This window comes from Geotrypetes seraphini, chromosome 8 (assembly GCF_902459505.1).
Source record: "Geotrypetes seraphini chromosome 8, aGeoSer1.1, whole genome shotgun sequence".
NCBI lineage: Eukaryota > Metazoa > Chordata > Amphibia > Gymnophiona > Dermophiidae > Geotrypetes > Geotrypetes seraphini.
Window position 1 is genome coordinate 83,898,370 of NC_047091.1, and position 70,656 is coordinate 83,969,025.

Consider the following 70,656-nt stretch of genomic DNA (forward strand, 5'->3'; position numbering starts at 1 on the left):
CCTTTTTTTTTTATTGGCACAAAATCTTAAATTATGCCCTCTCTTCAAGTTTCCTTAGATCATTACTTTTTCCCCCTGCTCTCTGGAGTGTCCATACTGGGGCAAATTTGATTTTAATTGGTATTATTCATTTTTGTGCCACATTTGTTCTGAAAGCAGATCATGGTCTAATGATAATACATTTAAAATACTGAGTCAATAAATCAGTTTAAAGCAGCAGTGATAAAAAAAACCCCCAACAACAACCAAGGGAACAGTACTTCTAAAAGTAGCTTTATGATGGGAGTGAGTGGAGATCTGATCTGGACATGGTAGATATTTTATGTCCCTGCTTGTGCTTATATTCCATGTTAATATCATTCACAGCACTTTAACAATGGCAGTATGTGTGTGGAACAGGGCAAAGGATCAGTTTAGTTTAGTTCATTTCTATTTCATTTAAATTAAATGTTGGAGAATTTGTAGGACGGATCATAGCGTTGGAGTCATAGAAGGTGGACAAAAAATGGAATGGATTCTCCCACCTTTGCAGAAAGCTCAGTTCTCCTTCAGGTCGTTCTCTCATCTATTATTAAATGATCTTGGTGGGCGGTGTTTTTGTTTTTATTGTTTTTCAGCCTTGCTAATTCAAAATAGCTAGACTTGGCAATGGTTGGAAGGGTCTGGGGAAAGGGGGCGCTAAGAGGCATCGGAAGGTGCTGCGCGATAACATCCAGGGGATCACAAAGCCTGCTATCCGGCGCCTGGCGCGTAGAGGCGGCGTGAAGCGTATCTCTGGCCTAATCTACGAAGAGACTCGCGGAGTGTTGAAAGTTTTTCTAGAGAACGTCATCCGAGATGCCGTCACCTACACCGAGCACGCCAAGAGAAAGACAGTAACCGCTATGGACGTGGTTTACGCCCTGAAGCGCCAAGGCCGCACTCTCTATGGCTTCGGAGGTTGAAGAACCTGCCAGCGACCATCACACCTGCCAGTTTACACAACCAAAGGCTCTTTTAAGAGCCGCCCACGCTTTCAAAGACAGAGCTGGGATTTCAGTGCTTCTTTTTAGCTATCTTTTCTGGAAAAATTATCTTAAAGCCACAGCTCACCGCACGGTTGTTATTAAATAAAAACCAGGAAAGATGGGTGACATGCCCCTGGAAGTTTTATGCTGTGGTGTTGAACCTAGGAGCTGACAGCAGCGATTTTTTAAAGAAAGGGAAACCCAAACATCAGTTATGCTTCAGGGGAGTTTCGAAGGGGAAAACAAGAGTACTACGTTATTCATTTAATTGTCACATAAAAGCCGTTCTCATTGAAAAGTAAACTAGGATTTCCAGCCCTTCGTGTGCAGCAGGTGGGTGGCTCTGAAAAGAGCCTTTGGGTTCGTTATGCAGAACTATAGGACTGAGCCCGCAATTACTTGGAGCTGGTGTACTTGGTGACTGCCTTGGTGCCCTCGGACACGGCGTGTTTGGCCAGTTCACCGGGCAGCAGGAGGCGCACTGCGGTCTGGATCTCCCTGGAGGTGATGGTGGAGCGCTTGTTGTAATGAGCGAGGCGGGAGGCTTCTCCGGCGATGCGCTCGAAGATGTCACTCACGAAGGAGTTCATGATGCCCATAGCCTTGGAGGAAATGCCGGTGTCGGGATGAACCTGCTTCAGCACTTTATAGATATAAATAGCGTAGCTCTCCTTCCTTCGTCGCTTGCGTTTTTTCCCATCTTTTTTCTGAGTTTTGCTCACTGCTTTCTTGGAGCCCTTCTTGGCTGCGGGAGCAGATTTGGCCGGCTCGGGCATCTCGGCAAAAATTTCCTGCACAACTTTAAATCTGTAATGTAGACTATGCTGAAAGACGGCCGATGGCTGTATTTATAGGATGGTCATGCAAATTATGTTGCTGGACGCCTTTTCTTGCTATTGGACTTAGCTAAATGTTGGGACGTCTTCGGTCTATTATCTAGGGTGGGATTGGTCCGCGGACAAACCTTAGATGGTAATCAGTTTCATAGGCGGGATGAACTTGTCTAACCAATCAGAAATGAGGTAGCGAAGCTTTGAGAAATTATAAAAGGCCCGGTAATGAAGCTGATCGGATTATTTGCATTTTTAAAAAGAGTATTGATAAAAGGAAAATATGTCTGGGCGTGGCAAACAAGGCGGGAAGGCTCGAGCTAAAGCCAAGACGCGCTCGTCCCGAGCAGGGCTGCAGTTTCCCGTAGGGCGCGTGCACAGGCTGCTGAGGAAGGGCAACTATGCTGAGCGGGTGGGTGCCGGCGCCCCGGTCTATCTGGCAGCGGTGCTGGAGTATCTGACCGCTGAGATCTTAGAGCTGGCCGGCAATGCCGCGCGCGATAACAAGAAGACTCGGATCATCCCCAGGCACTTGCAGCTGGCCATCCGCAACGATGAAGAACTGAATAAGCTGCTGGGGAAAGTCACCATCGCGCAGGGCGGCGTCCTGCCTAACATCCAGGCTGTGCTACTGCCCAAGAAAACCGAGAGCCACAAAGCGGCCAAAGGCAAATAAAGCTGTCCCGTTGAGAGGACGTCAACCAGAAACCCAAAGGCTCTTTTCAGAGCTACCCACTCTTATCATGTAAAGAGCCAGTTTGCTGAATGAACCCGTTTTTTTTCTTGTAGGGACTAGATGTTAAACTGGGCAAGACTTACAGATAGATTTGAAATATATTGTGTGTGTTAACTGTGAGCTAGCCGTGCTCCTTCGAGTTTTGCTCCGGGGATCGGTGGTGGCAGAGATCGCCGCCTCAGTACAGTATTTTAGTGCATCTCTCATAAGACTTAAGGGAAGCTGTAAAGAAAGAGTTTGCATCCCAATGTAGTAAGAAAACAATATTCAAAGAGGCTATGGCAAAACAAACAAGCAAACAAAAAAAAAAAAAACCATCTGCTAATGCAATAAGACCAGGCTCCGGAGGGAGGGAAGAAGCCAGCAGTCCCTTTGAGCAGTCCAGCAGTAAAATGCCAGAGCTTGCCTGTTATCGTCTTCTATCCTATTTTGTCGGGACAGTTACAGGATGGCTGAAAAAGGGGAGCTGGATCTCACCAGAGCCAATCAAAACACCGGAGTGTGGCTAATAAAGAGAATGACAAGGGGACCATTTACTGCTATAAACCATGGTCCCTGCAGTAAATCCGCAGGAATGGAGACATTTGCAACGGGTTTACAGCAGGAATGGGGACAAGACCTTTTACTGCCCTGTGGGAGCGGTGAAAAGTCTTGCTCCTGTGGTAAAAAAGTTTTCCTCCTGTCAAACTTGGCATCTCCTCCCCAGCTCCTCTTGCGCCTATTTTACTTTCAGGAGCCAGCCATGTTACATGAAGACAGAAGGAACCCAAAACCAAAGCCTGAGACCAATGTGTTTTGAAGAATATAATTACCAGAAAAAAAAGGTAGAAAAAAAGAAATGTATTTTATATTTTGTGATTAGAATATTTCAGATTTGAAATATATATCCTCCTAGAGCTGGTATTAGACATAACTGGGGACCGCAAAGCCCAGGCTGTGCTTCTTTAGCTACCAGCTGGCTTATGGCTTTTTGACCAGGGGGTAGTTGCCTTAGTTGCAGTCCCCTAACACTATTCCTGCCATGTGTGACTGAAGTATTCTGTTAGCTTGATTTTTCTATATAGCATTCTGTAGTAATTTGACTTCAGTTTTCTTGATAGTGGAGGCGATATTTGTGAGGGAGAGGAGAGGGGAGACAGATTTTGTTGATCTTTGCTCTGTATTATTTGTGTTTATAAAATGACAATTGTACAGAATGAAACGAACAAGATCCGTTTCTTGGTCCCGAAACTGCCCTGCAAAACACTCTATCATCTGGAGGCAATTCCCCTTAGAAAGAAAGATATGTAGACAGTATTCTAAAGAGATTTTGCCTGTTTTATTATCAGTCTGCATTCATTTATATATCTTCAGTGGTATTAGCAGATGACGTAAGTACAGACCATATCTAGTGACAGGATACATAGGCTTCAAAGAAGTAATCAACACCAGAAAAAGGGGGGGGGGGGGAATGAATGAGCAGGATATGTACTTCATTGTTTAAAGCTAAAAGGTGTAAAAAGCTTCCTTTATCTATCTCAACCGGTACATAGCAGTGGGGGGTCGAGCCTTCATTGTCTGAGAGCTAACTTCGTTAACATAAATTAAATGACCTCTTCCCAAACCATTAAAGAGTAAACACAAACATTCTATATTTGATTACTTCCAGCATGGACAGAGACAGAAAACTTATCCATTAAAATGTGTCCTTTCAATCCCCTCTTACGTCATGAAAATGACATCATAAATGCACAGCATGAGTGTGGAGGGAGAGATATTCTAGATATGTCTCTTGAGGAGGAGTTTTTAGGGGCTGTAATATGAGTCAAACAGTGCAGGAACAGTCTAAAAATTACATAAGCAACAAGAGTGCAGATATAACAATAAGAAGGTCTTTCACCCACCCCTGCATCCAACTAAAATACAGATCCCAAGGATTAGATAAACCAGAATTACGTTTAAGTTCAGCAGAGAGGTCTTCTAATTTTTTAATGGCCATAGTAACCTTACCCGTGGGACCTGCATTGTCAGGAATAAAGGTGCTATAGCAAAACCTCCCCAACCCCAAGAAAACAAACCGACAAGGGGGAGAGACAAGAGAACTCTGACCTCGACCTAAATTAACCTACAAAGGGTATAATGTAAAACAGGAGAACCCTCAGTAACACAGCCGCCCACTAGGAGAAAGGCTGTCACCGGCTGACACTCAGAAAGAGTGTGAACTGTGAAACATCCCCGGGTTCTACCTGTTTGTGAGAATAAATCAAGTGCACCCCCAAAAAGTGCTACGTGTGAAAAAAGATTATAATGAATCAAAAAAACACACAAATGTTAATTAGTCAAGGAAACTCTTGTCTCTACTCCTTGTCAGGGGGGCCAAACAAGGAAGGAAAGTGTCCAAATCTGTCCAAATCTAAACCAAGCCAGTCAATGAGTGGAAGTACTTAGCTTCTCTGAACAATAGAACAGCCAGCCGATGTGAGACATGTGGACGGATGATGTCTCACATCGGCTGGCTGTTCTATTGTTCAGAGAAGCTAAGTACTTCCACTCATTGACTGGCTTGGTTTAGATTTGGACAGATTTGGACACTTTCCTTCCTTGTTTGGCCCCCCTGACAAGGAGTAGAGACAAGAGTTTCCTTGACTAATTAACATTTGTGTGTTTTTTTGATTCATTACAATCTTTTTTCACACGTAGCACTTTTTGGGGGTGCACTTGATTTATTCTCACAAACAGGTAGAACCCGGGGATGTTTCACAGTTCACACTCTTTCTGAGTGTCAGCCGGTGACAGCCTTTCCCCTAGTGGGCGGCTGTGTTACTGAGGGTTCTCCTGTTTTACATTATACCCTTTGTAGGTTAATTTAGGTCGAGGTCAGAGTTCTCTTGTCTCTCCCCCTTGTCGGTTTGTTTTCTTGGGGTTGGGGAGGTTTTGCTATAGTTATATTTTTTCCTCCCTATATATTTTTTTGGGTTTGTGTTTTGCATTCTTAGGAATAAAGGTGCAACAGGATAAAGTACTGGGGAGAATTTTACAGACACTTAACAAAGCGTTGCTAATTATAATAAATGTAATTAATCCAATCAACATTCTTATTGATAGTAATAAGGGACTCAAACCTAGCCTTAACCTGGTCTCGGGCCTTGAATTCATCTGGTACCCCTCTTGGGACCCCTATCTCATAGCTAAAGCGCACTGGCCTATCTACTGGCAGGGTAGTTCAACACGGAGCCGGAGGTCTCCACAGAGCCAGTAAATATCACCTAAAGCAAAATCTGATGCTGCAACAGTGAAGCAGACCTATAATTTCCAAAAAAGAATACTAGGCTGTAGTTAAATTTCCAGTATGCCTCGGACAATAGTTTCTGATTAATACATTAACAAATTTTAGCTAATCATGATTTAATCAGGACTACTTGAAACCGTCTTCCTGCCCTCAGGGTCTATCTGCATCCCCATGCCAGAGTCAGATTGATACAATTTCCCATAGGCCTTGGCTGACACCAGCTATGCCAACCGAAAATGCTGAACACCTGCAACGGCTATGCTGACATCTTCCATATTCTTTGAAATGAAAGCAAACTTGTGGTACCCTTAGCCAGCTTGCCTCGCTTATGCCTTGCCAATCTCTAACAGTATATCATAGCTGTCCTCCAAGCTATGAAGATGAACAGTTCCCATTATGAGCTCAAACCTCTGTCTTAGGTTGCATAGGTCGTATCTATATCTTACCCGTCGTTGAGCGAATGAACGGTGCATAAGGGATGCAGGAAACTTTCTCAGGAGACCCAGGCAAAAAGGTACAAAGATGTCATAAGAGAGTATGTAAGTATGGGATATGGGATAATATTATCTCTGACCCTGGTAATGGTAATGCAATAGGCCATGCCAAATTAAAACCAAATTAGAACCAAATTATCAAGTGTCAGAGAAGATACTGGAAATTCATGTATAACTGCCTTACAAGCTAAAAGGAACCTTGTGAGAAAAGAAATGTACACGTGTTTCACTCTACAGCAAAGGAGAATCATAACAATACATAGCAAAATTTGTACAATAATTAAGATAATGATACGGTGAATTAAAACATTAAATACATGGTTTGCAGTGGGCGAATACTCAAAGAAAAGTTCCAAAGCTTGAGACATGAGCATCTCGGAGCAAATTTTGTGCAATCTGTCCATTTTCAAAAGTGATAGTATGGTTCACTTCTTTGGAGGTTTTCTTAAGTTGTTCAATAAAGTTCAGCAGTTTATGAAATGTCTCATTGCCCATACCAAGAGGTAGTAGATGTACAGCATATGAAATAAAGTCTGGAATGTCCATAGAATAGATTAAATAGGTGGAATTGTACAGCAAGCGTTCTTAGGAAGGTGGCTATCTCCGATGAACAGCAAACATTGTGTACAGCATGTGTGGAAAAGTCTTTGCAGTCAGGGTGCAGGAAGATGAATTACAGTCCAGCAGGAACCGGCAGTCTTTTTAAACTGGTGAGATGCACACTTGGGATGAAATGATGTTTGCACAGGATCTGTTGTTTGCACAGGATCACTGGAAATTAGTGGTGTTCACCCTTGAGATGAAATGATGTCTGTGCATACAGGGAGGGATTTGAAAAGAGTCCCGATTTCATTCAGCAGCTGTACTTCAGTGTGATCCAAATAAGAGATAGAAAATGGAAGAGAAACCATGTTGCCTGTACTGAATGTAGAGAGAGAGACCAGGTTGCCTGTACTGAATGTGGCAACATGTAACAATATTAATGCATTTACTTGGTATAGTTATGGCAAAAGAGAGACAATATTCAAGTACTTAAGGTTCTTAATCAGACATTCCAAAAAGATATGTTTTTGTGTGCTGCATATAACTATTATGGCAATTCAGAGAGACCATAATTCTGTACTGAATGTATTTAAAAAATTATGTCAGAAATGTGTACTGAATGGTTCATATCTAGTGAGCACCATAGAATAAACACTGTATAGATATAGAATAAAACCTTTTCTTAAAAATATAACCCCTAACTAAGCTACATTTAGCATATGCAAATTATAGGGAAAAAAGAACATTGCGCATTTAGGCTAGTAAAAAGTGGAAAAAGAGCTAGCTCTAGAAATGGCCAATATTATGTATCCTGGGGTACCCCTCAAACCAAAACAAGTAGACAAAACACAGACCACATGGCACAGACAAAACACAAAACACATAGCTCTAGGCTTCAAACTATTCTTCCATCGGTCAAGTGTTCAGAGCTGAACTTATCTCTGGAAATAAACACATTGTTATAGAAAAACAAAACAGAGATGAACACATGAGTAAAGTATATGGACAAATAATGCATAGCATAACCATCTCATATTTAGAAAAGCTAATGTCTCTTTGGATCGTCTTTATCTCTGCAGTGACAAAGAGGATCCCTGGAAAACACCAGAAATATCCTAGTGCCAAAACTGGGATGGGCATGCATATATCCGAACCGCTGCTAAGAAAAAGAAAAGAAAAACACATTTTAATTTTGCAACATCCTAATTTCAGCTAAAACAATAGGAAGGAATTTTTTTCCAAATCACAAATGTGCCAGCTGTGGCTTTCCAGATTTTGTCTTTAATAGTCCTGTTCATGCGTTCGACAATACCGGAACTCTGTGGGTGATATGGGAGATGAAATTTCCACTCAATGCGGTGTGCGATAGCTAAATCTTTGCATACTCTGGCAGTGAAAGCAGGACCATTATCTGAGTTGATGTGTGTGGGACATCCCCACCTAGGGATGATTTCGCGAAGTAAAATGTTCACCATAGTCTGAGCAGTTTCATTTGTAGTGGGAAAAAACTTCAGGTTATCAGGAGAACATGTCAACAATAACAAGGGCAGCTGGTATATAGGGTTTCCCCTCTTTGCACCAAAGTCCGTCTGAAGGGCGGCTTTGGGCACCGGCCAGATGGGCATTGATTAAGCCAGTGACCAGGGTCTCCGCAATTAAAACATCCAGTACTTCTGGATGGATTATTACCACCTCGATCGGAGGCAGGGGCCTGCCCCCTACGAAACCCATGACCCCCTTCTTCCGTGAGGAGCGGATAGGCGCGGTCCCCAGGTAGCTGGCCCTGATAATACAAGGCCAGCTATGTATCAAAACAAGGTGTACACATAAGCTTATTTATAGTAAATTACATGAGTTTGACGTATTGACATACAAACTAACAGATACATAAGGAAAAAAGGGCAGAACTACACCTTGGCCTATGTATCAAACAAGCTGCTGAAAAGTTCTCAGCCGGCCTACAAACAGTGCTGAAAACTAGTCAGCCTGCTTGTCACTACAACAAAGGAGAAGGAGGACGAGAAGGAGGGGCTGCCCTCCCCCTCTTCCCGCCAAAGACTGCCACAGAATCAGAATCAGATCTCCGACTCCAACTCATCCACTTCACCACACATCCACAACCTGGTTCACTCACATTCAATTCATATTAAGCCCTACAGGGTTCACCACTTTCACCTACCCTATTCAACATTTACATATCCTCTCTAGGACACCCACTGCAAAAACCAAACCTGATCTATTACATATATGCAGACGACATCTCCATCCTAATCCCAGTGAATAGCATAACAAATAAAACCTCAAAATACATTACTCATATAATGACCGAAATAGAACATTGGACAAGCAACTTCAAACTGAAACTCAACACAGAAAAAAACAAAAATCTTCCTTGCAAGCCCAACGGATAAAATTGCCAATTCAACGCTACATATAAAAGACAATGATTACCCAATTACCAACATAATAAAAATATTGGGAGTCACATTGGACACACACACCTCACTATGATTGAACACACGAATATAGTGGCAACAAAATGTTTCACGATGCTATGGAGATTAAAGACCATCAAAAAATACTTCGACCCACTATCGTTTAGATTACTAGTGCAATCACTAGTGCTTTCTACCCTGGACTATTGTAATATCGTTTATTTGGGTATCATTCAGAACTCAGCTGTCCGCTTGATATATGGATTAAAAAAGAATGACCATGTCATCCCCCACCACAAACCACTGCACTGGCTGTCAGTCGAGGCAAGAATATTATTCAAGTTCTCCTGCATATGTTTCAAGCTAGTTTGGGGACTAGCACCTATGTATCTACAAACCCACTTTGCACTCCACAACCCAACAAGACAAACCAGAAACAGCTATTTTTTTTTTCTCATACCCAAGCATAACCAATTGTAAATACAAAACCTTTCTGGACAGAACCTTCATGCTCCAAGCAAATAAACAACAACATTGGCTAGACAGTCACATTAATAAAGCCGAACTGACCTACAATGCCTTTAGAAAACTCATAAAAACTACCCTATTCGACAGATACATCACCTAAACAGAACCTCACCAAGTACTCTTTCTTTTCACAATGCTCTCTGAAATCCTAATTCTTGCTGTTTCTGAATCTCTAAACAAACTGTACATTGTAATTTTTTCCCTTTTTTCAGGAAAGCTGTGATTTTTCTTTACAGGTCCGCTCCGAAATTCTTAGCAAACATTATATTTAGTAATTTTGATTCTTAATAGTCTCTGTACTCTGTACTCCCTCCACATATTGTAAATCGCTGAATGTTCAGCTCTCTTAAATGTAAACCGCCTAAGTGCCTTTATGACCCATAACCAAAAACAATATCACAATGCAGGAATTTTTTCAATAACAAAAACAATATAACAATGCAGAAATTTTCACTTACCTTACCTTATAAGCGAGGTACATTAATAATATACAATATAATCTTATACTCTATAAAATCTTATCTAAGCGATAGAAGAGAAAAGCGCATGCAAAGAATGGTACAGATGACAGAATGTGCAGACGTTTCTATAAATCCACAATAGAGACTTTCCAAAAGTCTTCACTTAATTTCATTCTTCCCGAAAGAATGGCAGCTGCTTATTTTCACGGCGGGAGCTTACCGAAAACTCCACATTAATATTTGTCCTTGCCAAAAGAACAGTAACCGCGGTGGGTTTACCAAAAACCCTACAATATAAATAAAGGGTTGGAACATGACTCCAATACCTGTGAGTATTAAAGAACAGAATTCAAAATTCAGAAATACTCACAAAATATTGGTAATGTCAAGTCCATCGCGGATGTAGCCCCCAAATTGAAACGAACAACATCCGTTTCTTGGTCCCGAAACTGCCCTGCAAAACACTGTCATCTGGAGGCAATTCCCCTTAGAAAGAAAGATACGTAGACAGTATTCTAAAGAGATTTTGCCTGTTTTATTATCAGTCTGCATTCATTTATATATCTTCAGTGGTATTAGCAGATGACGTAAGTACAGACCATATCTAGTGACAGGATACATAGGCTTCAAAGAAGTAATCAACACCAGAAAGGGGGGGGGGGGAGGAATGAATGAGCAGGATATGTACTTCATTGTTTAAAGCTAAAAGGTGTAAAAAGCTTCCTTTATCTATCTCAACCGGTACATAGCAGTGGGGGGTCGAGCCTTCATTGTCTGAGAGCTAACTTCGTTAACATAAATTAAATGACCTCTTCCCAAACCATTAAGAGAGTAAACACGAACATTCTACATTTGATTACTTCCAGCATGGACAGAGACAGAAAACTTATCCATTAAAATGTGTCCTTTCACAGAATATTGTCTTTTTTTATACTTTTAATAAAATAAGTTCAGTATAAAATCATAACTATTCGAGGCTTGTGCGGATGGGATCGGATAGTATGCAAGGCGGGGATGGTGACTGAGTTCACGGGGACGGGGCAGGGATTGGGACTGAGCTCACGGGGATGGGGACTGAGCTCGCGGGGATGGGGCAGGGACGGGGTGGAATGGTGATACATTTTTTCCCCGTGTCATTCTCTAGACTGGTGACAGAAAGAGGGAACCAGGTAACAATAGAAACATAGAAACATGATGGCAGATAAAGGCCAAATGGGCCATCTAGTCTGCCCATCCGCAGTAATCATTATCTCTTTCTCTGTCTCCACCACTTCTTCCGGGAGACTGTTCCACGCATCTACCACCCTTGCTGTAAAAAGGTATTTCCTTTGATTACCCTGGAACCTATCACCTCTCTATGAATCATTGGCCAGACCCTATCTGGGCTCCTGTGTACAAATCTACTGCCTATAGCTCCAAAAAGGCTACTTATAGTTGATGGGCTACAAACAAATGTTTGGGTGTATCTACCCTAAGCACTTTAAGCATTACCAAACTGGTGCACAGCCTACAGGAGAGGAGCCCAAAATGGATATAACTTTAGGGGCAAAAATTTTATTTTGGTAAAACAGGAAATTATATTATTAGCCCCAGTGAACAGCGGGTTTCAAGGTATCATTAACGACGACACCTAAATCCCTTTCCTCAGCAATGAATCCTAAGATGAAATATATTCGGTCTTCCAGGTCTCCTTTTCTCACCTTCCCCCTCCCCTGTGATACTTCCTGTCATTGTGATCAGATATATTCCACATTAGGAGTCCCTGCATAGGAAAAGGATTTAGGTGTTGTGAATGAGACCCACTGCTCGGTGTGCATCGATAGCTAGGAAAGCAAATTGAATGCTAGGAATTATTAGGTCTGGAATGGAGAACAAAACTGAGAATAATATAATGGTTTTTTATCTCTTCATGGTGCAACCTCTCTGCGCATATTGTGTCTAATTTTGTTTACGCAGTGTTGCAACATTTCTTCAGCTGATACTTCATCAACGAAACACTTCATCATTGTGGACGTCATGATGTGTTTTGCAGATCATGCATTTAATACGGTACAACCAAAGTGGCTTTCATGTTATATACACGTACTTTACTCTATGCTTATTGAGCTCACAGTCTAGATTGTGACGTTCCATCACACATTCAAGATAAATCTACTCATATTATAAGTCTGTGAGGAAGTGCTGCATGATGAAATGTCCATACAGCAGTAGCGCTGCTCAAAAGAAGATACAGAGAAAATGCAAAAGGTACCGAGAAGGGCAACAAACATGATAAGGGGGATGGGATGACTTCCCTATGAGGAAAAGCTAGGCCTCTTCAGCTAGCAGGAAAGACAGCAGATGGGAGCTATGGTAGAAATCTATAAAATTCAGAGTGGAGTGGAACGGATAGACATAAATCGCTTGTTTACTCTTTCCAAGAATACAATGACTGGGTTACAGGCAACAAAGAGCTAGATTCACTAACCTGCCAGATTGTGCCCGATCCGCTGCAGGCCGACTGTTCCACAATGGGTCAGCATGCAAATAGGGGCGATGGGAGGAATGCCCCCCCTCCCCCCACCGACTACACAGATCGCTAGTGAGCGATCCTGAAGCATGTACAGACCATCTTCTTTGCCTGTAGATGGTCTGTGCATTCTCTCCGCGCTGGAAACTTTTTTTTTTAACTCCCCTCTGCCTTCTGTCTTTAAAATGTGTTGCCACATTTCCCATGCTTTCAGTTAGCAGCTGCCCAAAGTTTAGGCTCCGATGGGGGTGTTTGCACTCTTAAAAGGGCTTTAGACTGCTTTTTACTTTTTGTGAGCCTGTGGTTTTAACCCACAGATTTAAAGCGGGTTAAAACCATGGGCTCGTGCTGCAGGGAAGGGCAGAGAATCGGGGCAGAGAAGAGAGTTGGGGCAGGAGAAAGAGTCGGGGCAGCCAGCAAGAATCGGGACAGAGAGTGCAGGACGGCAAGCAGGAGAATCACGACAGGGAGCAGAGAGCATAGAGCTTTTTATTGCAGGAAGCAGAGAGCTTTATTAATATTGTTGGCAGAGAGCAGGGCTGGTGGAAGCTGGCTGGGATTTCAGGGTGGCAATGGAGCAGGAGAGTCAGCAGGGACGTGTGCGATTGGTCCTCAGCAGTCGATTGTTTTCAGATTGGCCAGCCTAGTCGGTGTTCCTCTTTTTTAGTGAGTCGCTTCCTGCCTACATTTGCATGCTGTTCCCTCTCATTTGCATGTGTGGATCGGATCAGGTGCGGGAGGAAGGTTAGTGAATCGGGTCGGTGTCACAAAGAGTTTGCTAAGTGGTTGGAGCTTCATTGGTGGGCTTAGTGAATCTAGTCCAAAGCTGCATGGGAACGGGGACGACGGGAATCCTGCGGGACCCGCGGGTTCCCCCTTCGGGTCACGGGGATCCCGTGGGGACGCCCCTAGGGTCATGGGGATCCTGTGGGGACACCCCCTAGGGTTGCGGGGATCCCGTGGGGATGCCTCCGAGGGTCGCGGGGTTCCTGCGGGGCTGGATGTACTCAGTCGCGCGGCTCTTCTTCTCCCTACCTTCTCTGCTTGCAGCACAGAGCCGAACGGAAGTCTTCCCGACGTCAGCTCTGTGCTGCAGGCAGTGCAGGTAAGGAGGAGAGTAGCCTCGCGGTTCGAGTGGCTACCAAGGGAGGGGGTGGTCCGCCCCGCCCCGCCACACTCCGCCCCGGTTGCAGCACAGCCGGCCAGGTCCCCTTACTTTTGTGGCACTTCCCCGACCGACCGACAACAGCCCCGGTCCGACAATCCTCCCTGCCCTGTAGCCGCGAATCTAAATTATCTTCTTACAGCAGCTGTAATAAGGTAATTTAGATTCGCAGTTAAGGGCAGGGAGGTTTGTCGGACTGGGGCTGTTGTCGGTCGGTCGGGGAAGTGCCACAAAAGTAAGGGGACCTGGCCGGCTGTGCTGCACCCGGGGCGGTAGAGAAGGAGGGGGGAGAAGGACGCTGAAAGGCCATGGGGAAGACGGGAGGGGGGGAAGGACTCTGAAAGCACTTGAAGACAGAGGAGGGAGAAGGACGCTGAAAGCACATGGGGAATACAAAGGGGTGGAGAAGGACGCTGAAAGGCCATGGGAAGGGCGGGGGGGGGGAAAGACTCTGAAAACACTTGTGGAAGACAGAGGGGGAGAAGGATGCTGAAAGCACATGGGGAAGACAAAGGGGTAGAGAAGGACGCTGAAAGGACATGGGGAAGACGGGGGGGGGGGGGTGGAGAAGGACGCTGAAAGGCCATGGGGAAGACAGAGAGGGAGAAGGACGCTGAAAGGACATGGGGAAGCAGAGGGGGGAGAAGGACACTGAAAGCACATGTGGAAGACAGAGGGGGGAGAAGGACGCTGACAGAACATGGGGAAGATGGAGGGAGAAGGACGCTGAAAGGAAATGGGGAAGAGAGAGTAGGGAGAAGACGCTGGCAGGGAAGAAGACAGATGCCAGACTATGGGGGGAGCGGAGAGAAGAAGATGGGTGCCAGACCAATTTGGAAGGGGGAAGAAAGGGAGAGGCACAGTAACAGAGCAAATGGAAGATGCAGAAGGAAGAGAGACAGTGGATGGAAGGAATTGAATGAGAACATGAGGAAAGCAGAAACCAGGCAACAAAGGTAGGAAAATAATTCTTTTTTTTTATTTTGCTTCAGGATAAAGTAGTATATTCGTTGTGTTGATAAAAATGTATAAACATTACAGGCTCTGGTAGAAACCCATTTGCAAAGTATGTATTCTTCCCAATTAATATTTTCAAATTAATAAAGTCTTTTTGCTTATTTGTAAATGGGTTTCTACCAGAGCCTTTAATTCAGTAGCATAATTAAATGAAATAACTATTTCTGAAGTTTATAGGGACGGGCGGGGATGGAGGGGATTCCTCGCGGGGACGGGTGGGGACGGAGGGGATTCATCACGGGGACGGGTGGGGACGGAGGGATTCCTCACGGGGACGGGTGGGATTCCTCACGGGGACGGGTGGGGACGGGTGGGACTTTGGCGGGGACGTGTGGGGACGGGTGGGATTTCTGTCCTCGCACAACTCTCTATTGCTAAGTAGTAAATTTATAAAAAAATTCAGAGAAAATATTTATTTATTCAATGTGTGAAATGGTGTGTCATTGAAGATGTAATTACTCTCGGTTGTTTGTTGCCAGTGAATATGGTAATAGCGGTTAGCACGTATACACATATACAGTGGTGTAACAAGGGTGAGAGGCACCTGGGGTGATGGCGCCCTCCCCCCGCCCTCTTCTCCGCCCCTCTCCTTCCCTGCCGTGCACGCACACCCCTTCCCAACCCTGTACCTCTTTTAACTTTCCCGGCACGAGCAGCATCACCAACTTGCCCGCATCAGCGATGGCTCTCACTCTGATGTCATTTCCTAGGTGCGGCACCCGGAAGTGATGTCAGAGGGCGAGCTGATGCTGGTTGGAGTTGCTGTTCATGCCAATGAAGAGGTAAAGGTACAGTGGAGTGGAGGAGGGGAGAGGAGGAGGATTGCTGGTACCCTCACCTCGCTCCTGGGGTGGACGTAGGATTTAAGAAAGACATTGGCCAGGATTCATGACGAATTCAGGAAACTCCAACATGCAGATGAGGGCAATCGCTATAGCGATCCCCGTGCATGCGCAGACCATCTATAGATGGTCTGAGCATGCGAGGGACCTCCGGGCCATCAGAGTTGGGTTTAATTTTTTTTCTTTCTTCTTCTATTTTTTATACAAGTGCTGGACCTCGATTGAGGAACTTTTGGGAGCCCGTGGTTTTAACCCATTTAAACCTGTGGGTTAAAACCATGGGCTTGGAGTGCAGGGAAGGGTGGGAGAGTTGGGGCAGGCAGGCAAGGTGTTTGGTATAGGGCGTCCACATAGGCTGCAGGGTAAGGATCGAGTTGTGGCTTCCCCATGCAAGGCAGAAGGATGTAGGCGAGTGGGAGCTGCAGCCCGGGGCCTGGCCAGCTTGTACAGTTACAGGGGATTGCCTGGCGACGGGTGCAAATGGGTATACCCTTGGCTCCCGGCAGCCGCGGCCATGTTCGGGGCAGGCAGGCAGGCACGTTCGGGGCTGCAGGAGGTATTCGGTGCAGCAGGAGATCGAGGCTAACAGGGCGGAGAGCAGGGCTGCAGAAGGCAGGGCAGTCGCAAAGGGCTTCAGTGACTGGTACTCAGAAGTCGCTTTTTTTTTGATCGGCCAGCCCAGTCGGTTTTGCAGGGTTTTGTTTAGTGAATCACGTCCCTGCCTACTTTGCATGCCGTTGGAAGAAAGGTAAGTGAATCGGGACGGGGTTGCTAAGGGGTCGCAAACTGCTCGGTACACGATCGGATTGCTTTATGAATCTAGGCCGGGGGTCGGCAACCCGCGGCTCCAGAGCCGCATGCGGCTCTTTTCCACCTCTGCTGCGGCTCCGGTAGTGTGTCACACAGGAATGCAGCTTACAAGTCCGGCGTCGCGGCGGGAAATAGCCATGCTGAGCAGTGAGCTCAGCACACACAGATGAAAGCCTTGCTTGCTGATTGGTCCGGCGGCCCCGCCCCACCGTGCCGCCGGACCAATCAGCAAGCAAGGCTTTCATCTGTGTAGTGCTGAGCTCACTGCTCAGCGTGGCTATTTCCCGCCGCGACGCTGGACTTGTAAGGTGCCTGAAAAAGAAATCATCCTGGCTGGGGTCGGTGTCATGCTCCGGAGATCTACAGTCTTCCTATCTCCCTCTCCCTTCTACCTGCTTCCGGCCACATCCCCTGCTCCGCGGCTCTCTTCGGCAACTCAGCAGCAGCGATCGACACAAGCTTCTGACGTCGGGGCCTACCCTCTGCGAGTCCCGCTTGTTTCAACTTCCTTTTTCCACAAAGGCGGGACTCGTAGAGGGAAGGCCTCGATGTCGGCAGCTTGTCTTGATCACCGCTGCTGACGAGTTGCTGAAGAGAGCCGCGGAGCAGGGGGATGTTGCCAGGTGCAGGTAGAAGGGAGAGGGCCAGATGCAGGACTCGTGGGTGAGGGAGCAGAAGAGAGAGAGAAAGAGAGAGGGGAGGGAAACAAAAGGAAATATTTCATACTGGGCTGGGCCGGAGTGGAGGGAGGGTGGAAAGATTCTGGCTACAGGGTGCATTAACAATGGAAAAGGGGGGAAAGCTGAAAATGGAGATAGTGACACAAAGAAGAGAAAGGGTAAGCAGGACCTACTGAATAAGGATAGAGATACAGAGGGGACATGAAGAGGAGGTGAAATAGAGACATAGAAGTAATACTGAAAAAGTGTGTGTGTGGGGGGGAGATAAAGACATTGAAAGGGCAAATGGTGAACATGGGGTAAAGACAAGGACAGAGACAAATGAAGATTCTGAAAAAGTGGTGAGATAGGGATATAGGTGAGATGGACACAAAGAAGGGTGATGCTGGAAAATAGGTGGAATGGTAATTCTGACAGACACAGAAGGGAAATGCTGGATCAAGGAGAGATGGGGCTCAGGCTGGATGGAATGAGGAGAAATGCCTTGTTGGCCCGGAACTTCCTCTCCTACATCAGAATTGACGTCAGGGAGCGGAATACTGGTCAGCGCAACACTTCAGCAGGGAAAGCTTGGGACGGCGGTGGCTTGGGGGCTGTTCCCCGATTGCGGTGGCAGCAAACCGAGTGGCTTGGGGGACGGCACGGAGACAGAAAGAAGGGGGAACAGGGAGACAGAAAGAAAAAGTTGGGGGAGAGAATGAGGTCTGGAGGAGAGGAAACATACAGGAGGCTGAAAGAAAGGAAGAAAGATTGGATACACAGTCAGAAGAAGAAAGTGCAACCAGAGACTCATGAAATCACCAAATAGCAAAGGTAGGAAAAATGATTTTATTTTCAATTTAGTGATCCTGTATATAGCATTAAGATAAGAAACAATATATGCAGTGTTAGATTTGTTTTATAATGGTTTTGCGGCTCCAAGTTTTTTTTTCTTTTCGAAAACGGGTCCAAGTGGCTCTTTATGTCTTAAAGGTTGCAGACCCCTGATCTAGGCCTTAGAGAAGTTCTTAAAAGTAAAGTCCACCTGCTGTTATTAAGATGGATTTTCTTGGGGGGGGGGAGTGGGGCACAAAATCGTAAATCTCTTCATGGTTTTTTAGATTACTATTCATTTTTCCCCTGACCTCTGAAATGCCCATGATGGGGCAAATTTGATTTTCATTGGTATCACTCACTTTTGTTCTACATTTATTCTGAAAGCAGATCATGGTCTAATGATAATGCATAGAAAACACAGACAATAACTCAGTTTAAAGCAGCATTGATATAAGCAACCAAACAAGGGATCCCAAGAAGATGAAAACTTTTCAAAGTAGCTTTATGGTGGGATTGCGTGGAGGTATGAGACGGTGAGGGAGTTAGTGGAAGTCTGAGGTAGATGATAATTTATGTCCTCACTGTGTTTATATTCCGCGTTAACAATGGCAGCATGTGTATGGAACAGGGCAAAGGATCAGTTCAGGTCTTTTCCATTCTTTTTAAAAGAAATCTTGGAGAATTTGCATAATGAGATTAGTTTTGGTGAGCCTACAATATGGAGGAAAGGAGGAGTCTGTTCTCCCGCCCTTGCAGAAAGCTCAGTTCTCTGTCAGGTCGGCTTCTCTTCTATATTAATATCAGTTCCTGAGCTGTTTTGCTACTACAACGTTTTTGACTCCGTTAGTTCAACATGTCTGGACGTGGAAAAGGTGGGAAGGGTCTAGGAAAAGGGGGCGCTAAGCGGCATAGGAAGGTGCTGCGTGATAACATCCAGGGGATCACAAAGCCCGCTATCCGGCGCCTGGCGCGTAGAGGCGGCGTGAAGCGTATTTCCGGCCTAATCTACGAAGAGACTCGTGGGGTGCTGAAAGTTTTTCTAGAGAACGTGATCCGAGATGCCGTCACCTACACCGAGCACGCCAAGAGAAAGACAGTAACCGCTATGGACGTGGTTTACGCCCTGAAGCGCCAAGGCCGCACTCTTTATGGCTTCGGAGGTTGAAGAACCTGCCAGCGACCATCACACCTGCCAGTTTACACAACCCAAAGGCTCTTTTAAGAGCCACCCACGCTTTCAAAGACAGAGCTGGGATTTCAGTGCTTCTTTTTAGCTATGTGCTGTCGTAAAATTGTGTTAGTCAAAGCCCACTGAAGTTTTGTTAAATCCTGAGTGGAGATGCCCCTCGGAGTTTTATGCTGAGTATGTTCCTGGGGGCTGGCAATACAGAAATTTTTAAGAGGGGAGGAGGGAAAAGTCCCTTAAAATGAGTTTTGCGGCCAGTGCCTGAAACGTATCTATTATGCCTCAGGGAAGAGTGTCTGGAAGGAGAAAGGGAAAACAGGAGTACTACGTTATTCATTTAACTGTTGCATAAAAGCCGTTCTCAGAATTCTATCTCATGTGTAGCACGTGGGTGACTGGAAAGAGCCTTTGGGTTCGGTTTGCAGAGCGTTGAGACTAAAGCCAAGTTATTACTTGGAGCTGGTGTACTTGGTGACTGCCTTGGTGCCCTCGGACACGGCGTGTTTGGCCAGTTCACCGGGCAGCAGGAGGCGCACTGCGGTCTGGATCTCCCTGGAGGTGATGGTGGAGCGCTTGTTGTAATGAGCGAGGCGGGAGACTTCTCTTCCTCAGTAGAGGTCTGCACGGGAACGGGGATCGCGGGGATCCCGCGGGTCCCGCGGGGATCCCGCGGGTTCCCCCCCTGGCCCACGGGACTCCCACGGGGACGCCCCCTGGCCCACGGGACTCCCACGGGGATGCCCCCCTGACCCACGGGACTCCCACGGGGACGCCCCCTTGCCCACGGGACTCCCACGGGGATGAAAACAACCTACCTAAATTCTGGCGATGCAAGTCTGGCGTCGCGTCGGGAAATAGCCATGTTGAGCAGTGAGCTCAGCACGTACACAGATGAAAGCCTTGCTTGCTGATTGGTCCGGCGGCCCCGCCCCACCGTGCCGCCGGACCAATCAGCAAGCAAGGCTTTCATCTGTGTACGTGCTGAGCTCACTGCTCAGCATGGCTATTTCCCGACGCGGGCATTAGGCTGTTTTTTGTCATTTCGGGTGGGGGATGGTAGCGGCAGCAGCAGCCTGAAAAAGAAATCATCCTGGCCGGGTTCGGTGTCATGCTCCGGAGCTTCTACAGCCTTCCTATCTCCCTCTCCCTTCTACCTGCGGCTCTCTTCGGCAACTTAGCAGCAACGATCGACACAAGCTTCTGGCGTCGGGGCCTACCCTCTGCGAGTCCCGCTTGTTTCAACTTCCTTTTTCCACAAAGGTGGGACTCGTAGAGGGAAGGCCTCGATGTCGGCAGCTTGTCTTGATCACCGCTGCTGACGAGTTGCTTAAGAGAGCAGGGGGGTGTTGCCAGGTGCAGGTAGAAGGGAGAGGGCCAGATGCAGGACTCGTGGGTGAGGGAGGAGAAGAGAGAGGGGAGAGAAACAAAAGGAAATATTTCATACTGGGCTGGGCCGGAGTGGAGAGAGGGTGGAAAGATTCTGGCTACAGGGTGCATTAACAAAGGAAAAAGGGGGAAAGCTGAAAATGGAGATAGTGACACAAAGAAGAGAAAGGGTAAGCAGGACCTTCTGAATAAGGATAGAGATACAGAGGGGACATGAAGAGGAGGTGAAATAGAGACATAGAAGTAATGCTGAAAAAGTGTGTGTGGGGGGGGGGGGAGATAAAGACATTGAAAGGGCAAATGGTGAATATGGGGGAAAGACAAGGACAGAGACAAATGAAGATTCTGAAAAAGTGGTGAGATAGGGATATAGGTGAGATGGACACAAAGAAGGGTGATGCTGGAAAATAGGTGGAATGGTAATTCTGACAGACACAGAAGGGAAATGCTGGATCAAGGAGAGATGGGGCTCAGGCTGGATGGAATGAGGAGAAATGCCTTGTTGGCCCGGAACTTCCTCTCCTACGTCAGAATTGACGTCAGGGAGCGGAATGCTGGTCAGCGCGACGCTTCTGCAGGGAAAGCTTGGGACAGCGGTGGCTTGGGGACTATTCCCCGATGGCGGTGGCAGCAAACCGAGTGGCTTTGGGGGAGGGCACGGAGAAAGAAAGAAAGGGGGCAGACAGAGAGACAGAAAGAAGGGGGAACAGGGAGACAGAAAGAAAAAGTTGGGGGAGAGAATGAGGTCTGGAGGAGAGGAAACATACAGGAGGCTGAAAGAAAGGAAGAAAGATTGGATGCACAGTCAGAAGAAGAAAGTGCAACCAGAGACTCATGAAATCACCAAACAGCAAAGGTAGGAAAAATGATTTTATTTTCAATTTAGTGATCAAAATGTGTCTGTTTTGAGAATTTATATCTGTTGTCTATATTTTGCACTATGGCTCCCTTTTACTAAACCGCAATATTGTTTTTTAGCGCAGGGAGCCTATGAGCATTGAGAGCAGCGCGAGGCATTCAGCGTAACTCCCTGTGCTAAAACCTACTATTGTGGTTTAGTAAAAAGGGAGGGGGTGTATTTGTCTATTTTTGTATTTTGTTACCGAGGTGACATTGCATAGAGTCATCTGCCTTGGGAAATGTATATGGCAGATATCTTTGTTTTGTGTTCAAAAGAAAAGGAAATGCATTTCTGGTTTTATTTCTACAGTGTTGAAGTACTTGTTGGCCCTTGCTGTGACTGGTGGGGATCCCCAAGCACCGCCAGCAGAGGACCTCCTCTAGAGATGGTCAGAACTCCCCTCCACCAAGCGCAGCAGTCGCTGGCAGCATCCATGAGCCACTGAGGTGCCAGCATCTGTGACTCAGGGACGCTACTGCTGCCTGCCAAGCTTGGCAAAAGGGACCCCAGGCCAACTGCAAAGGAAGTCCTCAGCTGACAGTTTGTGGGTTCTCATCAGCTGAGTATTTATATTTTATATTTACATTAGAGGTTCTGGTAGAAACCCATTTACAAAGTATGTATTCTTCCCAATTAATATTTCCAAATTAATAGTCTCTTTGCTTATTTGTAAATGGGTCTCTACCAGAGCCTTTAATTCAGTAGCATAATTAAATAAAATAACTATTTCTGAAGTTTATAGGGAAGGATGGTGACGGAGGGGATTCCTCGCGGGGACGGGTGGGGACGGAGGGGATTCCTCGCGGGGACGGGTGGGGACGGAGGGGATTCCTCGCGGGGACGGGTGGGGACGGAGGGATTCCTCACGGGGACGGGTGGGGACGGAGGGATTCCTCACGGGGACGGGTGGGGATGGGTGGGATTTTGGCGGGGACGGGTGGGGACGGGTGGGATTTCTGTCCCCGCGCAACTCTCTATTCCTCAGCCCGCTCCCCGATATTTTCTCATTCACTATCATAAGCAGATAAAGAATATGAAACGAAAATAAATGCACAGCTTCAAACTCTGCCAAGGTCTCCAAATAAAACCCCAGCAACCACCTTAGACGAGTGGTCTCGTCCTACAGCTCTAACCAATCCCGGCAAAGGGCGGGCTTTTCATATTTAGCGGCAGACAAGGCACAGCCTATAAAAGAGGCGAGCAAGCGAGCTGATTTCTATCGTTGTTTTTTTTTCTATAGCATAAGGAGGAAGGAGGCGTGTGTTCGGTATGGCACGTACTAAGCAGACCGCCCGTAAGTCCACCGGAGGAAAAGCTCCTCGCAAGCAGCTAGCGACCAAGGCTGCCCGCAAAAGCGCCCCAGCCACAGGGGGTGTGAAGAAACCTCATCGCTACCGACCGGGCACTGTAGCGCTTAGAGAAATCCGCCGCTATCAGAAGTCCACCGAGCTGCTTATTCGCAAGCTGCCCTTCCAACGCCTGGTGCGAGAGATCGCGCAAGATTTCAAGACCGACTTGCGCTTCCAGAGCTCGGCTGTCATGGCCCTGCAGGAGGCTAGCGAGGCTTATCTGGTGGGGCTCTTCGAGGACACCAATCTCTGCGCTATCCACGCCAAGAGAGTCACCATCATGCCCAAAGATATCCAACTGGCCCGCCGCATTCGTGGGGAGAGGGCTTAGAAAGCGCCCTTGGTCAACAGGCATTTAACCCAAAGGCTCTTTTAAGAGCCACCAACTTCCCACCTGAAAGGGGCTTAAATGAGTCTTGTTTTTTGTGTATAAAAAGCTACATTTCTAGTGTAGACAGCATTCAGTGCTAGACACCTACTGCAAAAGGTTTACTCTAAACAGCTAATAAAACATAATAAAATACTGCTCTTATGATTTCAGTTGTTCTCACGCATGGCTACTGGCCTGGAGCAAAGGGATGCCTTGCCCCAACGTAGTGGCCACTGGGTTAATCTTGTATAGCCCGGTCTCCTTGCAAACGAGACGGGCTGAATAATAAGGGATGTGGGTGGAGGATAACAAAACACGTTGTTGGAAATTATTTAAGATTATGGCGCTCTTTCATTGATCTGTGAGGTGGCTCTGAAAAGAGCCTTTGGGTTTAATAAGCGTCGCCGGTTGTCGAGCAGAGCTTCACTTTTTCTTTGCGGCTTTTGCTGCCTTGGGCTTGGCAGCCTTGGCCGGGCTTTTCTTCACCTTCGCTTTCACCGCTTTGGCTTTAGCCGGGCTCTTCGCCGCTTTCTTGGCTTTAACCGCTTTGGCCTTTTTGGGGCTCTTGGCTGCTTTCTTGGTGGCGGTTGCCGACGGCTTCTTGGCCCTCTTCGGACTCTTTTTCACTCCGGCCCCTGCCGCCTTTTTCGCTTTCTTCACTGCCGCTTTCTTGCTTTTCGGAGGGCTCTTCTTCTTCGCCTCCGGCTGCTTCTTGTTCAGCTTGAAAGAGCCCGAAGCTCCGCTGCCCTTAGTCTGCAGCAGGCTGCCTTTACTCACCAGACTCTTGACGGCTAGCTTCACGCGACTGTTGTTCCTCTCTACATCGTAGCCGGCTGCCGCCAGAGCCTTCTTCAGGCCAGCCAAGGACACGCCGTTGCGCTCCTTTGAAGCCGAGACCGCCTGCACGATCAGCTCGGAGACGCTGGGGCCCGATGCCTTGCGCGCTTTCGCCGCTCCCGCCGGCTTCTTCGCCTTCTTCTTGGCCGCGTCTGGAGCAGGAGGCGGCGCAGCTGCTGCTACTGGAGCGGTTTCGGCCATGCTCGAACCCAAGCTTTTCAAAAGTAAAAGAAAAACAAAAAACCCAACCGTCCCTAGTAACCAGAAATAAAGCGGCATCGCCCTCCACTCCCTCTATTTATAGCAGATGCCGTCCACTGATTGGCTCATCGCTTGCCTGCTACATACAGTCTTTGAGAAGGCGCCTCTCTGTGTTTCTTAAGACCCCTGAATTAACTTTTTATTCTCAATTAACAGTAGTTTGCACAATTATTCTCGTTCGGTTCAGTAAAGAGGAGTTCATAGTTTGCACTAAACTGGGAGTTTGCTTTTGATGTATATTAATAAAGTCTAAAATAAACCTCGCCCAGTGCTTCTTTCGGCCTTTCTCACTTTCCAGTGGCGCAACTGTCTTTTATTTTTGAAAATAATATCGGTGTCAGAAGCTACACGGACTGAAATTACCTAGAACAGTTTTTAAGGAGGTATAATACTGCTGTGCACACAAATATGTTCTTCCTCTTCGAAAATCTTCACTGATAGCCCAGATCTAAGGGAAAAGAAATAACACACATCATTCTGCACTATCCCAAGAAGCCAACACTGAACTAGAAGCTCTACAATGGCAAACCTAGCATATGTGAAGCCCGGGGCCCATCATTTTTTGACCACACCCCCATTTGTATGAAAAACATGATTTTTAGTAATCCACAAGCAGTGGCATACCAAAGGGGGGGTCCACCCGGCTGCAGCCTTAGAGGGGGCAGTCCACCCCGGGTGCAGCCTTAGTGGAGGGTGCACAGCCGGACAGGTCCAGAAAATTCCTGGGCTGCGATGGCACTCAGCGGCATCAGCGCCCTCCCCCCTCCATGACGGCGCTCAGCGGCATCGGCGCCCTGCAACAACACTCAAGTTTGGCCTCCTGCTCCCAGCATCAGCAGAACTTCAGATCAGCAACAGGTGCTCAGTCAAAAGCTTCCCCTGACTGCACTGCCTGGGTGGAAACAGGAAGCTGAGTCAGGGGAAGCTTTTGACTGAGCACCTGTTGCCAATCTGAAGTTCTGCTGATGCCGGGAGAAGGAGGACGAACTTGAGTGCTGTCGCGGGGCAGGGGGGGCCCCGATGCTGCTGAGTGCCGTCGCAGCTCAGGAATTTTCCAGACCTGTCCGGCTGTGCACCCCCCCTAAGGCTGCACCCGGGGCGGACCTCCCCCTGCCCTCTCTTGGTACGCCACTGTCCACAAGTCGCACAAGAGTGTTCCTAGGAAAAGGCAGCATCTTACATACGTAACGTGACCTTTTATTTTTTTCCTCAAAATGGGACAGGTTCACCGGATCCCATTAAATATATTGCAAAATATAAACAGCAGATATAAATTCTCAAAACTGACACATTTTGATTACTAAATTTAAAATACAATCATTTTTCTTACCTTTGTTATCTGGTGATTTCATGAGTCTATGGTTGCACTTCCTTCTGATTGTGCATCCTCTCTTTCATTTCTTTCTTTCTCTCTCCCTGCCCCCCCCAGCCACCCTGCTTCCCCTGCCCCCAACAAGCCAAGCCATCCTACTTCCCCGACGCACCCTGCTTCTCCTGCCCCGACAAGCCAAGCCACCCTGTTTCCCCAATGCACTCTGCTTCCCCTGCCCCCAACAAGCCAAGTCACCCTGCTTCCCCTACCCCATGGCTAGCCCAGAACTTCCTCTCCGACGTAAAAATTGACGTCAGGAAGAAGGCTTGTAGGCCGGCGCCTGGACCTTCCTTTTGTGGGCAGTAAGCAACGGTGGACTGGGTGGGGCAGGGGGTTGAATCGGCGCTGGAGGGAGTGAAGGAGGGAGGCTAGCTTTGGCACGGCAGGAAGAGAGGGGGTGCGATCACCTGTCTCTTTATCCTAGTGCACAGCTTCAGGATGCTGTTTCTGAAAACGGGACATTTCAGCGTCCCGAAGCTGTGTGTGGGGACAACGGGATAGGGGATCTAAAACGGGATGTATGGTCACCTTATACATACTGCAGTGCACAGTACAACATCAATACACACATTGTAAAACTAAACAAGTCAGACTAGTGCAGATCAATCCTGCACAGTCAATGCTAACAGAAAACTATCTCTTTCGAACACACAGAACACAGAAAACACCTTCGCCTAGTATGACATATGTAATCACAAGCTAAAGAGCTCTGCATAATACAAAAAGATCAATTATAGCATACACTATTAACACCCTTTAGACTGTGTTAAAAACTTCTACTTAATCAATATATTCTTAAAGGTCAACTGCTAACTAATAACGTATGTAACATTATAATCATTGTGAATACTGTATACAATACACTAAAAACTCATCAATTGGTCACCAGTGCCGCCAGCAGCACTCTTTCTTGCCAGTCCAGCAGGCAGCTCCTGCAGCCACCCAGCGTCCAGCGCTGACTGAGGGGTCCTTTCAGGCCCTGATAAAGATCAAAGGTAGCTGCAGTACACGGCCTGTGGTTGCATGTCCGAAGGGGCATGGCCAAAGGGGCAGGACACACCCCTTTTGAGCCCATGAGGATTTGGGAGAGGACTGAGGCTTTATCCTTCTACCATATATAAGAGGAAAGCTAAACTTCATTTCCTAACTTCAACTTCTGGACCAATGGATTGTTTCTTATCAGCTTCGTCTTCACCAAGGATAGAAGAGCAGGTAACTTTAAGCATGCAGTCAGCTTCTCTTTCCTCAGGAGGCCCTTCACCACCTCCCCAGGTGTTAAATTCTGTTGGAAGAGTAGAGACATCCTCCAATGTTGAGGAGGTAGCCTCTTCCTAACAAATTTCTGATATAACTGGACTTAATATGGTGGAGTAAATAAGTGAGGGGAAGACTAAAGGATTGGCTCCTGTCCAGATGGTAATGGAGCCAACCCTTGATGTTCTCCCTAAGGACAAACTTATCACCTTAAATGATATTTGGCTAACTGTTAACAGAATTGAGTCTTCTTTGCAAAAAACCATTTTGAAATTGTGTCACTTTTCCTTAGAAGTAACAGTTACAATGAATGAACATGATAATCAAATAAAAGAGCAGGGAGAAAAATTAGACAAATTGGATAAATCTGGTTAACTTACAAAGTATGGCTTTATCTAACATTAAAGAGAGTGTTTTGTTTCATGCTAAATTAGTGAAAATGGAGAACTATATGAGAGTTAGGAATCTTCATTTTCTAAATTTCCCAATAACACATTTTCTTCCCCCTCTGGAGCTAGTAAGAATGTATATGAGGGAAATTTTGCAATACTCTGATGTGGATAATTTTCAACCTGATAACCTCTACTATGTTCCTAGGGCTTCTAGGGTGGAGGGAACGGAAGGGGAAATTGATAGATTAGTTTCTCCAGATAGCTTAGATTTATCTCAGTTTCTTGAATCATCTAAAGACACAATTACAAAGCATGCTACACTTTTGGTCATTTTTAAAACAGAGCTAGAAAAACAGACTATTTTGAGATTATATTTCACCAAGAAACAGGCTCTGTTTTGTGGTCAACAAATCCAGATATTTCCGGATGTTTCTAAACAGACCTAAATAAAGAGGAAGCAGTTCCTGGCACTTAGGCCTAAAGCCTTAGCGGTGGGAGTGACCTTCTTAAAATTTCCATGTAAATGCCTTATCTCATATTTAAGCGATAAATATGTCTTTTTAGATCCAGTCCAGTTATAAGGTTTTCTGAAGGATAAACTGGTTCAAACAGTATTTTAGAATTAATTTTCTTTTTGTTTAATTTCTAACTAGAGGGAGGATAAATGAAGAAATGCATAGATGTAAATGCTACATTCTGCCTACTTAGCTGTTTTCCTTTATATTAAATGTATGTTGCTAAAAGGAAAGCACTGCCGGCCAGATAATGTAGACTAGATCATTGAATGATGTTATTTTCTTTTTAAGTGTTTAAGTTGATGGTTATAACTAGATATTCCTGAATTTGTTATATAATTTGTAACAAATGAATTTTAAAAAAACCCACCTCATCAATTATTTAAAGTCCATTCATTATATCTTAATTCATGCCTAACTCCAATCCATGTTTAATTCATGTGTAACATTTTCATACTTAAATAAATAGATTATACTAAGGGCTCCTTTTACTAAGGTGCGCTAGAGCTTTAACGCGCGGAATAGCGCGAGCTACATTGCCACGCGCGCTAGGTCTGAACACTAGCATTGAACTGGCGTTAGTTCTAGCCGTGTAGCACACAGTGTAGCGCGCGGTAATTTCCTGCATGCGCTATAAATGTTAGCACACCTCAGTAAAAGGAGCCCTAATATTATTAATAGACTAGCTTTATAGCCCGTTACATTAACGGGTGCTAGAATATATGTGTGTGTCGTCTTTATTTCTTTCTCTCTTTCTGTCTCTTTAGCCGCTTTCTGTATTTCTGTCTTTCTTTCTTTCTTTTGGCTGTCCACCACCATCCCTTGCGTGCTCCCCCTGTCCATTCTCCCTTCTTTTTACCTCCCCTGTGTCCACCCCCCTTCACTGCTCCCCTTATCCAGCAACAGCCCTTCTCCCTTTGTTTTACCTCCCCCCTGTCCATCAGCACCTCTTCCTGTTCCCCCTGTCCAGCAGTAGGCCTCCCTTAATTCCCCCCCCCGTCCATCAACACCTCTTCCTGCTCCCCCTGTCCAGCAATAGGCCTCCCTTCCTTTTTTCCCCCCTCTGTCCAACATCACCTCTTCCTGCTCCCTGTCCAGCAGTAGGCCTCCCTTCATTTCCCCCCTCCTGTCCATCAGCACCTCTTCCTGTTCCCCCTGTCCAGCAATAGGCCTCCCTTCCTTTTTTCCCCCTCTGTCCATCATCATCTCTTCCTGCTCCCTGTCCAACAATAGGCCTCCCTTCATTTCTCCCACCCCTGTCCATCAGCACCTCTTCCTGCTCCCCCTGTCCAGCAGTAGGCCTCCCTTCATTCCCCCCCCCCCCCCATCCATCAGCACCTCTTCCTGCTCCCCCTGTCCATGGGAATTAGTACAGGGCCGGTCTTTGTCGTTCTCCCCGGAGTTTTATATTTACTCGGATAGAGTCCTTGCCGCCCCCCCTTCCCTTCCCGCGGACCCGACCATGAACCTGGCGATTCAAGCAGCGTTTGCAGCAGTCTTCACACGCTGCTTCGGGTCCTTCTACTGCCCTGATTTACTCTGGCACGTCCCTGATGACATCATCAGAGACGCGCCAAAGCAAATCAGGGCAGTAGAAGGGCCCGAAGCAGTGTGTGAAGACTGCTGCACACGCTGCTTGAATCGCCGGGTTCGTAGTCGGGTCCGCGGGAAGGGAAGGGGGGGCGGCAAAGGACTCGGACTCCTCTAGTCTGTCGCGGAGGGCGGCCTGGCTCCATTTCTCGTTTCGTCCCAGAGAGGGGGGGGGTGCAGGAGGCGCTCTTTGTGGAAACTTGTGGAGGCGATCGTCGGCTGGTTGGGAGCGGGCTTGTGGAGGCGATCGTCAGCTGGTGACGTAGTACGCGCATGTGCACTCGTGCCGCCACACCCCGACAGAACAGGGATCAGGGAACACGCGGCGCAAGTGTGCATGCTCGGCTAGCATTTTATTATTATAGATACTCTTAAATACATTTTCCAAATATTATCTTTTAGAAAATATCAAATAACCAAATTAGTAACTCTAAGAAATAAACTCACAAAATTATTAGCTCTAAGAGATAAACTTACAAATATCACTAATAATAAAACCCTAAGCACGCATGCAAACTCCTATCTGCGTGTTCCATGATCCGTAGCTCCATGGCCGGCAGAATGTTAAAAAGTGCGGCGTGTGCGTGTGGACATTCGGGGCACGTGCAAGTGGACGTTTGGAGCGCATGCGCACATTCGGAGCTAACATCGGGGAGAGAAGGAGGCGGCGGCGACCGAGCTATGGAGCTAGGGGAGGGAAGGCCAAATCCACTGCCGCTCCCTAGTCGCACAGCCTTCTCCTCTGCCTCCACTCTCCCCTCTGGGTCAGAGCACCATTGTAGCTCGCAGGAGCCATGCTCTCTGCACGCTCGGTGGCAAACCTATACCCTTTACCTCTGAATTTCAGTTCGTTGGGTGGGTCGAGGATGAGGATTTGTTTATTTGCTGCCATGGCGCTGGAGACTGGTGGCACTGCCTCAGAGAGGGGGGTAGGGAGGGGGGCAGCCAAAAGAAGGGGAGCGGGGCGCAGGTGGGGAACGGGAGGGAGGGAAAGAGACAGACAGACACACAGAAGCCAAGGAGAGAGAGAGAGACAGAAAGACAGACAGACAGCGGCCAATGAGAGAGAGAGACAGACGGACAGAAAGATACACAGACAGTAGCCAAGGAGAGAGAGAGAGAGAGAGACAGAAAGACAGACAGATAGCGGCCAATGAGAGAGAGAGAAAGAGACAGAAAGACACACAGACAACGGCCAAGGTAAGAGAGAGAGAGAGAAAGACATGCAGACAGCAGCAAACAAGAGAAAGAGACAGAAAGACACACAGACAGCTGCCAAGGAGAGAGAGAGAGACAGAAAGACAGGCAGACAGTGGCCAACAAGAGAGAGAGAGACAGAAAGACAGGCAGACAGCGTCAAACAAGAGAAAGAGACAGAAAGACACACAGACAGCGGCCAAGGAGAGAGAAAGAGACATACACACAGACAGCAGCCAAGAAGAGAGAAACAGAAAGACAAATACACAGAAAGCGACAGAGGGAGACAGCGGCCAAAGAGAGAGAGAGACAGAAAGACAGACAAACAGACAGTGGTCAAGGAGAGACACAGAAAGAAAGACAGACAGCGGCCAAAGAGAGAGCGAGACAGAAAGAAAGACAGACAGAAACATCTATTCTAGCACCCGTTAATGTAACATATCTTGATTTTAATACATCACTTCCTTAAAACATTTTCAATTCATGAACGATGGATTACACTAACTTTTATCAACTGGATATAATACACATTCTCTTTAATACATGATATCTAAACAGTTTGATTCTTATGGAAATAATTCTTTAAAGGTAATTAACTACTCAAATACTGAATTGCCAAAACCTACTTTTACTTAGTAAGATAGCACCTGAGTTCAAAACATTCCATGCTCTTGCAGTTTTAACATCACAACATCGGGTTGCTCTCAAACCTACTTTCCAAATTAAATATTATACTCCTTATATAATGCCTGATAAAGCCAAAACTTAAACCATCATATCACAACGAACTTTACCACCACTGTTATTGGCTGAATGTCTCGGTTTTCTAACTTAAAATCCACCGGGCTTTTCAAATTCTAAAGCTTTAAGATTCTGGGTAACTTTAAAACATACTTTTATAATTGAATACTGTAGAACTTATTTAATGCTGACTGGAAGTTTGTCAAATTAATACAGACATTTCTTTTTATTTTTAAGCTCACCTTTATCTACATCCTTTCTCGTTTGGGGCTATAGTTAATCTGCAGGCCCTCCATTTTACGTTATGTCTTTATTAAACCTTCTACACATGCGCAGTTCCTTAATGATATGCACGAGTTCAAACTCTTAATATACCCCATAGTTTAAATATTACAGCATTGTATCCATATTGCAATTACTAAACTAATCTACTAATGCTCTGGTCTTCTTTTTATATTTTATTATATACTTTTATAAACTTCATTCGTTCTGTGCACGTCCTTAAAAAGAAAAGTCTGCATTGATTTGACAAACTTCCAGTCATCATAAGTCTGGGGTGACGGGGGGTGACCTTAGAGAAGGTAAAGATGCCCTCCCCTCAACATATGCGACCCAGGCTATGCATGGCCAGGGTTCCTTTGTGATTGCTACTGATCCATGGGTGAGGCAGAAATGGGGGTTTTCTCTCCTTGGATGAAGAGAATATTCTCGCCAAGCTTGCGTATATAGTGTGAAGTTGCAGTTCCCAGGTATCAATTATGTATATGTGTCTGTATGTTTACACATATATATATTGTGGCAGGGAAAATTCTAGGAACGCAGAGGTGCACCAGGTGAATCAGATTCTGAAGAATGTAGTGCCTGCCCCAGTACTGAAACCAATGGGGTATCTAGCACATGTGACACCAGAGGCCCATCATTTTTTTGCATCCCCTCATCTATATGAAAAATATGATTTTAAGTAGCAATTCACACATCACACAGCAAGAGTGTACTTGGGAAAAGGCAGCATCTTACAAACTACAGTGAACTTGGGGCCACATCTGGAGGATCTCTGCGCATGTGTGGATGTTGGTGTGATGATATCACATGCATGTGTGCATGAGCATGATGACATCACACCGACATCCATGCATGTGAGGAATCCCTCTAGACGTAGCCTGGAGCATGGGGAGGGAGACACATGGTTTGTGTGGGGGTGGGGCTGGGACGGAATGGGTATGGCTGGGGTCAGAACAGAGTGGAGCCAAGTGTCCTCTTTTTTTAAAGAGGAAATCTGGTAACCCTAATCCAGTGTCCTCTTTCTCTCTCTCCATCCATCCCTCTTCCACCAGCATCTGCCTCTTCTCTCTCCCTTTACACCACTTCCATCAGCATCTGCCCCCTTTCTCTCCCTCCACCACCCTTTCATACCAGTATCCTGCTCCCTTCTTTTTCCCTCCACTCTAATGCCATCCAGTATCTTGCCCCCTCACTTCCCCAGTGCTTCTCAAACCAGCATCAGTGGCTGTAAACTTAAATGCAGTCATCACGGGACCTTTCCCACCTCCCCATGGCTGCTGGCTCTACTCCAAAATAAGGAACTGACATCAGAGGGGGTGGACTGATAGCCACAGGGAGGTGCAGGAAGGTCCCGTGATGACTGAATTTAAAGTTTATTGCCGCTGGTTTAGAAAAGCAGTAGTGGCAGAGTACGGCGAGAGGTTGCAAACTTGATGTGCCAGCAGAGTGTTTTCAGTGAGGAGAAAGTGACGTGCGCTTTCTTTTGTTTTTACCTATCTTAGGCAATTTTTGAGCTATACCACATTAAGCTTGTCCAAATTTCAAGATAACAGAGGGCTGTCTAATAAGCTCTAAACATCTGGACTTCCCCCTCCCTTTGCTACACCACTGACAGAAACCCAGGATTAGCATATCAGTGCCCAAGCATAGATCCAGTAATTCTGTCCCGATTGAGTCAGAGCAGTCACAGGAGACAGGGATTCCTAAGATACAGGCCTATTTACCCTTTCAAAGGGAAGTTACTAGGGTGTTAAAAAAGGGCTAGGAAACTCAAGCTACCACAGAAAGCTCCAAGAAAAGGGATGATGTAGGGAAAGAGACACATTATACAAATAAGCAAGTGATTTCGGTCAAAGCTTCAGAGCCGCACAACCAATCTTGAGATATTACATACCTGTAGGGATAATTAAACAGCCCAAGACTCAGAGAAAAGATGAAAGCTGTAAGATTGGACTCCCCCAAAAATGTAAGGTTGGAGGGGTTATGTGAGGCGCCCTTACAAACGCCGGGTCCTGGGTTCAATGCCTTCACAGAAGCTTCATTAGGGAGTAAAATCACTGAGAAAGACCACTCAGAGTGCTTGCATAAAGAATATATAATATTATCCCAGGACAAGCAGGCAGCATATTCTTGACTGATGGGTGACGGCACCGACGGAGCCCCGGTACGGACAATTTTAGAGTGATTGCACTCTAAGAACTTTGAAAGTTCTAGTAGGCCGCACCTCGCACGCGCGAGTGCCTTCCCGCCCGACAGAGGCGCGCGGTCCCCAGTTTCTTAGTTTCTGCGGAGCTAAGAAGATGCGTGTTCCAACTGTTGTTGGAAAATTTTTTCAAATTTTTCTCGCCTTCCCGCTCGCACGTTATTTTCTTGTCATGATTTATTCACCTTATCGTTTCTTTCTTTTATTAAAAAAAAAAAAAAAGTCCATTTTCGACTTTTTTCCGGTCAGCCCCAGCAGGGCCTGTTGGCACCATCGAAGCCTCGGGCTTCGATTTTGCTACGGCCGTTTTTCCCTTCATGCCCCCTTCACCGGGTTTTAAGAAGTGTCAGCGGTGTGCACGTCCTATTTCTCTTTCCGACCCGCACAAGTGGTGCCTTCAGTGTCTGGGTCCGGACCATAGGGCAGAAACGTGCACCCGCTGCAGTTCTCTCCAAAAGAGAATTCTAAAGAATCGCCAAATTCAACAGCAAATTCTTTTCGGTGCCGCCATGGAAGTTCCCCCGGCATCGACACCGTCATCTTCCTCCAAATCGGCACCGGTGACTTCGACACCGCAAGATCCATCCTCGGTGTAGCACCCTGTAGGTAAGCCGGCTAAGAAGCCATCCCCTACTGTCCTTAGCCCGCCAGTCGAACAAGCAGTGAGCCAAGTCCTGCAGACTGCGCGCCGGCCTCGCAAACGCTCCGCTCCTATTGAAGTCACTGCCTCTTCATCGGCATCGACTTCGCCTGAGCGTCGAGCTGCACCGCAGGTACCGAGCAAGAAAAAAGCGGTACCGGTGCCATCGGGACCGTCTCTGGATGAGAGAATAGCATCCATCCTTCAGGTCCAGCTTAAGGAGCAGTTACAACACTTGCTCCCGGCTCTGCTGACTCCGAGCCTTCCAGTGTCGGTACCTACTGAGCATTCGGTGCCGATCGTCGAACAGCCTGTTTTGTCGGCATCGACGTTGTCGGCACCGCAAAAATCTGTTTCTATGCCTGTTCTCTCGGCGGAACCGAAGTCTCTTCGACGCACTGCTTACTCGACTTCGGAGCCGGTGCCGTTCTCTGACACCCGTACTGCTGTACAGTCACCCGGTACGGTGTCCATGAGGTCTGGTAAATCGGTACGCAAAACCAAGCATACCGAACCTTCTACCCCACTTTCTCAGGGCCGTCTGTCATCGGTACGGGACCCTGATTTGTGGGATGATTCTGATGACCCCCTCGGTACCGAGGCAGATTATTCCTCGGAGGAGGATGTTACATCGGTGCAGGATCCTGCTGGTAAGCCAGAGCACTCGTCCTTCACCAAGTTTCTTAAGGAGATGTCGGACACCCTTTCCATCCCTCTAGAGTCTGACTCTAAAAAATCCAAAGCATTTCTTGATGCTTTGGATTTTGACCAGCCTCCGAAAGAATTTTTAAAGTTACCCCTCCATGACATCTTGAGGGAAACTTTTTACAAAAATTTAGAAACTCCTCTCACCGTTCCAGGAGCCCCTAGGAAGCTGGAATCGCTTTACAAGGTGATTCCTATTCCAGGGTTTGACAAACCCCAGCTGCCCCATGAATCTCTGCTGGTGGAGTCCACCCTCAAAAAATCGGCAGGCTCTAGTGTATATGCCTCTGTCCCTCCTGGCAGAGAGGGCAAGGCCATGGATAAATTTGGTAAAAGACTTTACCAAAATGCAATGCTGGCCAACCGTTCAGGTAACTATGCGTTTCACTTCTCTTTTTGCCTGAAACATTTGATTCAGCAAGTCTCTTCTTTTCAAAAGTATCTTCCTGACCGTAAGCTTCCTGCATTCCAACAATGCACTTCCAGTCTCCTAAAACTCAGGAAGTTCATGGTCCGGTCCATCTATTTTTTTTTTTTTTTTTTTTTTTTTTTTTGAAGTTTAAAATTTTTTATTAAACAAAATGAAAACAGTACACAGGCAGTATGCCAACAGCAAAAGTACAATGCCCATATGAAACAACAGAACCCTCCCACCCCCCCCGCCGAGTGATACAATATAAGCCTAAAACAAAGGAAGATGCAAAAGAAAAATAAGAAGAGTTTCAAAGTAGACCTCGCCAGGAGCTATAACGAGACCACTGTCGATGAAACGTTCCACAGGAATCATTATTTAAAGCAGTCAATTTAGACATCAAATAAATTTGGTCAACCTTATGTAACAGTTCAGTACGAGAAGGCAAAGAGTCCCGTTTCCAATATGTAGCCACTAAAAGTCTGGCTGCCGTAGTAACCAGGGCCACAAAATGATTCTGATCCACATCCAAACTTCCCAAAGGATAGTTAAGTAAAAATGTTTCCATACGCAATAGGATGGGTAAGCGTAACACATCAATCAGCAGTCGTTGAACCATCTTCCAAAAAGGTACAATCTTAATACAATCCCACCACACATGCCCAAAGGAGCCCAGACACCCACAATTGCGCCAACAGTGCCCGTTCCCACAGTGATAGAAACGATGCACCTTTTCTGGCGTGAGGTACCACTGAAATAGCATCTTATACCCCTGCTCCACTAAGGGAGATGCCAAGGAGACTCTCAGCAGTGTACCATAAAGACAGTCCCATTGTCGATAATCCAAAGCCCTCCCCAGCAAGAGTTCCCAACGATGTTCATATGTGCGAGCCTGTGGTCGAGTGTATAAAAGAGCCCTATAGAGACGGGAAATAAGGCCCACCCCAGATCCCATCCTAAAAACTTGTAAGAAAGCAGAGTCTGCCCCTTCCCACTCCGGGATCACCCTCTTCACCATAAAATCTCGAAGTTGGACATAGGCGAAAAAATCAGTCGAGGGGAGATCATATATAGATTGTAAGGCAGCAAAGGGTACCAGTTGTCCACCCACTACCAGCTGACCTAGGACCCTAAGACCCTCCATTTCCCAACGCCGAAAAATCCCAGTATCTTTAGCAGGCAGAAAATCAGGGGCAAATCTAATGGGAGTAGCATAAAAATAGCGCTGACGTGGGAACCAAGCTCGTCTAACCCGGCTCCATGCATGCAAAGTACATTCCATCCCATAAGATGTCTCAGTCTGCAGATCCCGAAGGATATCAAAAGACAGCCAGGGCACTGCTGCCAAAGGGTAAGTAGGCTGTAAGGCCTGTTCTAGTGAGACCCAGCGCTGGGAGGGATATGCCCAATGAAACAGTCCCTGCAGTTGGGATGCATAGTAATATGTAGAAAAATCAGGAACACCCATTCCCCCATGTAGTCTGTCCCAGTACATACGCTCCCTCCGCACCCTAGGGGGTTTACGTGTCCAGATATAAGCAAAGGCCCGCCTTTGTAGCCTAAGCAAGAACCGTTTAGGAATTGAGAGAGGTAGGCAGGAGAACAGATACAAAAAACGAGGCAGCACATTCATACGCAAAGCACTAATCCTACCCATCCAAGACAATCTCAATCCTTCCCATCGATCCAGATCAGCAAATACAGTTCTTAGCAACGGAGGGTAATTCAATTCAAAAAGGTCAGTAAGTCTTCTAGATATACGCACACCAAGGTATTTAATGGATTTAGCTGCCCATCGAAACGAGAACCTAGCACGTAAATCCGTCACCAACAAGTCCGGAAGGGAAACGTTAAGCAATTCAGATTTTTCGATGTTAATTTTAAAGCCAGCCACCACACCAAATGTAGTCAAAACACGAAGCGCCTCCGTCAAAGAACGATGTGGGTGGGTCAAGGTAAACAATATATCATCAGCATACAATAAAATCTTATGCTCTTCACCACCCACCACAATTCCCTGAATGTCAGCATTCGCACGTATAGAGGCTGCTAAAGGTTCCATGACCAGCGCGAAAATCAGTGGTGACAAAGGGCACCCCTGCCTAGTTCCTCTACGGATCATAAAATTAGCAGTATATCTTCCATTAACTCTTAAACAAGCCTCCGGGGCAGCATATAATAAAGTCACCCAGTGTAGAAAAGCACCCGAAATGCCCATTTTCTTCAAGGCCGCTAACATAAACGGCCAATAAACCCTATCAAAGGCTTTTTCAGCGTCAACTGATAACAGGACTGCCGGAACAGAATTTTGATGGGCCACTCCAATAAGATCTAACACTCTTCGGATATTATCACCAGGTTGCCTCCCTGAAATAAAGCCACATTGATCTCCATGGACTAGGTAAGGCAGAAAACGTTGCAACCGGACTGCCAAAATACGGGTAAACAGCTTATAATCAACTCCTAACAATGAAATAGGGCGGTAAGACCCACAAAGGAGGGGATCTTTCCCAGGTTTAAGAAGAAGGGAGACCGCTGCCTGACGAAACGAATACGGCAGACAATCCCCCTCCAGAAAAGAATTAAACAATCTAGTCAGAGGATTGACTATATGGGCCTCCATTTTCTTGTAAAACAGGGGGGAAAAGCCATCAACACCCGGTGCCTTGGAAGCAGCCAGATGACGTATAGCCGCTACCACCTCAGCGGGTTGAATAGGGGAAGAGAGCCACTCCGCATCAACTTCCGCCAAACAAGGCAAGGTGACGCTAGATAGAAAAGCATCAATCTCCCCCTCCGTGGATTCAATTTCCGGAGTGTACAGAGTCTGATAGAAGGATAAAAAAGCCTGATGGATGTCCCCATCATCCACACAAAGCTGACCCGAATCATTACGAATCCGAGTTATGGAGTGTTGTGCTTGAATTTGCTTGATCTGTGCAGCTAACAAGCGGCCTGCCCTACCACCCCATTCAAAAAACTGTTGTTTCCGCCTCTGCAGGGCCCAAGCCATGCCCTCTAAATCAAGTTCTTGTAAATCTCTCCGGCACTCCATCAACGCAACCCCCCCAGCCACCGATGGGGCTCTCTTGTGAGCATTCTCTAGGCGTCGAAGGCGAGACACTAGTTCTAATCTGCGTGCCACTCGACATTGATTTCTGTACGACCCCCTCGAGATACAACAACCCCTAAGGGTAGCTTTAAAACTTTCCCAAAGAATTGTAACATCAATGCCTGCTATGTCGTTGAATACAAAAAATTCCTCGACATCAGTCTCTAAAAGAGTCAAGGTATTGGGATCCTTTAATAAAGAGTCATTCATACGCCACATGCGACAGCCGCCTCTAACCTGTCCAATCTGTAACTCCAGAGTCAAAGGAGCATGATCTGACCACACCCGGGGCTCAATACTAGAGGCCAGGGCTCGAGGCAAAGCAATACGAGGTAGCATCCACATATCAATTCTAGTATATGAATTATGTTTCGATGAATAAAATGTGTAATCTCGCGTGCCTGGATGTAAATAACGCCACACATCTATCAAATCATGCCTACGCAGGAAGCGCAGCAAAGCTCTTCTGTCGCTTCTAGCGTAGCGGATGGAAGAATTTGAATTATCCTCCTGAGGATAGCAAGTAAGGTTAAAATCTCCACCCACAAGGAGAGTACCTTCTACATGATCCAACAGTACACGTTCTAGCAGTGTAAAGAAGGCCCCCTGACCAGCGTTGGGGGCATAGACATTCAGCAAACTATACAAGGTTCCATCCAGCTCAGCCTTGACCAATATGTAGCGGCCCTCAACATCCCGCACCACCTCTCTCAATACCACCTGGACACGTTTATGTATTAAGATACCCACCCCCTGGGTCTTTTTCCGGACCTTATTAGAAGAAAGGAAAACGTGTGGATAGTTGTGGTGGGTAAGCAATTTCTCATAATGAGATTGAAAATGGGTCTCCTGAATAAATCCAACCGCACTATTCAGGCGGCTCATTTCTTTAAATAACAAGCGTCGTTTTTGTGGAGAATTCAGTCCATGTACATTATAAGATAGCAAAGTGAGTTTATCCATTTGTACCAGAAAAGAAAAAGCACATCATTACCAAATCGACCATTAGTTCCAAAGCAGCCAAATCAACCAACCCCTGCAATCGTAACCTTAAGAGAAACATTATACAAACACTCTTCCATACAATTATACAAGAAAGCACTCGGTCACCACTTTTCCCAGCACCAACACCCCCCCCTCCCCCCAACCCCCCAACAACACCCCACATGGTCCAGCCACCAAAGCACCTGGTAACCATGGTACAGGAAGTGTAGAGAAACAGTTCACAAAGGGACCCCCAGAACAAGCCCTGTAAACAATCTTCGCGACAGATGCCGCTCAGCAAAGAGAAGAAAAAACAGTCACAGCATAAAATTTCTAAATCACAGTGCACAAATACAAATGTTCAAGTGAGTGAGGGTGTAGCCGCCTCCAAAGGGCGACGAGCTGCAGCCGATCTAGCCACTCTCTGCCATCCCAGCCCTCTTCCTGGTTTGGGCACAGGTGACCTCTGAGGAAGTGGAGCCATTTCTGAGGCTGCCATCAAACTTGCTTCCACCATTCGAGCCTGAACATCCGCCACAGTTATTGCAGTGTAGGTCTTGCCTGCATGTGTAAAAGCCAGTCCGATGGGATAAATCCATCTATATCGAACACTGCGCTCCTGCAGTATACGGGTGCAGTCTCTATACGTGCGACGGCGGGCCAGAGTTGCTGGAGCTATATCAGGATAAACATCAATGTCCGCTTCTTCCCATTTAACGGTTCCCCCCGAGCGCCTCACCGCCCTAAGCACATGTTCCTTATCCATATAGCGATGGAAACAAGCCACAACATCACGAGGGCGATTCACATCACGAGGGCCAGGGATGCGGTGTGCCCTATCCAGCAATGGTTTACCCACTTCCACAGGCAAGCCAGCAGTCTCTAGTGCCTGTATACATATATGATCAATCACCTCCATACAGCGAGGGTCAGAAACAGTGTCTGGCACACCCCGAAAGCGAAGGTTGCACCGTCTGGAGCGATTCTCCAGATCCTCCAGCTTAAGGGTGCTCACATCAGCTTTTTCCTCCAGCGCTGCAATCCTGTCTCTCAGCTGTGATATTTCAGAGCCATGTGCTTCCACTGCAACCTCCGTCTCTCCCACCCGATTCCCGATTTCACCCACCTCTCGTTTTAGCTCAGCAACAACAGCATGGATATCAGCTCGAACTGCAGAGATTTCAGATTTCAGTTCCTGGAACCAACCACGCATCTCCAGCTGTAGAGTCGGCAGCGTTGCATCAGCAGGTGGGCCCTCCGCAGCCGCGGCCGGATCGGGCGCCATTTTAGAGCCAGGTTTAAGAGGCCCATTCGGGATCGGTGAGGAGAACGTTTTAATATCCGTTTGTTTTTTTCGCGTCGCCATCTAGACGCAGCAGTGCAGCTTCACAAACAAGCTGAGGGAGGCAGACAGTGCAGGCACGCGAAATCGCGCGAAGATCGCCAAAAACAGCACGGGGGTCCGCGGAGCTATCGCTCTAGGCTGCCATCAGCCACGATGACGTCACTTCCTCCCATGGTCCGGTCCATCTATGATACTTTTGAACTCACCTCCTGAGCCACGGCTATGTCTGTAGCGATGAGACGATTGGCATGGCTCCGAGTCTCCGACCTTGATGTGAACCACCAGGACCGCCTTGCCAATGCTCCCTGCCTGGGTGATGAGCTCTTTGGAGAATCTATGGATACCACCACTCAAAAGCTCTCTGCCCATGAGACGAGGTGGGATACTTTGCTGAAAAATAAAAAGAAGCCTCCTCCTCCTCGTCCATTTAGACAGCAGCCATCATATCAGAGGCGGTTTTCTGCTCGGCCAGTTCAGCCTCAACCTCCACAACCTCGGAGGCAGCGGCAACAGCACCAACAAGCACGTCAGCAACAGCCGCCTACCATAAAGCCTGTCACTCAGACTCAGCCGACTCAGCCCTTTTGACTCCCTTCTCCTGGGCATTGCCAGTCTCCCTCCCTCCTGTCCTCTTCCACAGCCCATAGGAGGTCGATTAACCATTTTTCACTCTCGATGGGAGGTAATCACCACCGACCAGTGGGTGCTCTCGATCATAGCCCATGGCTACTCCCTCAATTTTCAGACTCCCCCGCCATTAGGCCTGCCAAAAGAGTCTGCTTCCAACAAGTCTCAGTCCCTCCTTCTCGCTCAAGAGGTTCAATCCCTCCTTCTTCTCAATGCCATCGAAGAAGTTCCTCAAGATCAGCGAGGTCAGGGTTTTTACTCCCGGTACTTTCTAGTTCCCAAAAAGACCGGAGACCTCAGACCCATCTTAGATCTCAGAGATCTCAACAAATGTTTGGTCAAGGAGAAGTTCAAAATGCTCTCTCTTGCCACCCTCTCCCCTCTTCTCGCTCAGGGCGACTGGCTATGCTCCCTCGATCTCAAAGAGGCTTACACACATATTCCTATCCATCTGACGTCCAGGCAATATCTGCGCTTTCTCATCAATCAACATCATTATCAGTACAAAGTGCTACCCTTCGGCCTGGCCTCCTCTCTCAGGGTATTCACCAAATGTCTGATTGTGGTAGCGGCCTATCTCCGCTCTCACAACTTTCAAGTCTTCCCTTATCTGGACGACTGGTTGATCAAAGCTCATTCCCCTCAGGCGGTTCTGCTTGCCACCAATCAGACCATTCACTTCCTTCGACTATTAGGGTTCGAAATCAATCTACCCAAGTCTCACCTCATTCCGACCCAGCGACTTCAATTTATTGGAGCTGTTCTGGACACTGTTCTGATGAGGGCGTTTCTTCCATCCAACCGCCTTCACGCCATCCTCCATCTCTGTCAGCAGGTGTTTCAACAGATTACCATTCTGCGAATCACATGATGGTGCTATTGGGGCACATGGCTTCGACAGTACATGTCACACCCTTCGCACGTCTCCACCTGCGTACTCCTCAATGGACCTTAGCGAACCAATGGTCCCAAGCGACGGATCCTTGTTCACAACACATATCCGTGACCTCGTCTCTTCGACAGTCGCTTCTTTGGTGGTTGACATCTTCAAATCTATCCAGAGGTCTGCTGTTCCATCTTCCTCCTCATCAACTAGTCATCACCACAGATTCCTCCCCCTACGCCTGGGGAGCTCACTTGAATGAATTCCAAACTCAGGGATTTTGGACTGCCCAGGAAAAGAAACACCACATCAATTTCCTGGAACTCCGAGCGATGTTCTATGCCCTCAAGGCGTTTCAACATCTTCTCTTTCCTCAAGTACTACTCATTTGCACAGACAATCAAGTTGCAATGTACTACATCAACAAATAGGGAGGAACGGGCTCTCGCTTGTTGTGTCAGGAAGCCCAACGGATTTGTTCTTGGGCGACAGCTTGTCACTTATTCCTGAAGGCTGTCTACATTCAAGGGGAACAGAATTCCTTAGCGGACAATCTCAGCAGAATTCTCCAACCTCACGAATGGACTCTCGATCCCTCGACTCTTCAGTCCATTTTCACTCAATGGGGCACTCCTCAAGTGGACCTTTTTGCAGCTCCCCACAACCATCAGCTGCCCCTGTTTTGCTCCAGACTCTACTCTCCTCACCGTCTGGCGCCCGATGCATTTCTCCTGGATTGGACCAGTCTCTTCCTATATGCTTTTCCCCCTCTACCGCTCATGCTGCGAACACTGTTCAAGCTCAAGAGGGAACAAGCCACCATGATTCTCATCGCTCCACGGTGGCCCAGGCAACATTGGTTCTCCCTTCTACTTCAACTCAGTTCCAGGGAACCCATACCTCTTCCACTGTTTCCTTCTCTGCTTTCTCAGCATCAGCAGACCCTACTGCATCCCAACCTACAGTCTCTGCACCTGACAGCTTGGTATCTCTCGGGCTGACTTCGGCTCACTCACTTCTTTCTCAGCCTGTCCGCTCTATCATTGATGCTTCCAGGAAACCGGCCATGCTCCAATGTTATCAACAGAAGTGGTCTCGGTTTTCTTCCTGGTGCCTCTTACATCACCATGATCCCATGTCTCTAGCAGTGGGACTGGTGTTGGACTATCTTCTTTCCTTGTCTGACTCTGGTCTTAAATCTACTTCTATCAGAGTTCACCTTAGTGCCATTGCTGCCTTTCATGAGCCAATTCATGGAAAACCCCTCTCGGCTCATCCTTTGGTTTCTCGGTTCATGAGGGGCCTTTTCAATGTGAAACCAGCCTCCTCCTCTCAAGCCTCCTCCTGTGGTCTGGGATCTCAATGTGGTTCTTTCCGCTTTAATGAAGCCTCCTTTTGAACCTTTGGCCACAGCGCATTTCAAATTTCTTACCTGGAAAGTGGTCTTCCTTATAGCTCTCACTTCTGCCAAGAGGGTCAGTGAACTGCATGCACTAGTGGCCGATCCACCTTTCACTGTTTTTCACCATGATAAGGTGGTTCTCCGTACACACCCCAAATTTCTTCCTAAGGTTGTGTCTGACTTTCATCTTAACCAGTCAATAGTTCTGCCTGTATTTTTTCCAAAGCCTCATTCTCATCCAGGTGAACAGGCTTTGCATACCTTGGACTGTAAACATGCTCTGGCTTACTATCTTGAACGTACTAAGCCCCACAGATCATCTCCTCAACTATTTTTGTCCTTTGATCCTAACAAGTTGGGTCATCCTGTATCTAAACGCACTCTCTCCAATTGGCTTGCTGCTTGTGTTTCTTTCTGTTATGCTCAGTCGGGCCTGACACTGGAAGGTTCTGTCACGGGCCACAAAGTTAAAGCTATGGCAGCGTCTGTAGCTTTCCTCCGATCTACTTCCATTGAGGAAATCTGCAAGGCTGCTACTTGGTCCTCAGTTCACACTTTTACATCACATTATTGTCTGGATGCATTCTCCAGACGGGATGGACACTTCGGCCAATCTGTTTTACAAAATTTATTTTCCTAATGGCCAACCTTCCCTCCATCCCTCTTTTTGTTAGCTTGGAGGTCACCCATCAGTCAAGAATATGCTGCCTGCTTGTCCTGGGATAAAGCACAGTTACTTACCGTAACAGGTGTTATCCAGGGACAGCAGGCAGATATTCTTGCGTCCCTCCCACCTCCCCGGGTTGGCTTCTTAGCTGGCTTATCCTAACTGGGGACCGCGCGCGCCTCTGTCGGGCGGGAAGGCACTCACGCGTGCGCGGTGCGGCCTACTAGAACTTTCAAAGATCTTAGAGTGCAATCACTCTAAAATTGTCTGTACCGGGGCTTCGTCGGTGCCGTCACCCATCAGTCAAGAATATCTGCCTGCTGTCCCTGGATAACACCTGTTACGGTAAGTAACTGTGCTTTACAGAAAAGCAAGAAAGCATTACCATTAAGGAATAAGTTACAGAGACTGATTCTGTGTTCTTGTAAATGAGAGAGAACAGACAAAGAAAAAATCCAAAGTGAAGAGAAGACAGGAAAGAGAAGCGTGATGTTCCAGGTAGAGTCAGAAAAGGGGGCTTGATGTTGAGAGGGGGCTTTTTTATAACAAATAGAATCTACTGAACTTCAATATAATATATTGAAGTTAAGCATCCCCATCTTTAGTAAACCGTCTGAAACAATGGTTAGTTTCACTATGAGTTGTGAGAGAGGTGTGCTAGACTGGAGAAGAATAGACTGGAGTCAAATGTAATTTCCAGTATGCCTCTGACAATATCTGTGCACCTGGACCCATTGTATATCTTAAGCTGTCCATATGAAGCACCAGACATTAACACATTTTCTTAACATCTCTTAGCTGTCTTTAGCACCTTTTTACTGCCAGGTCCTCTAAGCACTGATTAAACTGTTTGACACAGTCTGGCTGGATGCTTAATGTATGTGAATTCTGTGCAGGAGCCTTTAGGGTCTATCTGCATCAACATTCTAGAGTCAGATTGATATAATTTCCCATAGGCCTTTGCTGACATTGGTTAGGGCAACCAAAAATGCTGATTGCTAGCAATGCTAGGCTGACAAAAGCCACACAAACCACTTTGATGGAGGGAAAGCAGGAAGTAAGCCTATCCCTGTTCCAAGGGCTAGCCAAATGGAGAGGTTAAGTGAGTCCAGATTTCACTTGAATCAGGGTACAAACTAATCAGAGGGAGAAGAAATAGAGCAGTGTTTCTCAACCTTTTCAAGCCAAGTACCCCCTAAGCCTAACATACCAACTGAGTAACCCGGCCAAACTCTGCCCCTATAATAATAATACTAATTGTAATCCAATTTCTTCCATCTATTTTTCATATATACACAATATAATCTTATTAATACATAATGGTAACCTAAAAATTTAAAAAACACAAAACACACTAGGCAGAGAAAATGTTAATTATCATTTATATTCGGGGCATTTTCAAAGATTTCAAGGCAGATGACTTAAAAAATATGCAATGTCACCTCAGTAACAACTATAGAAAAATAGACAAATATAGTCCAAAATATAGACAAATTCTCAAAATTGACACATTTTGATCACTAAATTGAAAATAAAATCTTTTCCTACCTTTGTTTGGTGATTTCATGAGTCTCTGGTTGCACTTCCTTCTGTCTGTGCATCCAATATTTCTTTCTGCCTCCTGCATGCTTGCTCTCCTCCAGACCTCATTCCATTCCCCAACCAACATTTTTCTCTGTCCCTCCATGAGTCCAACTTTTTTTTCTCTCTCATCCCTCAGATCATTTTTCACTATTGCTCACCAGCCCCATGCCCATTTCTTCTTCTATCACCCCTCTCCAACACCATGCCACATCTTGCCTATGCTGAACATTTCTCCCCCTTGCATCCCCTTCAATCTATCCCTCTGTTCCCTCTCCAACACCATATCCAACATTTTTCCCTCTCATCCTATTCCCCATGCATCTCTACCTCACTCCTCTCTATGCCCAATTTTCCTCTTCCTTTTTCCCCCTGTGCATCATCTCTTTCCCTCTCACTCACACACTTTGGCCCAACAATTGTCCCTTTCTATTTCCTCCCTCCCTCCCTTCTCCCCCTCCCTGACTTCCAGCCTTTGTCCCACAACCTTCCTCCCTCCCAAGAAGCCGTGCCAAAGCTTTCCTACCCCCAAGCCGATTCCTGCCTGCCACCAAAGCCTGATGCCAAATTACTGCTCCCTGCCTGCCGCCGAAGCCACACCGAAACCTGCCTGCTGCCGCCGATTCCTCCTTCCCCAGGTCCGCCGCTCACTCCATTTAATTACCCCCGCTGCTGCCGCAACTCCAGGAAGGGCCAGGCGCATGCAGCAATTGGATGCCGCCAGCCCACAAGCCTTCCCACCAACATCAGTTCTGATGTTGGAGAAAAGGTCCTTCTCTCTAACATCAGAATTGACATCGGGGTAAGGCTTATGGGCCATGGCGTGCAATCGTTGCATGCGCCTGGCCCTTTCCAGTTTTGCAACAGCAGCAGGGGGGAGGGTAATTTAATGGAGTGGTGGGTGGAGGTCCAGGGGCGCCCCAACAGGCAGTACTCATAACCCATAGGATACGTGTACTGCAGGTTGAGAAACCCTGATCTAGAGGATCAGTTATCTATTTGTTCAGAGAGAAACTCTAATTCATTTGAAGAAGTAGAACACTGTGGAGAGGTTCACCCTGAAGAGTTAAAGGTAGAGGAAATGATCTGTGACTCAAATGCTTAAAAAATTGAGAATGGCATTCTGTCATGAGTAACAGGCTTTCTAAGCTAAGACTGTGTTCTGAGCCAAAATCAATAGAGCAACAAATAAGCAGTGTAAGTGCTTATAGCACTGGTAAAAGTCACAAGCAGTGTGAAAGTTGTATGATTTGATGAGACTGTGAAGACAAATCTTTGAACTATGGTATGTTAAGATGACTAGTGCAAGCCAGTGGCAAAAGAAAAGTTTAAGGGGCTCATAATAATAATTTTTAAAAAACATTCAAAAAGTGGCCTAAATCAGTACTTGGACGATCAAAAAGATAGATCATCCAAGTACCAATAATCAAAGCTGGTTTATCTAAAACCAGCTTAGGCCTTTACCCTGCCTCTGAACGCCTAGAGCGAAAAGAGGCGTTTTTAGAGGAGGGGAAAGTGCGGGAGGTGGGCCAACCTAGACTGCAAGTATAAGCAAAATTCTAGGCAGATCACCCAGTCAGAACTTTTATGTTTTGACTTAGATCAAGTCAGAACAGGTATAAATTCTAAATAGGGGCCGCTGAGCTAATTGCGGCTGCCGCAATCAGCTAAGCAGTCCCGGCAACCTGCCCACCCCATACCGCAACAATCGTGGCAGGAGAGATACCCAATCTCTCCTACCAGAACCCCCCTCCCCCCCCCCCCAACAAACCAAATACTGCAACCACCGGTATTAAATTGAGAACCATAAAAGCATTAAATTGAGAAGCATAAAAGCCAAGAAGAAACTGTTCTTTGAATGGTGTGAAGCTTAGGCCTGCCGAGGCCCTAGGCTTGGACATTTGTTTGTGGGGGTGATTCTCCTACATACAATTCTCCTAATTACAAGTTGAACATACATAATATATATATCAATATATGGCTGTGTGTGCTATTTCACAGTAAAAGAAAACTGTGACTTGCATGAATTCTGTGGATAGCATAGTGTGTGCATTGGGTAGCAAGTGGAACACTGAGCTAGCTAATTTGGTTGCCTATTTTTTCTTTTTGTTGTTGTTATAGTTAATTGGGTTGCTTGCTTATCTGTTTAACTTCTAATTGATCATATTGTAAAGTCACCATCCACTCTCCTGAACTTCAAACTTGCACCACCCCTTCATCCTTCACCCAAACAACTCAGGAGGATTCTCCTGTCCAGTCTCACCTTCTTGTCCCTCCATCACTGACTTTTCTTCTTTCTCTGAAATTATAGAGGAAGAAACTGCACAACTTCTGTCTTCAGCTAAGCATACTACATGCCCCTCAGACTCTATTCCCACCCCTCTATTCGACCCCATCTCACATACTGTTATTCCTCCCATATGCCATATCCTCAATCTATCTGTTTCCATTGCACCTGTCCCTGCTACCTTCAAACATTCGGTAGTTAAGCCGCTTCTCAAAAAGCCCTCATCCTCAATCTATCTGTTTCCATTGCACCTGTCCCTGCTACCTTCAAACATTTGGTAGTTAAGCCGCTTCTCAAAAAGCCCTCGCTAGAACCCACCTACCTGTCAGACTATCGTCCTGTCTCCCTTCATCCGTTCCTATCCAAGCTACTTGAGCATACTGTTCTCCATCACTACCTGGACTTCCTTTCAACTTAACAGTTTCTCAATTCTCTACAATCTGGCTTTGCCCCCCCACATTCCACAGAGACTGCCCTCACTAAAATCTAAAGTGACTTGTTCATGGCCAGATATAAGGGCTTTTATTCAATCCTCATCCTTCTTGACATGTCTGCTGCCTTTGATACTGTTAATCACAGCTTACTCCTTGATACGCTGTCCTCACTTGGAATCTGTGAATATGTCCTCTTCTGGTTTGCCTCCTACCTCTCCCAACACACCTTTAGTGTATGTGTTGGTGGTTCCTCTTCTGCTGCTATCCCGCTAGTAGTTGGCATACTCCAGGGTTCTGTCATAGGACCTTTTCTCTTCTCTCTCTACACCTCTTCCCTCAGTGCCTTGATCTCCTCTCATGGCTTCCAGTATCATACATATGCTGATGACACCCAGATCTACCTCTCTACACCCAAAATTTCACCTAAACTCCAAGAAAAAGACTTTGCCTGCTTGTCTGACATTGCTGCCTGGATGTCCTGATATCATCTGAAACTAAATATGTCCATGACTGAGCTGCTTCTCTTTCCTCCTAAACTCTCTGCTCCTCCTTTCTCCATCTTGGTAAATAATATTGTCATTGTTCCAGTCTCCTCAACTTGAAATCTTGGAGTCATCTTTGATTCCAACCTCTCATTTTCTATGCTCATCCAACAAGCTTCTAAGACTTGTCGCTTCTATCTCTTCAATATCACCAAAATTCATCCCTTCCTCTCTGAGCACACTACCTGTCCTGCACACTACACTCTCGTAAATCAAACAAAATACAAAAATGAAATAAACTAAAAAGTTAGCTGACTATCCAATACAAGAATTATCTATGGTAAAATGCTAAATTGAAGGAAAAGGATCTCAGAAATCCACACCAGACGACCATAAAATTTCACAAAATGCCCCATCAGCAGGAGTAAAATGAGAATTCCTCCATACTGTAGATAAGTACTTTTATTAACTAAAATAATTTAGAAGTACCCTTTAGTAATGTGAATGATAGAAAAAAGATCAATTTATTGAGAATAATTCTTTTAGAAAAAACATGAGTGGATAAATATTAAATATCACAAGAAAAGGAAAAAAAAAGTTAAAAATGTAATTTCTTGATAAATAATTTTAAAAAATGACACTAATAAAGTTTGCCAAATTCAAAGGGATTTTTTGGATCTATGAAAGAAAATCCCCTCCACACTCTTGTAACTACATGCTTAGATTACAGCAGTGTCGCCTTTCCCCCTTACACTTTGTGCAAAACTCTGCTGCATGACTCATCTTCTACCAACCTGGCTAAACTCATATCACCCTCTCCTTAAATCACTTCACTGGCTCCCTATCTGTCATTGCATAGAGTTCAAGCTCCTATTGCTGACCTACAAGTGTGTTCATTCTGCTGCCTCTCAATCTCTCTCCTCTCTTCTCTCTCCTTATACACCTCCTAGAGAACCCCGTTCCTCAGATAAGCTACTCTTAGCTGTACCCTTCTCCTCCACTGCCAATTCCAGACTTAGTCCCCTTCATCTAGCTGCCCCCTATGCCCAGAATAAATTACTTGAGTTTGTCCTCAATCTCCTCCGCCCTTACCCCACCATCCTCAGAGTACAACTCCCTATAAAACTGCACAAAACAGTCAAAAATCAGGGGAACTTAGGGACAAAATGTTGTTCTGGGCCTGACAAACTTTCAACCATGAGTAACAAGGCAACTAGCTTTATTGTTATATTCAAAAGATTTCTGCTTCAACAGTTGTAAGTTAAATTACATCCTTTCCACCTCATAAGCACTCAAGTACCTTTGGGCCACTTGCGGACTATACCAAACCTGTGTATTCCAAGTCTAGGGCTTGTGCATAGCTTTAAGTCATGCAATGATACGATAAAGCAGGTGCAGATCCTGCATCTTCTGCCTCTTTTTATAAGTAGCCATGGAGATAAATTTTCCCCTCAGTGTCACCTTCAGTCCCTCCCATACCAAAGAGGCCTCACCATTACCATTTATATCCAGATAGTCCTGTATACAAGAATGAACCTCAGGCACCACTACCGGGTCATCTCCAACCATTGACTACATTGAGTGCCTTAAGCACCTTCCTATCTCGAGCTCCATAGGCCAGGGCCCCTCCCAAATTATCCAGAAGGGGCGTGAGTATGAGGTTAAAGTCACACCCAAGAATCAACGCTCCCTCCTTCTGCTGCAAAATCTCAGGCAATAAACTGCAAAAAAAAAAAAAGCCCCTTGATTTTCATTAGGGGCATAAAGTTTCACTAATGTATACTTGGAGCCATGGATAGTAAGACTCCCAATAAGTTATCCACCCAAGGAGTCGCAATGAGTGCTATGTATCTCTACCCCTGCCCCCCTGGCAAATAAGATACCCACCCCACATCGCTTAGCAGGTCCCTGTGCGTGAAGCCCAAACAGAAACAGGAAATCTGGGCTCCCAGAATAGACACTCATGCCATTTCAATAGATGCATTTCCTGTAAGAAACATACAGAAGCCTTGCTCCAGGTGAGCTCCTTAAAAAGGTCCCTGTGCTTATGTAGGGTATTGAGACCCCGGACATTATAAGAAAGAAATTTAATCCCACTTGGTTTCATCATGAGAAACCAATGAAAGAACGATCCTCCAAGTGCCAAACCCATCCCCCACCCGTCCATCTCCCAACCCAACAAACAGCAAAGCTTGATCATCCAGAACACCCACCAATAAACTAAGGAAGTATCCATCCCCTATAGCCACACTGTCACACAGACTGGGAGAAAGTGACTAGTGGTGTGCCCCAGGGCTCCGTGCTTGGGCCGATCCTATTTAATATTTATATCAATGACCTGGAAGACGGAATATCCAGTGAGATCATTAAGTTTGCAGACGACACAAAGCTATGCCGGGCAATCAGATCGCAGGAGGATAGCGAGGAACTCCAGAGCGACTTGTATCAGTTAGAGAAATGGGCAGATCAATGGCAGATGAAGTTCAACGTGGAGAAATGCAAAGTAAAGCATTTAGGTAGTAAGAATAAGGAATACGAGTATAGAATGTCAGGCGCAACTCTGGGTAAGAGCGAACAAGAAAAGGACCTGGGTGTACTGATAGATAGGACCCTGAAGCCGTCGGCACAATGCGCGGCAGCGGCAAAGAAAGCAAACAGAATGTTAGGCATGATAAAGAAAGGAATCACGAGTAGATCGGAGAAAGTCATAATACCGCTTTATAGAGCAATGGTCAGACCACACTTGGAATACTGTGTCCAACATTGGTCTCCCAACCTAAAGAAGGATATAAAACTGTTAGAGAGGGTGCAGAGACGAGCAACGAAGTTAATAAGAGGTATGGAGAACTTGGAATATGAGGAACGACTCAAGAAACTAGGACTGTTCTCCCTTGAGAAGAGAAGGCTGCGAGGGGACATGATCGAGACGTTCAAAATGCTGAAAGGCATCGATAAAATAGAGCAGGAAAATAAATTATTTACATTGTCCAACGCGACACGGACAAGAGGACATGGTTTGAAGCTAAGGGGGGACAAGTCCAGGACAAATGTCAGGAAGTTCTGTTTTACGCAGCGAGTGGTAGACGCCTGGAATGCTCTCCCAAAGGAGGTTATCAAGGAATCCACTGTGCTGGGATTCAAAGGCAAATTAGATGCACATCTCCTTATGAGAGGCATAGAGGGATATGGGTGACTAAAACTACATCAGGTGTATACCTGACTGGGCCTCCGCGTGTGCGGATCGCCGGACTTGATGGACCATGGGTCTGATCCGGAGATGGCAGTTCTTATGTTCTTATGTTCTTATGTTAACACAACATAATACGTGATCCCAATAGTCAACTGACACGGTCACTCCCAACCAACTCCCCAAGAAACTCGACGCACACTAATATCAACCACACCATTCCAAGCGCATGTCCCCACCCCCCATCCCCTTGCACCCTTTACATAATAGTCAGTGTCCTAACCCAGAGCAGCAGGTTAGTACCCAGATCAGCAAACTTCTGATAGCAATGTCCCAACTGATGACATAAGCAAGAGGCAACTTCACTCTGCCCTCTGAGAAGATCCCACTACACACTGGTCCTTCAAGGGGCCCGGCCTCCGACCTGCTCTCAGCTAACGAAAGTTGGAAAGCCGCTGGTGAATATCCTGAGTCCTTCAGTCCCCCACATTCTCCAGCATGGACTGCAAGCCTTCCTTTTGAAGCAGGGCCTGAGTTTCCCCCAGCATGGTGACCTGATGATTCACTCTGTTGACTGTCAGGAGAAGGCCAAAGAGAAAGGTCCAATTGCCCTTGGACAGAACCCCAGTGATTTTTTTAAAACACCTTCCATTTTGTAGGGTAGTAGCCACCAGGTCTTGGTACAAATCCACTGAGCACCCGTTCCAGGGGAGAGGGCCCTTCTCCCGGGCCACATGCAAAACTCTGCAGACACATCACTTTCCGGTGCAGGGACCCAGTGCCCGATGGGCGGGCTGAACACCCTTTCTCAAAGTATCCTCAGCCAAGAGCCAATGGGCAAAATTAGCAAAAACCTACCGGGGGTCTTTGTAGGTCTGTGTCTCTGGTATGCCCCACACCGAGACATTATTGCACCGGGTGTAGTTCGCGAGGTCCTCTACTTTATCCAGAAGCAATTGCAATTCTTCACGGACCCCTTCCACCCCTCTCTGGCCCCTGCCACTGTTTCCACACAAGTGTCCACCCGGGTTTCCACCTCATCCATGTTAGCTCCTATCTCGGTGAGGTCACTTTTCAGCTCCCGCACTGCATTGCGTACCTGGACCACTTCCGCTGAAATCTTGACCTTCATTTCCCCCATCCAGACAACCAGGTCTGCTTTAGTAGGTGATTCTGGCAACGTGTCCATCATGTTACCATCAGTTAGTTGGCCCCAAAGCACATGGCAGCCATACCAGCACACCCTCCAGACCACGACCAGAGGAATGTGGCACCTCTGTTTTCTTTCTTGTCGACATCAGTCAGAGCCGTACACTTCCCCAGCTACTGGATGGCAAAATCCGCTACAAGGGTCATCGGAGAAGCAGGAACTTAAGGGATTGATTAGGCTATTGACGGAGCTCTGAACTCAAGCGTCCATCTTGGTTGATGATGTCACTTCCTCCTGAAAACCCACCTTTTGGATATAGCCTTCAAACCTTAACCCTACTCCTCTGCCCACTAACCCATCAGTTGATAAACCGTTTCCCTTAACTGTATCCATGACATCCTTTTTGTCTGTTTAGATTGTATGCTCTTTTGAGCAGGGACTGTTTTCTTCTGCTTTGTGATTCTGTACACAGGATTGTGTACATCTGGTAGCACTATAGAAATAATTAACAGTGGTAGTAGTAGAATATTATAATGGATTTTTATTGCTCCATGGTGCAACCTCACCTCTCATATTGTGTGCAATTTTGGTTACCGTGGCGTGGTGACATTTCTTCAGCTGATACTTCATCACTGAGACATTTCATCATTGTGGACATGTCATAATGGCTTTTGAAGATCATGCATTTTCTGTAGCAGGGGTAGGGAACTCCGGTCCTCGAGAGCCGTATTCCAGTTGGGTTTTCAGGATTTCCCCAATGAATCTGCATGAGATCTATTTGCATGCACTGCTTTCAATGCATATTCATTGGGGAAATCCTGAAAACCCAACTGGAATACGGCTCTTGAGGACTGGAGTTCCCTACCCCTATTCTATAGTATAACCAAAGTGGCTTACATGCTATATACAGGTATTTTACTCTTTACTCAGTGAGCTCACAGTCTAGGTTGCGACATTCCATCATGCATTCAAAATAAATCTACTCAAATTATAAGTCGGTGAGGAAGTGCTGCGTGATGAAACGTCAACTGGAGTGAAGTGTCAGGTGATGAAATGTCCATTCAGCAACCAGCACTGCTCAAAAGAAGATACAGAGGAAGTGCAAAAGGTGCCGAGAAAGGCAACAAATATGATAAGGGGGATGGGATGACTTCTGTCAGCCTAGCATTGCTAACAGTGAGCATGTTCAGTTCACTTAACCAACATAAGCAAAGGCCTATGGGACATTATATCAATCTGATTCTGGAATGTTGATGCAGATAGACCCTAAGTGCTCTTGCACAGAATTCAGATACATTAAGCATCCAGCCAGACTGGATTGTTTATCAAGAAGATAGGCTACTTGAATGGAACAAAGAAGCCAGAGACTAATCACATCTACCATGCTTGCAAGTGTCACACCTTATCAATTAAATTAACCATTGTTTCAAATAGTTTACAAATTCTAAACAGAAAGATACTGGGAAATACAATCGGTTTCTATTTATTCCAACCTATAAAAGTTTCCTCTCTGCAACACATTACATTACATTACATTAGTGATTTCTATTCCGCTTGTGCCTTGCGGTTCTAAGCGGATTACATTAGAAGATGGCTGGACATTTCCAGGCGATGACAATACAATTATTTGTATAACTTTACAAACTTTGCAAACCTAACTTTACTTAACTTTTCATACATAACTTTACATAACTTTACGTACATAACTTTACATAACTTTACGTGGAGTTACTTTGTGTTACTTTACATTATCCTTACCGTGCTTGCATAACTTGCATTAAGTTTACATAATTTATCTTACATAATTTATCTTACATAACTTTACAAGACTTTATGTAGAGTTATTTTATGTTATTTTACCTTATTATTCCAGTACATTGCATAACTTACATTACATGATATTACAAAGCATAACCTTATGTTATATTACAACGCATAACCTTATGTTACTTTACATAATATTACAACGCATAATCTTATGTTACCAAAAAATCGTCTGTTCCTAGGTTGCTATATCTGATTTTTTCGGTATTTGGGGAGACTGTGTTTCTAGATATGAATTGGCTTTACGCCCGATGCAGCTAGATTAGATGTTGCCTATGGGGACGAAGTTGCAGTTGGTTGTGAGTTGCAGTAGGTTATGAAGGGAGAGAAGATGATGGTAGATTATAATATTGGGATGTGATTTTTGAATAGTATGGTTTTTATATCTTTTCGAAACGCTTTGTAGTCCGTAGTTGTGGTCAGCAGCTTGGATATGGTGGGGTCAATTTTCGCGGCCTGTGTAGCAAGTAGGTTGTCATATAGCTTTTTGCGTTTTGTGCCTTTGAGTGAGGGGTAGGTGAATGGAGTCTGGGTTCTCCTTACTCTAGTTGAGAGGTTTCGGGTTAGGCGGCTGTTTAGGTAGAGAGGTGCTGTTCCGTTTAGTGCTTTGAATAATAAACAGTATAGTTTGAATTGAGTTCTTGCTTGTATCGGTAGCCAGTGTGAGTCGAGATAGGCATTAGTGATGTGATCGTATTTTCCTAGCGAGTAGATAAGTCTGAGTGCTGTGTTCTGTACTGTCTGTAATTGTTTGGTCATGTAAGCGGGGCAGGGTAGATAAAGGCTGTTGCAGTAGTCTACAAGTCCTAGTACAAGTGATTGGACTAAGATCCTGTATTGAATTTTGTCAAAGAATTTTCTTATTTTTCGCAGGTTGCGCATGGTGTAGAAGGCTTTTTGGATGGTTTTGTTAGTATGAGTCTGCATTGTGCATCTCCTGTCTATTGTTACTCCCAGGATTTTGAGTGCTGGCTGTATTGGGTATGTGATTGCATTTGTCGTCAGATCAGTTAAGGTAGGTTCTTTGTCTTTTTCTAGCAGCAGGAATTTGGTTTTATCCGTGTTCAGTTTCAGTTTGTGGTTGGTCATCCATGTTTCTACCGTTTCCAGAGTTATTTTCAGTCGTCCTGATGAGTTGGGGTCTTGGGTATTGAAGGGGAGAAGGATTGTTATGTCGTCTGCGTAGCTGAATGAGACTATATTTAGGGAGTCTAGAGTGGTGCCCAGTGAGGATACGTAGAGGTTGAAAAGTATGGGTGATAATGGAGATCCTTGTGGTACTCCACAGGGGTTTGACCAAGGGTCAGATATGTGGTCTTTTGTCTTTACTTTATAAGTTCTAGTTTTTAGAAAGCCTTGGAACCAGTTGAGTACCAAACCTGTGATCCCTATCTCTGGAACCCGAAGCTTAGACCATCATCCTCCCCCCCTCCCCCCTCCCCCCCTTTCTCTCTCTCTCTGGCTCTCCCTGGAACATCACTTTCTCTTTCTCTCTTTTCCTCTGGGCTCTGTAAGGTAGGGAAACTGCTTTGCTCTATCCTTAATTGTAATGCTTATTTGTAATGCTTATGAATATTGCTTTTCTGTAAGCCTATTTCTATATTATATTCTTTATGCAATCATTTCTGGCAGTGCTTGTTATTTGATTCCACTTCCTAATGAAACCTCTGTGAAGGAATTTAACCCAGGTCCTGGCGTTTGTAAGGGCACCTTACATATCCCCTCCAACCTTACAGCTTCCCTATGAGGAAGGGCTATTTATTTATTCCATTTTCTATACCGTTCTCCCTGGAAAGCTCAGAATGGTTTACATGAGTTTATTCAGGTACTCAAGCATTTTCCCCTGTCTTTCCTGGCGGGCTCACAATCTATCTAATGTACCTAAGGCATTCGGGGTATTAACTAATTTGATGAATCACTAACAAGGTACAGAAGAAAATGAATTGAGGTAAACTGGAAATAGCCACAATGGCAAAACACCCTACGTCCGAGTGTCCAGTGCAGAGAGAGGTCGGAAGGGTCTTCAACATCCACTTAATTAAACACAGATTGTGTAATTCCAATGCAAGTTCTCACGGCAGCCTATCAAGGAGCGGTGCAGGGCCAGCCAGCAGCACGATAAACTCGCTGCTGCGTGCCAGCCTGGGTGCACCACTGGCTACTTACATTTACAATCTTCTGGAGGATTTCAGCGCAGAATACATGCTGGACCACCAGAGAACCAACAGGTACGCGAGGGAGGGTGGTAATTGTTAGTGTCAGCTGGGGCAGGAGACAGGAGGGATCCCTCCAGTCCCGGCCTAAGGCAGGCCTGCAGGAAGTCTGGGAGGGTTTTGGGTGGTCATTGGGGTATGACCCAAATATAAACAGGGACCCCCATTTTTTGGGCCAACTTTTTGGCCCCAAAATCCCAGTTTATATTCGAGTATATACGGTAATATCATTACCCATTAAGCATTGGAATTACACAATGTGTTTAATTAAGTGGGTGTTGGAGACCCTTCAGACCTCTTTCTGCACTGGACACTCGGAAGTGGGGTGTTTTGCCATTGTGGATTAAGTAACTTGCCCAGGGTCACAAGGAGCAGAGTGGGTTTGAACCCACAATCCCAGAGTGCTGAGGCTGTAACTTTAATCACTGCGCCACACTCTTCCCTACTAGGGCTCTTCAACTAGGAGGAAAAACAGCAGAGGGGAGATATGGTAGAAATATATAAAATTCAGAGTGGAGTGGAACGGATAGACATAAATCGCTTGATTACTCTTTCCAAGAATACAAGGATTGGGTTGCACCAACAAAGTTGCTAAGTAGTAAATTATAAAACAAACCAGAGAAAATATGTCTTCATTCAATGTGTGATGGTGTGTCATTCAAGGTGTGATTACTCTCTGTTGTTTGTTGCCAGAGAATGTGGTAAGAGCTGTTAGCACAGTAGGGTTTAAGAAAGACTTGACAAGTTCCTTAAAGTACAGTCCATATATTTTTATTAAGATGGATTTATTTTTTTGGTGGTGGTGGTCGTGGCATAAGGTCGTAAATTTTGTCCTCTCATCATATTTCCTTAGATCACTATTCATTATTTCCCTGCCCTCTGGACTGCCCATGGTGGGTTAAATTTGATTTTGATTGGTATTATTCACTTTTGTTCCATAATTATCCTTAAAGCAGATCATGACCTAATGATAAGGCATTGAAAACACGGATACAATAACTCAGTTTAAAGCAGCAATGGGAACCCAAGAACAAGAAAACTCCTCATAGTAGCTTTATTGTGGGCGTTAGTGGAGGTCTGAGATATGCAAGCTAGAAGATACTTTGTCCCCACTGGGGCTTATATTCCACGTTAATCTCGTTTACAGCACCTTAACAATGGCAGCATGTGTGTGGAATAGGTGAAAGGACCAGTTCAGGTCTTTTTCATTCTATTTAAAAGAAATCTTGGACAATTTGTGGAATGGGCACAGCGTTGGGACCTTACATTATGGACAAAGTAAGAAATTGGTCCTTCCGCCTTTAAGGAAAGCTCAGTTCTCCATCAGGTCGGCCCCTCTTCTATATTAAACTCAGTTTGCAATGGGATTGTCATTGCAGTGCTTTTGACTCCGTTAGTTCAAGATTTCAGGACATGGTAAAGGTGGTAAGGGTTTAGGAAAAGGGGGCGCTATGCGACATAGGAAGGTGCTGCATGATAACATCCAGGGGATCACAAAGCCCGTTATCCAGTGCCTGGCGCATAGAGGCGGCGTGAAGCGTTTCTCCGGCCTTATCTATGAAGAGGCTCGCGGGGTGCTGAAAGTTTTTCTAGAGAACGTCATCTGAGATGCCGTCACCTACACCGAGCACGCCAAGAGAAAGACAGTAACCGCTATGGATGTGGTGTATGCCCTGAAGCGCCAAGGCCGCACTCTCTATGGCTTCGGAGGTTGAAGAACCTGCCAGCGACCATCTCACCTTCCAGTTTACACAACCCAAAGGCTCTTTTAAGAGCCACCCACGCTTTCAAAGACAGAGCTGTGATTTCAGTGTTTAACTGTGTTGCGCTAAAATTGTCTTAGCCAGAACCTATTGAAGGTTTGTGGGTTTGTTTGTTTTTTAAAAAAATATAAGAACCAGGAAAGGGGCTCCTGGGAGTTTTACGCTGTAGTGAGATTTTTTTTTGCAATCTGTTTTATTAATTTTCGTTGTATACAAACACACAATACAAACAGAACAACCAAAATGAACAAGACAAAAAGCAGAAACAGTCAGGTCTTATGCGTCTTTCTTCACGAAGACCCACAGAAACCAACCCCACTATACCAACCAGAAGCCCCCCCAGTCCCACCCCACGCACTCCAGTGTCAAAAGTTCAGTAAAGAACTACGAGCTCTCAAGGATAATCCCTCCCAAACGGGAGCCCATATTCTCCGAAATTTCCTCCAAGGCCCATGACCCCCCCCCCCTCCTTCGAACATCCAGATATTCAAATTTTAACAATGTAAACAATTCATTTCTCCATCAGGGGTGTCAAAGTCCCTCCTCGAGGGCCGGAATCCAGTCGGGTTTTCTGGATTTCCCCAATGAATATGCATTGAAAGCAGTGCATGCAAATAGATCTCATGCAGATTCATTGGGGAAATCCTGAAAACCCGACTGGATTCCGGCCCTCGAGGACCGACTTTGACACCTGTGCTCCACATAGTCAAGGTAGGCGCATCAGCTTGGCGCCAAAACAAAAGAATACACTTCCGGGCCAGCAATGATACCTTTTGCAATAACAGGTTACCCCCTCTAGACAGTCCCAAATGAGCTCCCTGAGAAAAAAGCAGAATGTCTGCCCGCAAGGGAATCTGCTTGCGCAGGGCAGACTGCAGATACAGTGCTACAAAAGACCAGAAGGTTTGAATACGGTCGCACGACCAGAACATATGAAGCAAGCCTGCAGGGTGAACTGGCACCGAGGACACCGAGCATGAGAGGCATATCCAGAAACATAAGCCCGGAAAGGAGAGACATACAGCTGCAAAAGAAACTTGAAGTGCTGCTCCTGCAGGACCACATAACGAGTCAGGCGAGAAAGATGTTTCATCAGAAGACGAATCCCCTGGCCCGTGACATGTTCAGATGGGGAGAGATCCTGGTTCCGCACAGCCGCCACCACCTCAGGGTCCCAAGGAGTCGCAAAGCAGCCCAAACTGACTTGGTGGAAGGATAAACTAATCCGAGTCCGACAGGACAAAGTCAAAGTCTCACATACCAGGTCCGCCCGGTCTCCAGTCAAGGTAGCAGCATCCAGTGAGTGGAGATAATGAGACACCTGGCGATAGAAAAGCCAATCCCGAGCCTCCAAGATACCCTCCGCCTGTAGGTCCTGGAAAGAGCGAGGCACTCCCGCCTCCGACACAACATCACGCACATAGCAGAGATCACGACCCCTCCAGCGCTGTAAATACAGTTTGGATGCATCAGGGTCCAGGTCGCGGTTAACCCACAAGGGCAATAGAACCGTGGAAGTAAAAGGCAGCTGCATGCGTTTGCACAACCACTGCCAACATTGTCGCATAGAACGCAGCAAAGGATGAGCCCTGATGGGAAAAATCCGGTGTGGACGCTTAGCGTGAAGATAATACAACAAATGAGTAGGGGCCATCAACTGCTGTTCAAGAGTGACAGGGCTATAAAACTGAGTGTCTTGAATCCAGTCCACCAAATGTCGAAGGAGACAGGCAATGTTATATCTCCGCAAATCCGGAAGCGCCAGTCCACCCTGCCCCACAGGCAAAAATAATTGAGCAAGAGTCATTCTAGGTTTCCTATTATTCCAAAGAAATTTACTTAGTACAGTATGAAACACAGTAATATCCTTATTAGTCATATACAATGGAAAAGTTTGCATCACGTAAACCCACTTAGGGAACAAAACCATTTTGTAAAGAGATATGCGGCCCTGTAAGGACAAGGGAAAACGAGCCCAAAGACTTAAGAGGTCCCTGGACTTGTTCAAAAACACTGTGAAATTTTCCCTGTAGGCTCGAGATAAACTGCCAAATATTTGAGTTTGTGTGCCATCTATCGCAGAGGGAAAGAAACCGACCAATCCCCGTAAGCATACCCACCCACCGCCAGAGCCTCGGACTTTTCCAAATTCATCTCCAAACCAGACACTCGGCCATGGTCACCAACCAATTACAACATTCTGGGGAGAGACTGACCTGGCCTGGTCAACAACAACAATATATCATCTGCAAAGGCCAAACAACGTACCTCCTCCTGCCCCACTGACAACCCGAATACCAAGCCATCCTCCCGAATCCTCCACAGTAAGGGCTCCAAAGATAAAATAAACAATAAATGGGAAAGGGGACAACCCTGACGAGTGCCTCGCTCCACCGGAAAAGTCAGAAACCATACCATTAACCAAAACTGCCGAACTAGGAAAATGATACAGAAGACGAACCATAGTCAGAAAATTACCCCCAACCCATAACCCTCAAGCACCGCAAATACTCCCAATCCACACAATCAAATGCTTTGCTGGCATCAAGACTGATCAGTAGACCAGGGAGAGAGTGGGTAGCGCTATGACCCAAAGCTGCCATGACCTTCCAGACGTTCCAAACGCCTGTCTACCCCAGACAAACCCCACCTGATCAACATGAATAAGTTCCGGCAGAAAGCCAGCCAGAAGATTAGCCAGAATTTTCAGCTCGAAATTAATCAAGGAAATGGGACGATAAGAATCCACCAAAGCCGGGTTCCTATCAGGCTTGGGAAGCAACACAATATGCGCCCGATTAACATGGTCAGGGAAGGCCCCCAAGGAACCCACCCCAGTAAAATAAGCCTCCAAAGATCCAACTATGCGATCCTGTAAAATTTTTTAAAATTCGGATGAAAGGTCGTTGGGTCCCGGGGCCTTAGAGGATGGAGAGTCCCGAATGACCTGCCCGATCTCCAAAGCCATAATAGGGGCATGCAAGGCCTCAACCTCTGCCCCGAAACCTGGGGCAACCGCAAGGAGTCCACATAAGAAGCCACAACACCCGGAGTGGAAAGTCTCATAGAAAAGAACTCCCGAAAATGGCAAGAAAAAATATCAGTAAGGCGATCCCTGTCAGTGACTAAGGAGGAATTCTGCAAAAGCCCCTTAAAAATTGGGGACCTTGCCAAGGATGAACCATACGAGCCAACAATTTACCAGACTGATTCCCATATCTATAAAATCTATGTTTGTGATATTGGAAAGAGTGTAGAGTATGTTCCGCCGGATCCCCAGAAGCAATCCAACCAAGTTTACAGGTATCCACCGCTCGATGCAAGTACAATAATTCCCGGGAACGCTCCTTCCACTATCTAGCCACATACGCTATAGTCTCCCCACGAAGGACTGTCTTGGCGGCTTCCCATAACAGTACCGCATCCAAGGTGGAGGCAGCATTATCCAACAAGTACTGATCACATTTCTCCAATATATACTCTTTGTAACGCTTATCCCAGTAAAGATATCTAGAGAACCGCCACCGACCAGGTGCAGATCCCAATGGGACACCCTGAAGTTCCACCCACACTAAAGCATGATCAGAGACCCTAAGGGTGCCAATTTCTGCACAAGACACCCGAGGCAAAAAAAAAAGAAGACACCAGTATATAATCTATCCTAGACATAGTAGGGTGAGCCCGAGCTACATGAGTAAAGTCTTTATCAACAGGATGGTAAAGGCGCCAAACGTCCACCAGATCCAAGACCTTGCAAAACTGGGTAAAGCCCAGTGTAGGACGATCATTGACGAAAGATGCCCCTCCAAAGCGATCCAGGTCCGGATCAAGAACCACATTAAAATCTCCAAACATCAAAATGGGGAGCTGCTGATAGGTGGCACACAAACCCATAATCTGTTGAAAAAGTCCATGTTAAACACATTTGGGGCATAGATGTTCGCGATCACCATCTCCATCCCCTGTACCTCCAAGTGAAGGAACAAATACCTCCCCCCCAGTCCTTAACCATGTTATGAACAGTGTAAAGAAGAAATTTACTAAGGAGGACTGCCACCCCAGCACTATGAGTGGTGCCCGAGGAGTAGAAATCTCCTTAACCCAACTCTTGGACAATTTATCATGTTCACTATCAAATAAATGGGTTTCCTGAAGACAGGCAATGTGCATATGATGTTTCTTTAGGGACTGTAAAATTTTGGAGCGTTTGACAGGTGAATTTATGCCCACCACATTCTATGAGCAGGCCCAAAGAGAGGGCTCACCCAATATCATACACAAAGAAACAATCAGCAGGCATGAAAATAAGAACGAGAAGGTCCAATGCCCAGCCCTCATCAGACCCCCCAAACCTCAAAACACTAAAGGAGGCCACTTCCCCCCCCCCCCCGAAAGAGAAGTGTTGTATTATTCATTTTTGCATATAAACGGTTCTCATTCAGCACTAAACAAGAATTCCAACTCTTTATGTGCAGCAGGTGGGTGGCTCTGAAAAGAGCCTTTGGGTTCGGTTTGCGAAGCGTTGAGACTAAAGCCAAGTTATTACTTGGAGCTGGTGTACTTGGTGACTGCCTTGGTGCCCTCGGACACGGCGTGTTTGGCCAGTTCACCGGGCAGCAGGAGGCGCACTGCGGTCTGGATCTCCCTGGAGGTGATGGTGGAGCGCTTGTTGTAATGAGCGAGGCGGGAGGCTTCTCCGGCGATGCGCTCAAAGATGTCACTCACGAAGGAGTTCATGATGCCCATAGCCTTGGAGGAAATGCCGGTGTCGGGATGAACTTGCTTCAATACCTTGTACACGTAGATAGAGTAGCTCTCCTTCCTGCAGCGCCTGCGTTTTTTGCCATCTTTTTTCTGTGTCTTGCTTACAGCTTTCTTGGAGCCTTTCTTGGCTGCGGGAGCGGATTTGGCCGGTTCAGGCATCACGATATAAATTTGCTATATATAAAAAAAAACTGCGTAAAAACAGCATGCAGAAAGATGGCGGATGGCTGTATTTATAGGGTACTCATGCAAATACGTGTGCTGGGAGCCTTTACTTGCTATTGGACCTAGGTAAGGGTTGGGACGGCCTCGGGCTACTTCCTAGGGTAGGATTGGTCCGCGGACAAACCTTAGATGCTAATTAGTCTCATAGGCGGGAGTGAACTCATTTAACCAATCAGAAACGTGGTAGCGAATCTTTGAGAAAGTATAAATAAAAGTCCTGGGATTAAGATCGCTAAGAAATTTTATATTAAGAGAAGAGCTTCGGGAAAAAAAAATACAATGTCCGGCCGTGGCAAGCAGGGTGGAAAGGCTCGGGCCAAGTCTAAGACTCGCTCGTCCCGTGCAGGGCTGCAGTTTCCCGTAGGGCGCGTACACAGGCTGCTGAGGAAGGGCCACTATGCTGAGCGGGTGGGTGCCGGCGCCCCGGTCTATCTGGCAGCGGTGCTGGAGTATCTGACCGCTGAGATCTTAGAGCTGGCCGGCAATGCCGCGCGCGATAACAAGAAGACTCGGATCATCCCCAGGCACTTGCAGCTGGCCATCCGCAACGATGAAGAACTGAATAAGCTGCTGGGGAAAGTCACCATCGCGCAGGGCGGCGTCCTGCCTAACATCCAGGCTGTGCTACTGCCCAAGAAAACCGAGAGCCACAAAGCGGCCAAAGGCAAATAAAGCTGTCCCGTTGAGAGGACGTTAACCAGAAACCCAAAGGCTCTTTTCAGAGCCACCCACTCTTATCATGGAAAGAGCCAGTTTGCTGAATGAACCCGGTTTTGTTTTGTAGAAACTAGTTACATTCGGCAAGACTTTACAGGTAGGGGGTGAAATGTACTGTAGCCATTCTCCGAGTTTTGCTTCTGGGATCGGTGCTGGCAGAGATAACCGCTGTAGTATAGTATTTTGGCGCATCTCTTAAAGGAGGCGAGGAAAAGATATGACAGCTCAAAGAATTCGAATATCGATGGGGTTATAGAGCTGAAGGTAAAATTAGCTCGCTGACAGCTTTGAGCCGCCTAGGGAAAACAGGATTAGGAATAAAAGCGGGGAAATAATTTTTTTGTCTGACCAATCTTTGCACAGGGCGGGCTTTTCAAACCTTGCAACCTGGAGGTAGGGCTAGTACAGTCCTTTTTGAAGACCTCTCAGCTATTTTATGTTTATTAAATTTCAAATTGAACATGATCCAAAAATACATCATATAAATAAATTAACAGTCTAGGTCAGGGGTGCCCACACGTTTTGGGCTTGCCAGCTACTTTTAAAATGACCAAGTCAAAATGATCTACCAACAATAAAATAAAATTAAAAAAACCACAAAGCACACTGTACACAGAGAAAATAATTATTATTTATATTCCAGGGTTTTTTCAAAGAGATCAAGGCAGATGACTATGCACTGTCACCTCAGTAACAACCATACAAAAACAGATAAATATACCCCCCTCTCTTTTTACTAAACCACCATAGCAATTTTTAGCGCTGGGAACTGCGCTAAATGCCCTGCGTTGCTCTCAACGCTCATAGGCTCTCTGCGCTAAAAACCGCTATTGTGGTTTAGTAAAAGGGGGCCATAGTGCAAAATATAGACAGCAGATATAAATTCTCAAAATGGACATATTTTGATCACTAAATTGAAAATAAAATCATTTTTCCTACCTTTGTTGTTTGGTGATTTCATGAGTCTCTGGTTGCACTTTCTTCTTCTGACTGCATCCAATATTTCTTCCCTTCTTTCAGCCTGTATGCTTCCTCTCCTCCAAACCTCATTCCCTTCCCCAACTTTTTCTTCCTCTCTCCCAGCCCTTTCTTTCTCCCTGCCTCCCTTTCTTTTTTTTCTCTCTTCATGCCTCCTTTCCTTCCTACTCAACTCCATGGCCTGGCTTCCCTCTCCTTTCCTTTTCTTCTATCTCTTCCTTCCCCGCCATGCTCTGGCATCTCCTCTCCTTCCTTTCTCTCTGGTTTGGCATCTGTCTCCTTAATTTCCTTTCCCTCCCCCCATGCCCTGGCATCTTTCTGCTCTCCTTCTCTTCTATCTCTCCCTCCCCCCTCCATAATCTGGCATTTTCTCTCCTTCCTTGTCCCTGGTCTGGCATCTGTCTCCTTCCCTTCTCTCTCCTTCCATGGTCTAGTTTCTCTTTTCCTTCCCTTCTCTCAGAAGGTTGTGGCATTTACTGTGCTTCTGCTGCCGCCTCCGTGTTTGGTAGCCAGGCTGGAGGTAAAGGGCGGCATCACCCTACACGTTACAAGGTCCAGTTTGGACCTCTCAGACTTGCCAGCTAATGGCCTAGAATCACTTTCCCTGCCTTCTGGAGAAGCCCCATTGAAGGAACGGGATGTAGCCACTTATCTTCTCTAGCTCTGGGGATGATGGAGTAGGAGAGGGTGACAGAAAAGTTGGTGGGGAGAGCGGCACTCATCCATTTATGTTCAGCGGTGCTCTCCTCAGGGGCGGACATGAACAGAAACTTTCCACAGGGAGGGAAAGCGACGCTTAGAGCAGGGCTGCCGCATCATGGCCCTGCTTCTTCGGCAGTCTAGATATGTGCCGACATGGCCCTGTGGGACATGGCTGCAGCCAGCTACCAAGAGTGTCGCACCCCGAGGCTGGAACTTGCAAGGTGTGTCATTCCTGTTTTGGAACACGCAGTGTTAGAGGAACTGAACCCAGGCCGGGGGAGGGGGGTCTTTAACATTGCGCGCGCTGGCTTCCCTTCTCTTCTGAAACAGGGAAGCCAGCGCATGCAGTGTTAGAGCCCCGCAGCCTGAGTTTAGTTTGCTTGTGGGCAAGTGGGCAGTGAGGGAGTGGAAGGGAGGGAAGCTGTCTTCACCAGGCGGGGAAAGGAAGGCTGATCGTCTGGTAGATTATGAAGGCAACGCGAGTCTATCATGGAGCCTGGGATGAGCTGTGCGATTGACTCACTTTGCCTTGGCGATCTACCAGTCGATCATGATCGACCTATTGGGCACCCCTGGTCAAAGAAAAGGAAACTGAGGATTGGCCTGGTCTATCTGCTTACATTGGAAAGTTGGTCCTCAACCTGGCAGCTAGGCTTCAATGCTAAGAAATGTAAGGTCATGCACCTCGGAAGCGGAAATCCATGCAGGACGTACTTCTTGAACGGAAAAACTTTAACTAGGACTTCAGCAGAACGAGATTTAGGAGTAATCATCAGTGCAGACATGAAAACTGCCAATCAAGTGGAGAAGGCTTCATCTAAGGCAAGGCAGATATTGGGTTGTATCAATAGAAGTTTCGTCAGCCGAAAGCTTGAAGTCATAATGCCGTTGTACAGGGCCATGGTGAGACCTCATCTGGAGTACTGTGTGCAATTCTGGAGGCCACATTACAGTAAAGATGTGCGCAGAATTGAATCGGTTCAACGGACGGCCACCAGGATGATCTCGGGGCTCAAGGGTCTCTCATACGAAGAGAGACTGAACAAATTGCAGCTCTACACTCTTGAGGAATGTAGGAAGAGGGGAGACATGATCGAAACATTTAAGTACCTCACGGGACGTGTCGAAGTGGAAGATGATATTTTCTTTCTCAAGGGACCCTCGGCCACAAGAGGGCACCCGCTCAAACTCAGGGGCGGAAAATTTCATGGCGACACCAGAAAGTATTTCTTCACAGAGAGAGTGGTTGATCATTGGAACAAGCTTCCAGTGCAGGTGATCGAGGCAGACAGCGTGCCAGACTTTAAGAATAAATGGGATACCCATGTGGGATCCCTACGAGGGTCAAGATAAGGAAATTGGGTCATTAGGGCATAGACAGGTGGTGGGTAAGCAGAGTGGGCAGACTTGATGGGCTATAGTCCTGTTCTGCCGTCATCTTCTATGTTTCTATGTTTCATCTTCTATCTATTTGAGCTTCATTCTTGGATATTAACAAGTGTACTAGTCAAAATCTGCCCTTTACTTACAATAAATCTGGATAGCTGTGAAGATTTTTAAAAAGTATCTATCTCCTTGGAAGTTAACCAAATACTTAAAGGTAAATCTTAAAACAAAAGATACTCCCTGTTTTAAGACTAGGGGTCATAGTAACAGGAAGTGCTTCTTTTTTTCCTGTGTTATTCTGGACACATCAGGATACATTCTAATTCTATGGGTCATAATTTATCTTTAGCTTTAAAGGACATCTTTAATAACCATTCTCTATCAGAGTCTAATGCCTATTGAACAAACAAGGTAGCTGTTTGAACTAGTTTAGAATCAGATTTTTCCAAAATTTCTGTTATGTTTAGAGCTTCAGTTCCTGTATCAAACTGATCTTCTCTCAATTTTTTCTTTCCGAAAGGGAGATAGTAAATCTTTGAGATAGGAGTATATGAAGACTCAGGCACCTTTAAAACCTCAGAAAAGCATCTCTTGAAAAAATCTAAAGCAGAAGCTCTAGGAACTTTAGGAAAATTAATCAATCTGAGGTTCTGTCTCCATGTTGCGTTCTCCAATATTTCCAATTTATTGTTAATATAACCATTTTCTCTCATTTTCTCTCATTAGGAGCTGATTTTGTGCTCCTATACTTTCTAATTTTTTCTCTTGGTCCAGGACTTTGGACTCTAATTTCCCCAATTTCTGTTGTAATTTAGAAGTTTCTAATGATGATCTAGAAGTTTGTACAGTACAGTACCTTAAGAAGGATATGGCGATTCTCGAGAGGGTTCAGAGGAGAGCGACAAAAATGATAAAGGGCATGGAAAACCTCTCATATGCTAAGAGGCTGGAGAAGCTGGGGCTCTTTTCCATGGAAAAACGGAGACTTAGAGGGGATATGATAGAAACGTATAAGATCATGAAGGGCATAGTGAAGGTAGAGAGGGCCAGATTCTTCAGACTGGCGGGGGCAACAAAAACTAGAGGGCACTCAAAAAAATTGAAGGGAGATAGGTTCAGAACAAATGCTAGGAAGTTCTTCACACAGAGGGTGGTGGACACCTGGAATGCGCTTCCAGAGGAGGTGGTAGAGCAGAGTACGACTTTGGGGTTCAAAAGGGGATTGGACGAGTTCCTGAAGGAAAAGGGGATCCAGGGGTACAATTAGAGGGTTACTATACAGTACAAAAGGCTGTAAAGTAATAGAGTAGTAGAGTAATAGATCACTACAGGTCATTGACCTGGGGGGCCGCCGCAGGAGCGGACTGCTGGGCATGATGGACCTATGGTCTGACTCAGCAGAGGCAATGCTTATGTGCTTATAAAGTCCCAAGGGAAGACTGTAACATGGAAATCGCTTCCCATATTGAGTTGAAGTCGACTACTGGGGGTTTCTTTAAAGGAAACATAGAAAAGGCAGATCTTACCTCTTTAAATGCAGTACCTGAAGGCAACATCACTGTGGCAGATTCTTGTACGTCACCAGTCAAAACCAAGGTTGGTGGTAAAAACAATGCCAAGGCGGTGGAAACTCTCTGTACTACGATGTCTTCAATCTCCTCGCTACCCTCCAGCATTGCTGCTTTGCTCTTCTCTGACGAAAGTCGAGGGCGTAGCTGTTCCGGCGAACTCTGCTCCTCCGGAGAGAGGCTGACTGCCTCGAGGGAAGCTTGAGAGTGCTCCATCTCACTTCCTCTTCCAGCCGAGGACTTCTCCTCCGGTTCTTCCCCAGCATCTCGCTCAACGAATGCATCTGTCGGGCCCAATACATGACCGCCCCGGGTTCCATTGGATAAACCCGGGTCTTAGACTTCCTTTTCACCATCAAATCAGGAAAAAGGGCACGACAGCGTTCTGCCAAAATCTTTCAGGACACCATCTTGGTAAGGCTCCACCTCCCTCTCAGCTGTTTTTATAAAGCACTGATTGGTATTGATTCCTAGAAGCCCTTGTGAATTGGTGTAGAAACTGTGTGTGTGCAAGCGGTGACACTGAAAACAGGAAAATCACTCTAAACAAAGGATTTAAAGATTTGGCGGGTAGGATTTAAAGATATAAAAGACTTCCGGTTTAAAAGTGAGGCTGGTAGCCTTTCCAACAGTTATGTCAT

General features: G+C 46.2%; 7 protein-coding genes across 7 annotated transcripts; 4 read left to right on the top strand and 3 right to left on the bottom strand.

The window, feature by feature from the left end:
* Positions 1–1,345: 1,345 nt before the first annotated feature.
* Positions 1,346–1,814, bottom strand: LOC117364539 (histone H2B type 2-E-like). The gene has a single exon (XM_033953821.1). The coding sequence runs from the start codon at positions 1,781–1,783 to the stop codon at positions 1,403–1,405; it is 381 nt and encodes a 126-aa protein (XP_033809712.1). The 5' UTR covers positions 1,784–1,814; the 3' UTR covers positions 1,346–1,402.
* A 283-nt stretch (positions 1,815–2,097) lies between these two features.
* Positions 2,098–2,927, top strand: LOC117364535 (histone H2A type 1). The gene has a single exon (XM_033953817.1). The coding sequence runs from the start codon at positions 2,121–2,123 to the stop codon at positions 2,511–2,513; it is 393 nt and encodes a 130-aa protein (XP_033809708.1). The 5' UTR covers positions 2,098–2,120; the 3' UTR covers positions 2,514–2,927.
* Positions 2,928–18,977: 16,050 nt separating this feature from the next.
* On the top strand, positions 18,978–19,913 carry LOC117364541 (histone H4). The gene has a single exon (XM_033953823.1). It carries the CDS (start codon positions 18,995–18,997, stop codon positions 19,304–19,306), a length of 312 nt encoding a protein of 103 aa, XP_033809714.1. The 5' UTR covers positions 18,978–18,994; the 3' UTR covers positions 19,307–19,913.
* A 2,941-nt stretch (positions 19,914–22,854) lies between these two features.
* LOC117364534 (histone H3) lies at positions 22,855–23,346 on the top strand. Its single transcript, XM_033953815.1, has one exon. The coding sequence runs from the start codon at positions 22,884–22,886 to the stop codon at positions 23,292–23,294; it is 411 nt and encodes a 136-aa protein (XP_033809706.1). The 5' UTR covers positions 22,855–22,883; the 3' UTR covers positions 23,295–23,346.
* Positions 23,347–23,685: 339 nt separating this feature from the next.
* LOC117364533 (histone H1.01-like) lies at positions 23,686–24,441 on the bottom strand. Its single transcript, XM_033953814.1, has one exon. The coding sequence runs from the start codon at positions 24,369–24,371 to the stop codon at positions 23,757–23,759; it is 615 nt and encodes a 204-aa protein (XP_033809705.1). The 5' UTR covers positions 24,372–24,441; the 3' UTR covers positions 23,686–23,756.
* A 39,716-nt stretch (positions 24,442–64,157) lies between these two features.
* On the bottom strand, positions 64,158–64,629 carry LOC117364538 (histone H2B-like). Its single transcript, XM_033953820.1, has one exon. The coding sequence runs from the start codon at positions 64,596–64,598 to the stop codon at positions 64,218–64,220; it is 381 nt and encodes a 126-aa protein (XP_033809711.1). The 5' UTR covers positions 64,599–64,629; the 3' UTR covers positions 64,158–64,217.
* Positions 64,630–64,916: 287 nt separating this feature from the next.
* On the top strand, positions 64,917–65,393 carry LOC117364536 (histone H2A type 1-like). Its single transcript, XM_033953818.1, has one exon. It carries the CDS (start codon positions 64,944–64,946, stop codon positions 65,334–65,336), a length of 393 nt encoding a protein of 130 aa, XP_033809709.1. The 5' UTR covers positions 64,917–64,943; the 3' UTR covers positions 65,337–65,393.
* Positions 65,394–70,656: the final 5,263 nt, after the last annotated feature.

Bases quoted from the DNA above. Each gene is read 5' to 3' on its own strand.
- LOC117364538 (XM_033953820.1), bottom strand. From the start codon at position 64,598: ATGCCTGAACCGGCCAAATCCGCTCCCGCAGCCAAGAAAGGCTCCAAG.
- LOC117364535 (XM_033953817.1), top strand. From the start codon at position 2,121: ATGTCTGGGCGTGGCAAACAAGGCGGGAAGGCTCGAGCTAAAGCCAAG.
- LOC117364536 (XM_033953818.1), top strand. From the start codon at position 64,944: ATGTCCGGCCGTGGCAAGCAGGGTGGAAAGGCTCGGGCCAAGTCTAAG.
- LOC117364539 (XM_033953821.1), bottom strand. From the start codon at position 1,783: ATGCCCGAGCCGGCCAAATCTGCTCCCGCAGCCAAGAAGGGCTCCAAG.
- LOC117364534 (XM_033953815.1), top strand. From the start codon at position 22,884: ATGGCACGTACTAAGCAGACCGCCCGTAAGTCCACCGGAGGAAAAGCT.
- LOC117364533 (XM_033953814.1), bottom strand. From the start codon at position 24,371: ATGGCCGAAACCGCTCCAGTAGCAGCAGCTGCGCCGCCTCCTGCTCCA.
- LOC117364541 (XM_033953823.1), top strand. From the start codon at position 18,995: ATGTCTGGACGTGGAAAAGGTGGGAAGGGTCTAGGAAAAGGGGGCGCT.